The sequence below is a fragment of the Rhinopithecus roxellana genome, chromosome 6 (genome assembly GCF_007565055.1).
Source record: "Rhinopithecus roxellana isolate Shanxi Qingling chromosome 6, ASM756505v1, whole genome shotgun sequence".
Lineage (NCBI taxonomy): Eukaryota > Metazoa > Chordata > Mammalia > Primates > Cercopithecidae > Rhinopithecus > Rhinopithecus roxellana.
In genome coordinates this window covers 20,930,502-21,002,590 of record NC_044554.1, presented here as the reverse complement: position 1 = coordinate 21,002,590, position 72,089 = coordinate 20,930,502, and the positions used below count along the sequence as shown (strand labels likewise).

Here is a 72,089-nt window from a genome sequence, read left to right as displayed (position 1 = left end):
AGGGACACTAATTATCTTGATTAGAAACATAAATGATGAGAAGCCTCAATTTGAGTAAGCATATTTATTTCAAGATGTATGTATAGGAGAATGGTTAAAATAAACTTTTCCCATATACAGTTATACAGTTGGCCCTTGGTGTCTGTGGGGCATGCATTTCAGGACTCCCCTGAATACCAAAAGCTATGGATGCTGAAGAATCTTTTATAATGCTGTATTATTTTCTTTTTCTCTCCCTCTCTCCCTCCCTCCCTTCCTTTCTTCCTTCCTTCCTTCTTTCCTTCCTTTTTTTTCTTTCCTTTCTTTTCTTTCCTTTCTTTCTTTTCTTTTCCTTCCTTCCTTCCTTTCTTTCTTTCCTTCTCTTCTCTTCTCTTCTCTTCTCTTCTCTTCTCTTCTCTTCTCTTCTCTTCTCTTCTCTTCTCTTCTCTTCTCTTCTCTTCTCTTCTCTTCTCTTCTCTTCTCTTCTCTTCTCTTCTGTCTCACTCTGTTGCCCAAGCTGGAGTGCAGTGACACAATCTTGGCTTACTGCAACCTTCACCTCCTGGGTTCACGCGATTGCCTCAGCCTCCTGAGTGGAGTAGCTGGGACTACAGGTGTGCGCCACCACACCCAGCTAATTTTTGTATTTTCAGTAGAGATGGGGTTTCACCATGTTGGCCAGGCTGGTCTTGAACTCCTGACCTCAAATGATCCAATCCACCCCCCTTGGCCTCCCAAAGTGCTGGGATTATAGGTGTGAGCCACCATGCCAGTAGTTTTATTTTCATATAACCTATGCACATCCTCTTGTATACTTTAAATCATCTCTATATTACTTATAATACCTAATATAGTATAAATGCTGTGTAAGTAGTTGTTATACCATATTTAGGGAATATTTTTGTTCCCATGGTTGGTTAAATCTATGAATATAAAACCCATGGATACCAAGGACGACCGTGTTATAAATAATGATAATAAAGATTATGTAACTACACAGAAATTTTTTTGATGTTAAAATATATGACTATGTATCAATGATTAAGGTATACACTGATAATAAGTAAAATATGCATTAGAAAATACTGGAATGCAAATTTAGAAGTTACCAACATTGTAATATGGTAAAAGATCTTGATGTATCTTCTTTTGCTTTCCTGATGATTATTCATAGTTGCTATGTTGCTTTTTAATAATTACATTAATTTTAAATAAAAAGAAAGGTAGACCTTAAGCTTAAAGTATTTAATTTAAAATATTTTACTTTCATACTCTGGAGGCATAGTTGTGGCATTCAAAACTATTTGCAGATAATGAACGCAATGAATGTTAGATGTTTTTCTATACTTCAAAATGTAGTAATGAAATGTATTACTGCAATCTAAGAGGAATCAAATACTTCTTAGATTATGAAAGGGAAAAAGAAAAATAATTTTCAAGTTACTTTCCTTATATCACTAAGTTATATCTCTACAGATGACTAAGGAGAATAATTCATTGTTTGATTCCCCAAATTCATTTTAAGTTATATTATCTGAACAACTTAAGGTAATTTGGAGCTTAGTTTATCCTTTATTTGTATGAATCACTTTCCTAACTGTTTGTAGTAGAGTCACCATCAACTTTTAGGCAAAATTTTCTACTGCCTTCATGTCTTCAATAAGCATGAACTTATTGATTTTACTTTTTAGTAGAATTTAATGCTAGATATTATAAACAATACAAAAATTATCAAAATACTGCCCTCAACTACCTTTTTCCATCTCTCAAGTGATACTGCATGTTAAGTAACAATTAATGAAGAGAAATATTTAATGTGGTCCAGAATATAAATATTATAATTTACATTATATTATGGCACAAATGAGAAAACACTCTGTAGAGAAGAAACCATATTAGATTACTGCGATCAAGAAGGCTGCTCAAGGGATGGCATCACTCACTTTTCCTTTGAATTTACATTCCTTTGAGGACTTCCTTGAACCTCTCTTCTATCCCCAGAATTAGTTTTCTCTCTTTTTAAAATTTGCAGCAAATTGACAGCATCTATTACCTAGTATTATAGCTGTTTATCCTTGTGTTTCCTGTTAGCAGTGAGATCTGAACAAGGGCTAACACTTAGTCATACGTGCATTAACTGGAGTGACACATGGTAGGTTATCAATAAATGTCTGATGCCTGAATGAAAGGCTGAATAAGAACTAAATGTAACTTTCAGAAGTGTTTTGGAAATTGATCAAGGACTTTTACATACAACTTGAAGAGATTAAGCAATATATTTACAAGAACTGTCTGGAAACTTGCCCTAATAAGTGGTGACTTTGGACAGAATTTCATCATATCAGATAACAAGATGCAAATGAATATATTTAGTCCTTTATGTTCACTTGCCAATTATTCCATGCATTGAATATCTGGAATAATGGAGGTGCACTGTTCCATTTTGTTTTTCATTTTCCATCTCTTTTATGCCATGTCTTTGACGTGCATAGTGCTAGAGACTATATGATTAAAAAATAATGCTTTTGCAAAAAGTTAAATAACTTTGTGCCACAAATGGGTTTGTTCAATATTTGAATAGCTTTGAGACTTCTTAAATTCTTGACAAGAGAAAGGTGATACGATAAATCCAAAAGATTATTTCCAGGTTATCGTAACTTGGCAATTATGTGTGTAAGAATTCTCAAATTTGCATCCTCAAAATTTTTTATTGCCATTTTTTCTTAAGGCCATTTCCTTTGGATTCTATTAATGTGACTGAGAAGAAATCTGTTGGAGAAATTATAGCAAGAGTAAAAGCAACAGATCGAGATGAAGATAGCAGTATCATTTATTCCTTTAAGACTCAGCAGAAAATGTTTGGTTTGGACCCCTGTAAGTTTTAAATAAATACTTTTAGCCTACTTTGGCCAAACATTCACTATCTAATCTCTACACTTCCATTAGATCTTCGGCTGGTAAAACTGCCCTTTCAAAATTAAATTAAATATGAAGAATAAAACATTCCCCAAACGTGGTATTTGACAGTTGCTGTTTTCCTGTTTCTGAAAATGACGTTTTTGTGAAATAATAGGTGATGTAATACCTTGCTTTTATAACTGGCTATCATTTTTCAGAGGCACTCAATACAAATGCTCTGTGCATCCTTATAAGTTATAGGATGAAATGTCATGTCTATCTTTTCAATTTGATTTGAGAAAATTGGGACTTTTCCAGAATGACTAGGTTTTGGGTATTTGTTATGAACAGATTTCTGCCTGTGTGCACAGGATTGCTGTTCTGAACTATTTATCTCTTATGGGTTGTCACACTAGCTGGTTTTATCAATCAGGGTACAGCCAGAGAAAATTAACCACTGAGAGTACACTGTAGGCTGGGCGCAGTGGCTCATGCCTGTCATCCCAGCATTTTGGTAGGCCGAGCGGGTGGATCACGAGGTCAAGAAATTGAGACCATCCTGGCCAACATGATGAAACCCCGTCTCTACTAAAAATACAAAAATTAGCTGGGCATGGTTTTGGGCACCTGTAGTCCCAGCTACTCGGGAGGCTGAGACAGGAGAATCACTGAACCTGGAAGGTGGAGGTTGCAGTGAGCCGAGATTGCACCACTGCACTCCAGCCTGGGTGACAGAATGAGACTTCATCTCATAGAAAAAAGAAAAAAAAAAAAATTACACTATAGCAGTGAGTTAAGTAGTCTCTGTAAGACTTTGTGTCTGATGCTGAAGCTTTCACCCCTCAGGCAGGAAGTAAGGAAGAGAAGATGCATACAAAGTTGGGGAGGTTAAGGGCAGTCTGGAACACACAAGCATGTGCTGGGCCCCATAAGAATGAATTGAAACCCATGTTAGTTCTTTGTGCTTCTGACCTTGCTTGTGTGGGTGTTCTGCAGAAGCTGAGCCTTTCATCACAGGGCTGAGTATACAGACCTGTTCTAGGAGTCAGAGAAGCTGAAAGAAGATCCAGCAGTAGGTCAAGCAGTTTCAGATTTAGCTGAGGCTAGTTCACACCAACAATAACACAGCAGATCAACAAAAACATGCGTAACAAACAAAATGGCTGCTGCTACCCTTCTACCCTCCAAGTTGGCCAAGAATTTCCCTGTGTCTCACCAAACTGACAAACACACAAAATAGAATTCTGAGGAATACAGTTTGGCTTAGCAAATGTGGCACACTACAAAGCCATCATACTAATCATTCAATATTTGAAAAATTTATTTGAATCCTGAAAGTTGTTGGCAACTTATGCATTTAACTTCAAGATCCAAAAACCAGTGGGATAAGAAGTCCATTATGAAATATAATGATGTACTAGCTAGAGAAAATTTAGAAGAGATTCCATAAGGCCTTGTGGAAATTATGGAGACATTCAGGATAGGGTCAAGGTAGAAGATTTTTGAACAAGAAAGAAGAAATTCTGGGAGGGAAGATAGGTGATGGTACCAGAAATAAAGAGCCACTTCTGTTGCTGCCGTTTTTTTTTTTGTAAGTTTGACGTTTGAGATCATTTTTCATTTTTCTACACAATAAGATTGAGTTAAGATAGAAGGCAGAAACAATGAATGATTAAGATTTTAATATGGTTTGACTAATTTTTCATGCTCAAAAACAGCATTTATTGTAATTAAAGTATTCTGGTTTGTGTTTGATATTGTTTTAAGTAGGGATGCTATCTATGCTTAGTAAATGAATGATAATTTAGAAACTTGAAGAAAAATACGATGCAACCATTTTTAATATTTAATTATATTTACAATGTAAACATAAACAGAAGCTTTTTTATTTTATTTCATTTTATTTTTTGAGACAGTCTCGCTCTGTCACTCAGGCTGGAGTGCAGTGGTGCAATCTTGGCTCACTGCAACCTCCGCCTCCCGGTTCAAGCAATTCTCTTGCCTCAGTCTCCCAAGCAACTGGGACTACAGGCATGTGCCACCATGCGCCACCATGCCCAGCTAATTTTTGTATTTTTAGTAGAGATGGGGTTTCACCATGCTGGTCAGGCTGGTCTTGAACTCCTGACCTCATGATCCGCCCGCCTTGGCCTCCCAAAGTGCTGGGATTACAGGCGTGAGCCATCTGACTCAACAGAAGCTTTTAAGAAAGTATTTCCAATGGACGTAGAATTGCTAAATATTGCTTTTCTTGTGTATGAAAAAAGTATACGTTAAGTGAATTAAAACATCATTAATATAAATAAGTTAACATAGACTTAATTATCTTAGTTTGGTCATTTTTCTTCATTTGGTTTATTTTTATTAGTCACAGGAACAATCACTCTTCTTCAGCCTTTGAATCTTGACAACCCAAGTAACTCCAAAATCTACTCTTTGGAAATTGAAGCAACAGATAATGGGAATAATACCAGCAGCTATATGTTTACAGTTTTTGTGGAGAATGTAGATGATCCTATTTCCTGTGATCCAAGTTTTTCTACGGGAGCAGGTATAATACAAGTCAATTTTATTGATAACATTCATGAGACAATAATAAAATTTAAAAATATAACTTGGAATTATAGTTTAAGCTTTCTAGTTTTATAAATGGGAAGTAAACAAAAGCAAATAAAGTGAGACATAGCATGTTTCTAAAAAGAAAAAAAAATAAAGTTACTATCATTCAAATTTGAGTTCAAATTATCATTTTTTCTGTGTGTGGTAGATAGCAGATAGGAGTAATGACAAAATTATTCTGAGTGTATCTGTAGCATATGGATTGATATGTAGCCTCACAAGTTATCAAATACATAAAAATATAAACAGTAAAATACAATTTTCACCTACTAAATTGGCCAAAATATGAAAATAATAGGAAACAATTCAGCATTGGCTAGGGTATACAGAAATTATCACTTTCATAAAGTGGGATTTTAGAATAACCACCTAGAATACTATTTCATAAACAGTTATTTTAAAAATGGTTATAATCTGTACCTGAGTATTTCTCCCTGAATTCTTCTTTACAGAAATATTGGAGATATAATCAAGATTTATGTTCAAAGTTTGTAATAGTATAAGGTTTGAAATAACCAAAATGTCTAAGAATAAGAAATTGATTAAAAGACACTATGTCTATTTGGTGAATTGCTATCGAACCATTAAAGATTATCTTCAAAAAATAATAAGCATGAAATGATACATAAGAAACTATAAACACATTTCCTTTAATTTGTTGTATACGATAATATATATACCACATATAAATAGATAATCATAAACATATATACCATTTGTATATAATCATTATTTATTTTTGTATGATTATAATAAATTATTCTTTTCCAAGATTTTAGTAAACATGCTCCACTATTAATTTTTAATGTTTCTTAAATTAAAAATTCTACCTGATTTATAAAATTTCAGCCTCTTAAGTGTCATCATTACTCCCAGCAGTATGTAGTTATTTCATCTGCTATACTTGCCTCCAAAAATACTTGCTTAAAATAAGTTTTCAGTTGAACAAACTATAATAGATTTAAAGTAATATATAGAGGTAGCTTTCAGTATGATTACAATAGACATAGCCCTGAAAAGTTTGATAAATTAAGTTTTGTAAATCAAATTTTATTCTTTTACTTACCTCATAAAAGAAAGCATGCATCATCTATTGGAATCAGTGTGTCTTTGTGTATAAAATGATAAAATATGCTATTATACTTTGTGTCAAACCAATCACAACCTCATATTCTGTTCCCTAACCTCACTCTTATGTGTATTTGTGTTTTTCATGAGGACCTAAAAACGCAATCTTTAAAACATTTGAATATACTTGAGACCTTGCACATGATTGGATCTCAGAAAACATAGATTGGCTTGATTTAATTTTGGCTGGTTCCACTGGATCTCAACAATTATATCTGCTCTATTAGTTAGTCTTTTCATTTTTTTCTCTCCATTTATTTCTAACTTTATTTGCTCATCTACCATAAAGACTTTACTCCTTCTACCTTCTTTGTTTTCCTGCTTTTCCTTCTCTATTTCTATTAAAATAAATTACCCAACTAACTGGGAGGCAATAAGACAAAAAAGAAGTTGAGGGCAAGTGGAACAAGGCAAACCATATTAAAATAGTCTCTTTTTTGTTTTGTTTTTCCTGGATGCCCATTCATTGCTGCTCTATCTATGTCTTACCACCAGAATTATCTCTTCTCAATCTTCAGAAACATCATCTTTTTGGAAACCCAAAAGTTCCAAAATGCACAACACACAGATTTCTTACTTTGAATCAGAACATAATCTTCTGATATACATAATAATAAACTTATCTAAAAATAGAAGTTTATATTAAAGAAATTTGTTCACAGAAACTAAATTTAACCAAGAAAAATCTCCTAGGTGAGCCTTGGCAATGTACCAATGAATGGGTTTGGTGTTTGTGAAGATATGATCTTTTGGACCACTTTGAAACAATTTAGTTGATGTTCTTTGTAATTCCCTTTCAGTCTTCCAAAATTATAGTAAACTTTAAAAAGATACACATGGATCTCAAGAAGGTCATTTTGACCCAATTTCTACCACAAGTTTGGCTAAACCAGCATAAATTGCTAGGGAAGCATCAAGATCGGGATGTCTTTCTCTTCCATCATCTGGGCTGTGGGTCTTGGGACATTAAGAGAAGAGAGGACAAGAAGTCACTTTCTGTTTAAAGTAGGGCAACTCTGTGGGTCTCTGTGACCAACAATTACCAAAGAAAAGACATTGACATGATTTTCAAGCTGCTGATTTGGCACACACATATTCAAATCATTTACTGGGTTTAATTATCCAGTTGCTATAATTAACCAGAACAAATCACTAAATTAGAGAATCTGCCTACACATGTTCAGTTTGAAACAAAGGTTCAAAATAAGCAAGTCCTAGTCACACCAATCCTTTCTAAGGATATTGTTCTATAAGAAATTTCATTGTTCATTGCCTTTTATTCATATTGTTCTATAATATCCTTAGAAAGTCAAATAATATGAGACCTTTACAGGACTACCCAGACTAGATTGTGATACAATATTCACTGGATTTGATATCCAAGATTCAGCTGCACAGTAAACAGTAAGCCTTTTTTCTTTTAAAAGAAGTATTTGTAGAATCACGTAACAGGTAAAGAAACTATCAGTAGTCTAAATGTGCATTTATGTTATTTGATTTTGGGATTACACAGAATCATGGTTGGTAGCATTGGAAGAAGGATGAGGAGCTGTGGTTGGAAAAAGGCAAGTAGCATTTGTTGAGCATTTGCGAGATGTGTTATGTATAGTATTTTAATCTCCAGAACTACTCTAAGATTGGAGATGTACTTTATCCCCATTGTACAGGTGAGAATAGTGATGGAGCAGGAATTCAAGTGCATTTCTTCCTCTCTTCACAGGCTGTGCTCTATTTTTTTGTACGTGATTGTGAAAGGAGACAAAAAGCTTCAATATCCTAATATAAAATAATAAAAGTAGAAATCGTAACTTAGTGACCATTGACTTTGAGCAATTATATCCCATTCCATATAGTAGCCCAAAGTTTAAATGCAGAAATATGAACCTGAATTATGATGGCTCTTTTAAATGTTGATGTTAATGGGAGTAAGTATTTGTATGGGTTTTTTGTTTCTCTGAAACACATATGAAGAAGACCATTTTAAGGAAAATACAGCAAATACAGCATGGTAATTTATGGTACCATCATGAAGCAAGAAGTGAAAGAAAGACATTTAAATTTAAATTATTGTTTGTGATTGTGTAATTGAATAGGTGTTTCAGTGTCTGTTCCTGAAAATATTCCTGCATCTACTTTTATATATATGATTCTTTCAAGAGATCCAGATCTAGGACAGGAAGTTGAAGTAAGTTTTTTTTTAATTTTCATCTATTTATTTTTGCCCAATTTGGATGAAAAAAAAAAAAAACCCAAAAGAGTGCTCAATTTTTAATGCACAAAATATTATCTGGCCAGGCTGTTAATTAAAGTGTTCTTCATATGTATGGTAGTCACTGAAGTGAGAGAGGAGACTTAAACCTTTCGATGTAGTAACATAGAATTAAAATGCTCTGGCTTCAAAATGAAAGCAACAGATTTCAAATGGTCTGAAAGCATTGTGAAAAACTAGAGCTTACATCGATTGGCATTTATCTCATGACATTTACGAGCATGAATAGAATGTTCTTTCATTGTTCACTGCCTTTTATTCATCCCAATCAGGCATATTTTCTTTACTATACGTACAATGTGAGTAAAGGATATTTTAGGTCTTCATATTAATTCTGGTTTTAGCAATAATTTATAAAGAGGAGAGAATAAATTTTAAATGACAAGATGGTTACAGCTTAAGTGGGGGTAAAGAAGAAATTTAAGATTACTCATCACTGTATACTTTCTCAGAAATTTTTCTGGCATACATATGACCTATAATCTAATTATATTTGTAAGAAAAAAATTGTTTATTGATGATGCAATATATCATAAATCTGATTAATACACTGCAATACTCTGCCCTAAATTTAGTGAGTCAAATTCTCCACAGAAGAGACTAAGTTTTTTTCTGTTTGTTCATGCTTGCTATAGTGATCCACTTACAAATATCACTTGGGACTATGGTTAAAACTAAAAAGTTTGGGAGAAAGCTCTGCGGAAAATTTAGTCTATATATAATTTTTCTGGTTACCTGATTATAATGAGATATTGATTAATACACTTGATTACATTTTTTGCTCATGTGAGTTTCAGACTGAGGACAGATGACAACACAGGAACAATGTAATTCCTGGTATACCAGGCTCAGCTCATCTATTTGTGTGAATGTGTTAGTGGGTGTGTTGGGAGGATAGAGTCAGGATATTGGGGTATGTGGATGTGTGCATTTAAACTAAAATATGTCCATATGTGTGGTGGATGGGTGTCTACAATAGTATCAGTTATATTTATGTGTCTACGTGCATAGTTTCCATTACCAAAAATTAATGTAATATCTGGATTTTATTGTAAAAGTCATTAGGAAAGAGAAAACAAAAAATTGGAAAATGATGATTAACCATAATGGGAAAAACAAAGAGATTATTTTCATAAGGATATTTAAGAGGATTTTAGTCTAATATAAGCCAACTTTGGTTGTTCACTTACAGGCAAGTGAAAGATGGTTAATATGACCATCAAAATGGCTATTATGCATTTTTTGGAAATGGCATTGGGTATCAGATCTCTCAGGTTTTATTGGGGGTTTTTTATAAGCCAGAATCGGGATGTAAGTGTTTATAGTATAATTTCTTTGTGAAATCCTTTTCAAAATCTTTAATATTTGTTTTGATAATAATGGAGAGAAACACGCCGATGCCCATAAAAGTAATAGCTTTGTGCAAGGCAATATTTTATTTTTGCCATACAGAAAATCAATTCAGAGATGAAATCAAATGGCTTTTTCCAAATAATTCAGTGCCTCCTTTAGATATACTTCCTCCTTTAGATATCCTCTTTTAGATATATTCAAGAGGGAACAGCTTTTATATATATATATTGGAAAAATCTGTAAATGCAACACTTGAAAGTAAACTAATTATGAAATTATTGAAAGCTATTCACCAAAAATGCTCTAGTATTTTAGTATAAAATGCATTGGAAAAAATACAACTAAAATGTGAAAGAATATGTAGATTATTTTTGAAGTCTGGAACTGAAAGTAAGTTCAGATTTTTAATTTATAGGCACTGTCTTCACAAAATTTATTTTGGTTTACACCTTGCCAAATCATTGCATCAAAGCTGTCAGTTCAGGATTCATGCTTAATAATGTATTAACCATGTTTGTGTTTGTATGTGTGTGTTGTAGTTTTTAATATTAAATTCTTCAGTTAATGCCACTGCCTACTTTGCTTTGGATTCACGTAATGGTGTCATTTCTAAAACCACTGAACCTCTTTTGGACTATGAAACAAATCCTAAGGTGAGACTAAATATAAAACAATGAATACCTTTAAATACCCTTCAATAAAATAATTTTTAAAAGCTTACCTAAGTTGAAATACAAAGTTATCAAATTTATATAATTGCGTTTTCATAGTCACCCAGATCAAGCAGAAATTGATTTTAAAAGAAAATAAATTTAGACGCTTATGTGATTCATTATGTGTACTTTTTCATTAGACCTTAGTTAAATATCATTTCAATCGTTGTGTGTGTTTCTGTGGGTGTATATAAAAGTTGGAGAAGGGATTGTCTCCATATTCAACAGCATGGAACAGAGGCAATGTTCTGGGTAATTAACTAAAAGTACACTTCTTTAGTCTTGAATTATCTGAAAAAGTGCCTCTCTCTTTGGCTTTATGTGATTGTGGAGACCTGGTGTGGCCTTTTTTCCCTGCAATGTCCTGATCAAATTTGAAATTTGCGAATAATTGGAAAGAAGAGTGAGGTATAAGGAGAAGAAAACACGTAACATATCATTTTTTCCTACCAAATCATCCTGGAAAATGAGACCATTTAAATTTCAAATGTTTTCCAGTTTCTTTAAGCAATTCTGGACATTTCCAGTAGTTGTTATCAGGCTGTTGTTGTTGTTGTGTTATTTGTTTGTTTGTTTAACATCATCTTAACTAAAACATGACTTTCTAAACTGCAAATATTTTTACCAGAACTTATCTCACTATGTGAGAGTTAAAGGAAAAAAAGCAACAGCTATTTTTCCAGGACATTTGGCTAGTTGCTTATAAGAATACTTTTCACCCTGGTATTATAGGATCGTTTCTTGTATAGTCAATTTTGCTGTTTTCCATTCACTCCTAAGCAAATTGCCTTTTTTCTTTTTGTTTTTTTCTTTTTGTTTCTTTGTTCTCTCACACAAAGTTCAGGATTAACTTTATTTAGAAAGTGCATATTGACATTTTGATTTTATTTATTTATTTTTATGTATTTATTTTGAGATGGAATTTCACTCTTATTGCCCAGGCTGGAGTGCAATGGGGCAATCTCCGCTTACTGCAACTTCCGCCCCCCAGGTTCAAGTGATTCTCCTGCCTCAGCCTCCCGAGTTAGTGGGATTATAGGCACCTGCCATCAGGCATGGCTAATTTTGTAGAGACAGGGTTTCGCCATGTTGGTCAGGCTGGTCTCGAACTCCTGACCACAGGTGATCCACCCACCTCAGCCTCCCAAAGTGCTGTGATTACAGGTGTGAGCCACCGTGCCCAGCCAACATTTTGATTTTAATTGTACTTAATTCATAAATTATACTAGAGAGAATTGACATTTTTATCATCATAAACCTAGCAAATTCATGTATTTATTTAATAATTTTATTTGAATCTTTCAATAACATTTTGTATTTTCTCTATAAAGTTCTTACACATCATATGTTTAATATTCCTTGAGTTTTATTGCAAATACTTGTTTTCTTTTTTTTTTTTTTTTTTTTTTTTTTTATTATACTTTAAGTTCTAGGGTACATGTGCATAACGTGCAGGTTTGTTACATATGTATACTTATGCCATGTTGGTGTGCTGCACCCATCAACTCGTCAGCACCCATCAATTCATCATTTATATCTTGTATAACTCCCCAATGCAAGCCCTCCCTCCTCCCCCCTCCCCCCTCCCCATGATAGGCCCCAGTGCGTGATGTTCCCCTTCCCGAGTCCAAGTGATCTCATTGTTCAGTTCCCACCTATGAGTGAGAACATGCGGTGTTTGGTTTTCTGTTCTTGTGATAGTTTGCTAAGAATGATGGTTTCCAGCTGCATCCATGTCCCTACAAAGGACGCAAACTCATCCTTTTTTATGGCTGCATAGTATTCCATGGTGTATATGTGCCACATTTTCTTAATCCAGTCTGTCACAGATGGACATTTGGGTTGATTCCAAGTCTTTGCTATTGTGAATAGTGCCGCAATAAACATACGTGTACATGTGTCTTTGTAGTAGAATAATTTATAATCCTTTGGGTATATACCCAGTAGTGGGATGGCTGGGTCATATGGTACATCTAGTTCTAGATCCTTGAGGAATTGCCATACTGTTTTCCATAATGGTTGAACTAGTTTACAATCCCACCAACAGTGTAAAAGTGTTCCTGTTTCTCCACATCCTCTCCAACACCTGTTGTTTCCTGACTTCTTAATGATTGCCATTCTAACTGGTGTGAGATGGTATCTCATTGTGGTTTTGATTTGCATTTCTCTGATGGCGAGTGATGATGAGCATTTTTTCATGTGTCTGTTGGCTGTATGAATATCTTCTTTTGAGAAATGTCTGTTCATATCCTTTCCCCACTTTTTGATGGGGTTGTTTGTTTTTTTCTCGTATATTTGTTTGAGTTCTTTGTAGATTCTGGATATTAGCCCTTTGTCAGATGAGTAGGTTGCAAAAATTTTCTCCCATTCTGTAGGTTGCCTGTTCACTCTGATGGTAGTTTCTTTTGCTGTGCAAAAGCTCTTTAGTTTAATTAGATCCCATTTGTCAATTTTTGCTTTTGCTGCCATTGCTTTTGGTGTTTTAGACATGAAGTCCTTGCCCATGCCTATGTCCTGAATGGTACTACCTAGATTTTCTTCTAGGGTTTTTATGGTATTAGGTCTAACATTTAAGTCTCTAATCCATCTTGAATTAATCTTCGTATAAGGGGTAAGGAAAGGATCCAGTTTCAGCTTTCTACTTATGGCTAGCCAATTTTCCCAGCACCATTTATTAAATAGGGAATCCTTTCCCCATTTCTTGTTTCTCTCAGGTTTGTCAAAGATCAGATGGCTGTAGATGTGTGGTATTATTTCTGAGGACTCTGTTCTGTTCCATTGATCTATATCTCTGTTTTGGTACCAGTACCATGCTGTTTTGGTTACTGTAGCCTTGTAGTATAGTTTGAAGTCAGGTAGCGTGACGCCTCCAGCTTTGTCCTTTTGACTTAGGATTGTCTTGGCAATGCGGGCCCTTTTTTGGTTCCATATGAACTTTAAAGCAGTTTTTTCCAATTCTGTGAAGAAACTCATTGGTAGCTTGATGGGGATGGCATTGAATCTATAAATAACCTTGGGGAGTATGGCCATTTTCACGATATTGATTCTTCCTATCCATGAGCATGGTATGTTCTTCCATTTGTTTGTGTCCTCTTTTATTTCACTGAGCAGTGGTTTGTAGTTCTCCTTGAAGAGGTCCTTTACATCCCTTGTAAGCTGGATTCCTAGGTATTTTATTCTCTTTGAAGCAATTGTGAATGGAAGTTCATTCCTGATTTGGCTCTCTGCTTGTCTGTTACTGGTGTATAAGAATGCTTGTGATTTTTGCACATTAATTTTGTATCCTGAGACTTTGCTGAAGTTGCTTATCAGCTTAAGGAGATTTTGGGCTGAGACGATGGGGTTTTCTAAATATACAATCATGTCATCTGCAAACAGGGACAATTTGACTTCTTCTTTTCCTAACTGGATACCCTTGATTTCTTTCTCTTGCCTGATTGCCCTAGCCAGAACTTCCAAGACTATGTTGAATAGGAGTGGTGAGAGAGGGCATCCCTGTCTTGTGCCAGTTTTCAAAGGGAATTTTTCCAGTTTTTGCCCATTCAGTATGATATTAGCTGTGGGTTTGTCATAAATAGCTCTTATTATTTTGAGGTACGTTCCATCAATACCAAATTTATTGAGCGTTTTTAGCATGAAGGGCTGTTGAATTTTGTCAAAAGCCTTTTCTGCATCTATTGAGACAATCATGTGGTTCTTGTCTTTGGTTCTGTTTATATGCTGGATTACGTTTATTGATTTGCGAATGTTGAACCAGCCTTGCATCCCAGGGATGAAGCCCACTTGATCATGGTGGATAAGCTTTTTGATGTGCTGCTGAATCCGGTTTGCCAGTATTTTATTGAGAATTTTTGCATCAATGTTCATCAGGGATATTGGTCTAAAATTCTCTTTTTTTGATGTGTCTCTGCCAGGCTTTGGTATCAGGATGATGTTGGCCTCATAAAATGAGTTAGGGAGGATTCCCTCTTTTTCTATTGATTGGAATAGTTTCAGAAGGAATGGTACCAGCTCCTCCTTGTACCTCTGGTAGAATTCAGCTGTGAATCCATCTGGTCCTGGACTTTTTTTGGTGGGTAGGCTATTAATTGTTGCCTCAATTTCAGAGCCTACTATTGGTCTATTCAGGGATTCAACTTCTTCCTGGTTTAGCCTTGGGAGAGTGTAAGTGTCCAGGAATTTATCCATTTCTTCTAGATTTTCTAGTTGATTTGCGTAGAGGCGTTTATAGTATTCTCTGATGGTAGTTTGTATTTCTGTGGGGTCAGTGGTGATATCCCCTTTATCATTTTTTATTGCATCTATTTGATTCCTCTCTCTTTTCTTCTTTATTAGCCTTGCTAGCGGTCTGTCAATTTTGTTGATCTTTTCAAAAAACCAACTCCTGGATTCATTGATTTTTTGGAGGGTTTTTTCTGTCTCTATCTCCTTCAGTTCGGCTCTGATCTTAGTTATTTCTTGCCTTCTGCTAGCTTTTGAATGTGTTTGCTCTTGCCTCTCTAGTTCTTTTAATTGTGATGTTAGAGTGTCAATTTTAGATCTTTCCTGCTTTCTCTTGTGGGCATTTAGTGCTATAAATTTCCCTCTACACACTGCTTTAAATGTGTCCCAGAGATTCTGGTATGTTGTATCTTTGTTCTCATTGGTTTCAAAGAACATCTTTATTTCCGCTTTCATTTCGTTATGTACCCAGTAGTCATTCAGGAGCAGGTTGTTCAGTTTCCATGTAGTTGAGCGGTTTTGATTGAGTTTCTTAGTCCTGAGTTCTAGTTTGATTGCACTGTGGTCTGAGAGACAGTTTGTTATAATTTCTGTTATTGTACATTTGCTGAGGAGTGCTTTACTTCCAATTATGTGGTCAATTTTGGAATAAGTGCGATGTGGTGCTGAGAAGAATGTATATTCTGTTGATTTGGGGTGGAGAGTTCTATAGATGTCTATTAGGTCCGCTTGGTGCAGAGATGAGTTCAATTCCTGGATATCCTTGTTAACTTTCTGTCTCGTTGATCTGTCTAATGTTGACAGCGGAGTGTTGAAGTCTCCCATTATTATTGTATGGGAGTCTAAGTCTCTTTGTAAGTCTCTAAGGACTTGCTTTATGAATCTGGGTGCTCCTGTATTGGGTGCATATATATTTAGGAGAGTTAGCTCTTCCTGTTGAATTGATCCCTTTACCATTATGTAATGGCCTTCTTTGTCTCTTTTGATCTTTGATGGTTTAAAGTCTGTTTTATCAGAGACAAGGATTGCAACCCCTGCTTTTTTTTGTTCTCCATTTGCTTGGTAGATCTTCCTCCATCCCTTTATTTTGAGTCTATGTATGTCTCTGCATGTGAGATGGGTCTCCTGAATACAGCAGACTGATGGGTCTTGACTCTTTATCCAGTTTGCCAGTCTGTGTCTTTTAATTGGAGTATTTAGTCCATTAACATTTAAGGTTAATATTGTTATGTGTGAACTTGATCCTGCCATTATGATATTAACTGGTTATTTTGCTCGTTAGTCGATGCAGTTTCTTCCTAGCCTCGATGGTCTTTACATTTTGGCATGTTTTTGTGATGGCTGGTACCGGTTGTTCCTTTCCATGTTTAGGGCTTCCTTCAGGGTCTCTTGTAAGGCAGGCCTGGTGGTGACAAAATCTCTAAGCATTTGCTTATCTGTAAAGGATTTTATTTCTCCTTCACTTATGAAACTTAGTTTGGCTGGATATGAAATTCTGGGTTGAAAATTCTTTTCTTTAAGAACGTTGAATATTGGCCCCCACTCTCTTCTGGCTTGTAGAGTTTCTGCCGAGAGATCTGCTGTTAGTCTGATGGGCTTCCCTTTGTGGGTAACCCGACCTTTCTCTCTGGCTGCCCTTAAGATTTTTTCCTTCATTTCAACTTTGGTGAATCTGGCAATGATGTGTCTTGGAGTTGCTCTTCTGGAGGAGTATCTTTGTGGCGTTCTCTGTATTTCCTGAATTTGAATGTTGGCCTGCCCTACTAGGTTGGGGAAGTTCTCCTGGATGATATCCTGAAGAGTGTTTTCCAACTTGGTTCCATTTTCCCCCTCACTTTCAGGCACCCCAATCAGACGTAGATTTGGTCTTTTTACGTAATCCCATACTTCTTGCAGGCTTTGCTCATTTCTTTTTCTTCTTTTTTCTTTTGGTTTCTCTTCTCGCTTCATTTCATTCATTTGATCTTCAATCGCTGATACTCTTTCTTCCAGTTGATCGAGTCGGTTACTGAAGCTTGTGCATTTGTCACGTATTTCTCGTGTCATGGTTTTCATCTCTGTCATTTCGTTTATGATCTTCTCTGCATTAATTAGTCTAGCTGTCAATTCTTCCACTCTTTTTTCAAGATTTTTAGTTTCTTTGCGCTGGGTACGTAATTCCTCCTTTAGCTCTGATAAGTTTGATGGACTGAAGCCTTCTTCTCTCCTCTCGTCCAAGTCATTCTCTGACCAGCTTTGATCCGTTGCTGGCGATGGGCTGCGCTCCTTCGCAGGGGGAGATGCGCTCTTATTTTTTGAATTTCCAGCTTTTCTGCCCTGCTTCTTCCCCATCTTTGTGGTTTTATCTGTCTCTGGTCTTTGATGGTGGTGACGTACTGATGGGGTTTTGGTATAGGTGTCCTTCCTGTTTGATAGTTTTCCTTCTGACAGTCAGAAGGACTGTCTGTTGGTCTGTTGGAGATTGCTTGAGGTCCACTTCAGACCCTGTTTGCCTGGGTATCAGCAGCAGAGGTTGCCGAAGATAGAATATTGCTGAACAGCGAGTGTACCTGTCTGATTCTTCCTTTGGAAGTTTCCTCTCAGGGGTGTACTCCACCCTGTGAGGTGTGGGGTGTCAGACTGCCCCTAGTGGGGGATTTCTCCCAGCTAGGCTACTCAGGGGTCAGAGACACACCTGAGCAGGCAGTCTGTCCGTTCTCAGATCTCAACCTCCGCGTTGGGAGATCCACGGCTCTCCCCAAAGCTGTCAGACAGAGTCGTTCGCGTCTGCACCGGCTCCCGCTACTTCCCCTGTTGGTCTTCAGCTGTGCGCTGTCCCCAGAGGTGGAGACTACAGAGACAGGCAGGCTTCCTTGAGCTGCTGTGAGCTCCACCCAGTTCGAGCTTCCCAGCGGCTTTGTTTACCTAGTTAAGCCTCAGCAATGGCGGGCGCCCCTCCCCCAGCCTCGCTGCTGCCTTGCGGATAGATCGCAGCAGACTGCTGTGTTAGCAGTGAGGGAGGCTTCGTGGGCGTGGGACCCTCCCGGCCAGGATTGGGATATATTCTCCTGGTGTGCCTGTATGCTTACAGCGCAGTATTGGGGTGGGAGTTACCCGATTTTCCAGGTGTTGTGTGTCTCAGTTCCCCTGGCTAGGAAAACGGATCCCCTTCCCCCTTGCGCTTCCAGGTGAGGCGATGCCTCGCCCTGCTTCAGCTCTCGCTGGTCAGGCTGCAGCAGCTGACCAGCACCGATTGTCCGGCACTCCCTAGTGAGATGACCCCAGTACCTCAGTTGAAAATGCAGAAATCACCGGTCTTCTGTGTCGCTCGCGCTGGGAGTTGGAGACTGGATCTGTTCCTATTCGGCCATCTTGCTCCGCCAGCCAATACTTGTTTTCTAATTGTTATTTGTGGTTTTATAGAAAACTATTGATCTTGTATCTTACTCTTAAAAACAGCAAACTTGCCAAAACTTTACATTGATTCTAATAATTTTGAAGTGATCTTTTATTTTTCTGTGTTAACATTCATAAAATATCTGTGGAAATTTGCAGTTGTTTCTTTCTCTCTAATCTTTATAAAATTTTATTTATATTATCCATCTTATTTTTCTGATGAGGACTTCCAAAACAACGTTTCTTAGAAATGGTAATAGCAGGCATCCTTGTCTTGTCATGATTTTAAAAGACATTGTTTAATTGTTTCAAACAACAATGCTTTTTACAGTAGAATTTTGGTGGATAATCTTCCTTAAGTAAAGAAAATTTTTTTTTTTATTCCTAGTTTGTTTAGAGGTTTTATCAGAAATTCGATGTTGAATTTCATAATTTTTCTTCGTCTACTCAGATGATTATATTGCTTATTTTCCCTTAATTTATCAGTTTTGAGTTACTTTAATACATTTTTTAATTTTTATAGCATCCTTGTGTTCTGACCTGTAACCAATCCCATATGAGATCGTCTTCAATATATAGTGCTGAATTCAATTTACCAATCATTTAATTTTGATATTTGAGTCCTGATTTTTTACCTCTTCTCTGACTAAAGTTTATGGTGCTTTTTTAAAACTTATTTATTTCTTTACTCCCCACCCATGAAGTCACCTTTAGAAGGTATACAAAATCTATTTGGACAGTTGAGAAATTGTCTGCTGGGAATAAATAGGGCATCACTGGCCTCAGCAAGCTTACATGTTAATTTCATGCCTTGACGATTCTCGCACCAAATATGTATGTATTGGTAGTATAATAAGTATAATCTTGATTACGAATTTCTTTCTGCACCCACGTGTGTGTGTGTGTCCCTCATATAATTTTTTTTCAGTAGTATCCTAGAAGGATTGTGGCAAACTGTTTTACATTTCCAACAACCTCTTCTAAAAACAAACAAAAGCAAACGTTCACTGGTAAAATTTCACCGTTTTTTTGGTTTACATGTCAGTCTTCCCCACTAAAATGTGACTTCACCCATGGTAAGATTATTTATAATTCAGATCTTTTCTCTACTATTCTGCACAGTGCATCAAAAGTGGCCAAGAAATATTTCTTGAATAAAAGCATGAACTCTAGCTACCAATTTTAAGTGCTTTATAAAATGTAAAACACCAAGAAACAATAAATTCATTGGTTCAAAAACATTGTATTTAATACCTTCTGTATGCAAAATGCTGTGTTTATACTCTTATCCCAACTTCTACGCCACCACACATTTCATTTTTCTCCCATATTTTTTCAAAACAAGCAATTTATACATTTTTCTCCTACTATTTTACTGAACAAATAGTAATTTTTTTTTTCTGGACAACACTAATTGTAATATGTTGTTGGTTGTGTCAGATTTTAGTTAAATATTCCTTGTGATCTTCAGACATTTTTTCAGCTATTTAAAATATACCCAAAATAGAAGTTCCAATAACGTATAATCTCATAGGATTAAATATAATTTTGAGTTATTTTTCTTTATAAATATAATCTGCTTATTGGCCATAGAATTACATTTAATAAAACAAAATTAAAATCATTGTTTGACTTCATCACACTTATTCGTGATTACCTTGTTAGACCACATTTCTTCATTATTTAAGGCATTGTAATATCATCTCTTCAAATGAAGCGTTAGATTTTTTAAGGGTTCTAAAGGATTTGTGTTCTTTCTAATTTTTCCAAAAGTAAGATAGTTCTTTAGTTGCACAGATTAGTTTTTCCTAAACAATAAAACTTACTCTTTTATTTTGGTACTTCTACAAATTTAAATCTGATATGTATGCCCAAAACGAACATTGGAAAATATCTAAGTTACATGAAAATTAGAAGCATAATTGCAGAAATCTGTACAAAGGTACAAAGATACTCTTTTTGACAAATGGCCTTATAGTGTTTGGGGAGTGGGTCTACATTCTTATGCTTCCAATTTTCTAAAGTGTTTTTCAATTTTATTTTTAAAGTATTTTTTATGTAAAGGGAAATTAATTGCTGCTTTTTTTTTTTTTTTTTTTTTTTTTTTTTTTTTTTTTTGAGATAGTTTCACTCTTTATTGTCCAGGCTGGACTGCAGTGGCATGATCTTGGCTCACTGCAACTTCTGCCTCCCAGATTCAAGTGATTCTCCTGTCTCAGCCTCCTGAGGAGCTGAGACTACAGTCACCTGCCACCACACCTGGCTAATTTTTGTATTTTTAGTAGAGACGGAGTTTCACCGTGTTGGCCAGTCTGGTCTTGAACTCCTGACCCCCGGTGATCTGCCGGCCTCAGCTTCCCAAAGTGCTGGGATTACAGGCATGAGCCACCGCACCCGGCCAAAACTGCACATTTTAAGCACTTTATAAAAACCCACATTCTATCTTCTCTTATTTATTTTAGCATTTCCATTTAATGATTGCTGTGAGAAATAGGGAAAACCGGTCTTTGGAGTTATGCATTGGCACCATCAGTATCAACGTCCAGAATGTCAATGATGAGAGTCCTGTTCTTACGTAAGCAATGAGTAATCTAAATATTTAATTGATAAGATTAAGCCACAGAAATTTTTCTCATAGCAGGATAAAGACCAGTTTTTGGCTATTGTTTCCACTGTTAATTTTTAAAAAATGTTTTAAATGATCTAGAAAGTAAACCTCGATGAGTTGTATTTTATTGTTCTTTTTACATGCACTGGAAGCCAACTCATTGATATTTTGCCCTTGAAACTACAAAAGAATCAATATTTTTTTGGTGGAATAATCCAAAGCTTCATATTTTTCTGGTATTTTTAATAATAAAATATTATAGAAAATGTACATTGATATGTTCATATTGCAAAGTCAATGTAGGTATTTAAGAGAATTTGAGCAATAAGCACTTGCTGATATGGACATATGCCCAAACACAAAGATAATGAAAATCATTGCAAAAACATTTGTAGTATTTTGTAATCTGGAATAAAGTACAATTTACCAATCAGTAGAAGGACTTGAAAAGTGATACAGGTAAAAGAAACTTTTAGGTTCTTTTTATAAAATGTAAACATTTTCTAATAGATTTAATAATGTACAATGAAAAAACATTAAGAAGGCCAGACCTGAAACTGTTACACGATACATATTATATGAAATTTAAAATATTTGCTGTGTAACATAGATGAAGAGACATTTGTTTATAGTGATTGATAAAAAACATCATTTGGTCCCACAGATCTATACCAGATGCACCTATAAATATTTATGAAAATCTCTCTGTTGGAACAAAGCTGGTCACGTTGACAGTGACTCATCGAAACATAGGGGACTCAGTACATTATGAGCTTATAGGGACACAAAAAGAATTTTCTATAAATGAAGGTAAAAATTTTATGGAGCATGATTTTATAAAATATATTAAAGTGTTTTTTAACTAGTGAAAAATAAACCTGATTATATTCTATCAAGATGAAACAATCTTTAAAATATTTAGCAGCATCTTTAGCATATTTTCATGAGGTAGAGATGATTACTTCTTCCTTCTCAGAAGTATGGAAATGGTTGGTATAATCTGGCTGCTACAGGAGGCTCCCAAACAATTCAAACTCACAATAGCATTTCCTGGGATTTTATTGTATGATTATTTTTTTTCTTTGAGGAGTAAGTTTTCCTATGGAAACCAGAGCAGTCGTAAACATAAATTGAATATTTATTATATCACATATATAATAACTTTGCATACATAATAACCCCTTTGGGTTTTTACTATCCTAATTCTCACATAACATGATGCCTGGAAAATATTTTAATTTATCCAAGCTCATGCAGCCGATTTCTGTGGTAGAATCTGCACTTACATACAATCTGCTGGATTTTGATATTTGTAACTCTTAACTACCTTCCACATGGTCAAAAGTTTGGAGTTTCTAGCCCTAACGACATAAATATAAAACAAGAAGAGGAAGAAAAGAAAGATGTCTTCTCTTTTTAAGAGGTGATGTACATTTTCACACATGAAAAGAGCTGAGTTAAACACAAACCATCTATCATATCAGCCAAAAGAGCTCCTGGTAGAGAGCCAGAATCTGAGAGGGACAGGGAAGATGACTTGTGGAGAGAAGGTTCAGTGAGTCACAAGTTAAGGGGGGAGATATATATATATATATATATATATATATCACACACACACATACACACACACACACATACATATATAAAGAAAGGGTGCCAGACCTGGCAGTGAAAAGGGGATGGTAGCAGAGATGGGTGATTAATTACATACCGGGGAATTGATAAAAAACTAAAGATAAATGAGGGATGGTTTCTCCGCTCAGAGATGTGAGTAACAATTGTGGAAAATGAGCAAACTGTAATGAACCATGTGGGGATAAATTAAAATTGAAGGTATCAGAATGAACTTATATTTTTCCATATATATATATTTGTACATGTATATCTATGTGTATATGCATGTGTGTGGTTAACATTGATGTAACTATATGTGTACATATATGCAGAGACACGCAAACATAAATGCATACATTTTTGTGTCCCTACTTAAGGAATGAAAGAACTTAGGAGCATAATATCAGAATGGCCATGAGTACAGCTATTACTCAGATAATGCATTTTAAATACCATTTTTCCCCATAGAAGCTTTTTAGAGGAATGACTCTTTTTGAGGCCACAGTAGTTAAAGTATAAAATGAGCAAGAAAGCAAGAACATGCTCAAAGAATGATGAAGGTATGTCAAAAACAAAAATGCCAGAAATCAGCTTGAATTGTTCCCCCTTCCCAATTCTAGAGCAATCTAAACATCAAAATAAATAATACAGTTTATAAATCATAAAATGAGACTCCATGAGTCCATTGGATATAAATACAAAGATAAATGGACAGTTTGATGAAAAACAAGATGCTTACATAGTTTCAAAATATCTCTTTTCAAATTATGATTATTATTGTTATTATTTGAGACAGAGTCTCACTGTGTCACCCAGGCTGGAGTTCAGTGGCATGATCTCAGCGCTGCAACCTCTGGCTCCCAGGTTCTAGTGATTCTCCTACCGCAGCCTCCCAAGTAGCTGGGACTAAAGGCACCCACCACCATGCCCAGCTAATTTTTTTTTTTTTTTTTTTTTTTTTTTTTTTTTGTATTTTTAGTTGAGACAGGATTTCACCATGCTAGCCAGGCTAGTCTTGAACTCCTGACCTTGTGATACACCCTCACTGGCCTCCCACAGTGCTGGGATTACAGGCCTGAGTCACTGCACACAGCCCACAAAAACTTACCATTTACAAAGGGCAAAATGGCAACTTTGGAGTAGAGAAAACTGGCAGATACTCACTGAGTCAAGTAATTAAAATGGACTTCATCAGTAATGAGACAAACTGATAACATTTAATAAGAATGCAGTGTAATTTCTATGATATTTAATCAAAAGTTACATAACCTGAATCTAATCATGAGCTCACATTAGGCAAACCCAACTTGAGAGACGTTCTCCAAAATTACTAGTCTGTAATCTTCAAAAAGTTCAAAGTCATGAAACTCAAGAGAAGACTGAAGACCTTTTCCATACTGAAGGAGACTAAAGACACATGACAACATGCAATTCTGAATTGGATCTTTTGCTATAAAATATGTTGAGACATATACTGAAATTTAAGTGGAGGTCTTGGTGTTAGATGTATTGACGTTAACTTTCTGATTTTGATGTACCATGGCTGTTTGAAGAATACCCTTGCTTTTAGGAAATGTAAATTGAGGCATCAGGTCAGCTACTTATTCTCAAATTGTTCTGAAAAAACAAACAAAACTCTTACATGAACTTGTAATTATTTTTAAAATTTAATAATTATAGTAAAACAGAAATGAAAGAGAAAAGAATGATAGCTATAGAAGACAGAGAAGAGCCAATACTTTAAATCATGTTCTAAAAATTCCTGAAGAAGCAAACCTCTGACAAATACTCAGAGGTATCATCCAAAAAAAATTCCTAAAATAAAAGATTTGAAAAGGCAAACTAGGTTATTGGAAAAACTAATCCATAATGGCTGAATCTGAGCCAGATTTTAATAAACTATTAGATGTTAATTTTTTAGAAAAGTATTTGGACCTTTAGGCAAAAAGAGTAGGTCAGTTACAAGGGAGTAATATTAATAAATTGTTAGAAGACTTCTATAAGTTAACAGAGTAACATATTTAGGAAACCCAAGGACACAAAATGTGATTTAACAAGTTTACATTCAGCAAAATGACCTCATATATAAAAGACAGCATATAAATATTTGAGAACATGGGAAACAATATCTCCTATTAGTTCTTCCTGATGCATCCACTGGAGAATGCATTCTAGACAACCAAAATACCTAGAAAGGTAAGAATGTAAGAAATGAGAATGAGCATCAATTATATTTTTACCTCTAGATTAAAAATCAAGGTTATAAAGGAGAGAGCACATTTCACATAAGGGTTACATGCTCTGCAAATATAGATGAGATAAAATTATTTAGAAAGCAATTCTCAATGAAAACATTATCAGCTTTTCTTTTTGTTGATTTCTGTTGTTTTTCTCATTGCCTACTGTCCCCCACTCCACCTACACCCTCTTCACCACCCCTACTCCACCTCAGTTGTCTCTGCCTGGATTTGCTGTACTCATTTTTCAACACTCAGCCTAGCCTGCACTCTGCGCTTCCTACCCCACCCACCATGACCCTCCCATGAAATATGTTCGGAAATATGTAGTTAAGAAGGCTACTCTCTTTCCCTGTCACTTATCCAACCACCATTCCTTACAGATCCACAGTTGTGACTAGCGTGTGAGTTTCATCAGATCAATGACCTTTATTTTATCCTTAGAACTAACCATGCCACTATTTTTAATTCATAACTTACTCATTTTATGAGTAATGAAAAAAATTGCATCTGCCTGCCTTTTAGATTCAGGAGAGGTCACACTTGCCTATTCTTTGGATTATGAAGACATAGTCACCCCAAAGTCTTGGGTATTATATTTTAGAGCTTATGATAATGAACGAATACATTCAACAACGGGGACAATCACAGTGTTTCTACAAGATGTAAATGACAATCCACCTCAATGCTCACAGGATATTTACATGTAAGTTATGATAGCAATTTTTGGTCTTCAGATTTTGGCACAGAGAAAGCAGGAGAAAAACAAATGGATAAGCATCGTACCATCCCTGGAATGAAGCCGAAGCCTTTCATTCTTTCCTTTATTTTCAGACACTATGAAGCTTCTCTTTCCATTTCCTCCCTGGTACAAGTGGATCTGCTTTATTAATTATTTAAAAAGTATAAAAATTAAAGCTAGAAAGCCAAAGGATTATTTTATTTAGTTTCATGCTTTCAGGGAGTTAAAAGAGCTATTATATGAGAAATCATGTATTTGTATAAATACAAGGTTATAGTTCATTTTATATTTTACTGACATTAACTTAATGATAGCTCTAAAGCCACATACAAACTTACTTTCTTTGTTCTAGCTTTTAAACTACATAGAAATTTAAAATGCAAGTATGATTATTTCTATTATTAAAATGGAGTTAATTTACTCACAAAGATTACACAGTTAATACATAGTGGGCTGGATCCTGAAACCTCGATTTTCTGATCCTTAGTGTATTGCTCTCTACAGAATACAAGAGGTCTTTAACTTAGAAAGACTTAACTTAGTCTAGGAGTAATCTGGCAACATATTCTTCTTTGATATTCTAGTAACATATCTCATTACAACAGTATGCGGTTACAGAATTAATGATAGATCACATGATAATCTGTTAATAATTAATGATCACCAACGATAATGATCACTTAAGTAATATTGATATTATACTATTATATATCATATAGAAAATTTGAGGAAAACCATAGTAATCTGTGCTTCCAGCAACAAAAGACTATCTAGATGGACCTAAAATAAATTATATGCAGTAGAATTTTGATAGTCCTGCAAGTTCAACAATAAAAGCTCCTGCTTACTTAAAACGTTCACTTTCATAGCAAAAATGATATTTTATAATACATTATAAAAGATTTTTGGTGGTCTGCCCTTGAATTACTTTCTCCCACTGAAAACAGTATTTTATGAATACAAATGCAGGGATATATTTGATCACTTTATAATAAAAATGCCCAAAATACACATACTAAAATGGTGCCATTGCTCCATTATACTCAAAAATCAACTTTTTGTTTGTTTGTAAACTTTTTGTCAGAGATGTTCTGCTGAAAACGAAAAGGCCAAATAACAAGAATTCTGTAGCCTCTCCAATAGTAGTTTGCTTTTACTTTCTATTCCAGCTAGTAGTCTACAGATTCATATTGGAGGGTGTTAGCATTTTTGTTCTAAAACATTTTTCATATTAACAAATTAGACAACTCACCTTTTATTCCTCTATTATTTTAATTGTAATGTATTTTAAATGCTTAATGTTAGATATTTTCTTTTAAAAAAGAAAAATATCATTATAATTTTGTGTACTAGTCAAGATACTAGTGATTGCTGTTTTAAAAAATAACGTACGTATATATCACTGGCTAAACCCAATAAGCATTTCTTTGCCCCTTATGCAAAGAGTGGTGCAGGTTGGTGGGCTCTACTGTGTGGCACTCTATGCTGTGACTCAGGAATCCTAGACTACTCAGTTGTTTGGCTTTGCAGTGTGTTGCCTTGTGCTCCCAACCACATGAAGAGAAGTGAGAAAGACAGCATGTGGAAGGTACCCCCAAATTTTAATCATCATACTGAGAACTGATATAATGCATTTCCACTTGCATTTCATTTGCTAGCACATCCCACATAGCCTACTGCAGTAGCTATAGGGAAATTGGGATATATAGAGGGACATAGGAATATTGATAAGAATAAACAGTCCCTGCTAACTATCAAATTTAATAGTCAATGGTTCTGTTTTCTTATTTTTAAGTGGGAGACAAGTATATATTATCTGAGTAAAGAAAAAGCATGGAACATTTAATTTCAAGAGATCACATAGAGATCTAGGATTTATAAATATAAAATTATTAATCTGAGATACGAATTTCCATTTTGTTCAGTGATAATATGTGTGCATAATACTAAAGTTGCTGCTTATTCATCTAGTATAATAGCAATTCAATTCCCTTAGCCTCAGCAAGGATGCCAAATAATTTCTTATCTTACACACTTTTTCATCAATGTACTTTTCTTATTGGCAGAAGTGATTATTTAAAAGATCACATTTTAAACATCTATTGAATATTATCATCTGCATAAATCTAGATTAACATGTTATACCACATTTTTCTCATATTCTACTCATTTCAGAATTGAATGTCCTGAAAACATCCCAGTTGAAACTCTTTTAGTCTCTCTAACGTGTACAGAGGATGGAAATGCTCCCAATAACAATATAACATATCATTTGATTATGGATGCCTTTTCAAATGTAACATTTACCCTCACAAACAATGAACTGAGAGTAAGTATTTTTAAGTTGCTCTCTGGTTGTGTCCCTGTGATTAACCTTAGATAGAAAAATATTTTCATGATTATAAAATTCTTAATGAACTACAGTAATTCAAATAGCTGATGGCAGAATTTGTTCCTGGATTTTTAATTGAACCTTAAATTACCAACAACATATCTTAGTTTGAGATGAATGCTGGAATGCAGTTTTGATCTTTGGAACTGAACTAGGAAGGTTATACATTTCCTAAAACAAATGGCTGTGTAATAAAATACTGTCTATTTCTTTGGAATGTGTCAAAACTACTGAAACGGGTTCATTCCCTTGACCCCTATGCAGGACTTGTGAAGGGGGTGGCTCATTTACTCAGCCCTCAGCTCTAAACCCCTCACAGGATGGGGAGCACGCAGGTGAGCGGGTGTGGGGGCTGGGACTCATGCCTCTGGGCACTGGCAGGAGTACAGCTCTGTGCTTAACCATGGCGTCTAAGGGGGTACCTGTGACCCTGGAGCCCCAGAGGGCATGTGTTACAGTGTGCTCTTTTAGCTTTGCTGTAACATGTACAGCTTAAGTGTTTAACAGCTCAGTGGAGGGTCAGGGTGACAGCCTTTCACACCCATCCTCTTGGTACCTAAGTTCTTGTCCAGCATCCAGGAAGAATCAGGCCACACAAATGAACTGAAGAGTGGTGAACGTAGAATATTTTATTGAGTGGTGGAAGTGACTCTCAGTGGGATGGGGAGCTGGACAGGGGATGGAGTGGGAAGGTGGTCTTCCTCTGAAATTTGGCCCCAACCAAACTCTTCTCTGAAGTCCCACTGTCAAGCTGCTCTCTCTGATGTCCAGCTACTGCTTTTCTTCTCTCCTTCTCTGCTGCTCAGCCACTCTGCTGCTCTGCTGTCCCTCTGCCAGTGGAGCCTGAGATTATGGGTACAGGATGTGGGGTGGGGATGGTTTTGGAAAAGGCAACATTTGGATGGGAAAACAGGAATACATGTTCTCACTTTGGGCCATAGACCCAGGCTTGGGGGTGTGGCCTTAGCTGGGTACCACCCTCTTCTACCCAGTATTTCCCTGTCTCCTGTCCATATCACTACCATAGTTACTTTTAATAAATATAATCAATAACTATCAAAAATGGTGTATGAAGATAATATGCATACTTTGTTACTGTATTCTGGGATGTGCCATAGCTCAAATATTTTACCAATTAAAGAAATCTAGAACTTTATTTCCAATAAATTTTGAGACCTAAGTTAGGCTATATGTTGTTATACTCACATATTTTTAAAAGAATAGGTGGGGTTTGATTAGACATTGTGTTCAACAAAGATTCCTGGGTAATGGCTGAACATTGCTATGATAAAAGTTGTTCAAACCCATGTTGAGTTTGTTTTCATTAACAGATAAGAAACCAAACACGGTTTGGATGAGTAGACACAGGAAACAAGCACTTCTTTTTTACCTTATTTTGATACTGAATTCATTGCAAATGGACCTTTATCCAAGTTGCATTCCATACAAACCCCTAACATTATCATTCTCTGTCTTATACTTTGTGGCTGACATTCACAGAACCACTTTCACAATCTTAAAACAATGGATGTCCTTCACCTTGCTTTTAGTCCTGCTGTTCATGATATTCATACTGCTAGAAATTCCTCCTCAGTTATGTTGAGTCCCCAGTACTCACACACTTCTGCACAGCCCTCATGGCTTTGTTTAGAGATTGTTTCTTTTAAGAGCCATCCCTGATATTTCTTCTCCCTCTTGTCTGGATTAGGCACAGGCACATCTCATTGGGTTCTTGCAGCATTTTGTATCTCTCCCACCATAGAACTAATCACACATTCCATCTGTTTCTCCCATCAGATGGTAAAAGAAAAAAATCTGTTATTAAACTAGTTTCTGACATATATTCAAAGTTTTTAGATATATATATATATTGATTAATGAACAATGAATGGATATAAATCTACCATTTGGTAGAAGAAATAAGACCTAGTGTTTGATCAGTAGGGTGACTGTAGTTTACAATAATCCATTGTATAATTCAAAATAGAAGAAAATAATATAGATATTTCTAGCATAAAGAAAAGACAAATATTTAAGGTGATGGATGTCCCAATTACACTGATTTGATCTTTACAAATTATACAAATATATTGTTGCATGTACCCCCAAATATGTACATTATGTATCAATAAAAAGCTAAAAATGCTGAATGAGTAAATAAAATGAACAAAATTATACTGTAAAAGTCATTTTTGTAAGACATTGACAGGATTTAGTAACATTATTGCCAGATGCATCAATGCCACGTTTTCATAATTCCTTGCAATTAGAATATATTGTTGATATGACTAGAATATCAGAACAGATACTTGTAAACTACATATGTTACATTTGTATCCTGATAATGATGGAAAATAATACAATATCAAAAATATCCTCAATTAGGAATATGAAGATCATGGCATGCAAAACATTTCCTTGAATCTCCCTTATTCATGCAACTCTAACAAGAATAAAACAAATAAAACAAGCATACAAAATACATGAGTAAACAACAACAAAATTTTTGTAGTGGGCCTGTTCTAATTTGACTAAAACCGTAAAACCAGCCACATAAATTTCCTAGAAGCGAAACCATTGATACAGAGTATTTTATGATGGCTTTCTACCTTTGCCTGAAAATTATGAAAAATTAATCTTTATTAAATTCCCTGGCATATGGTATAACCTCTTTTTCTTTTTTTCCGACTATTATTGGAAGGAGAACAATAGCATTTTTCTCAAAGGGTGATTAAGTTCAGAAAAAGTCATAAAGTAGCAACATCCTTATCTTAAAGAAGCTAGAGAAAAGAAGCTAGTGTGTAAAAAAAGAAACTGACACAATTTTAATGTTTAGGGAATAAAACATTTACTAGAAGAACATAGAAAGAACATGTGTTTGGCTCTCCAATGATGTTTGAGTTTTAAACTCATAAAAGGGCATAATTAAAATACAATTTTTTAAAATTAAAAATAAAACATTTGTTCTTAGATGCCATACATTGGCATATATATTATATTAATGAGATAAAAAGATTAGCAATCACTCAAAACTATGATTTATAATAAGCACCAAAAATTTTTTGTTAAAATAATGATTACAGCTCTAGTAAACTAGTAGCTATTAACTTTAAATTTACCTTTACTCATGGAGGAATGATATTCACCAGGGTGCCAGTGATAGCCATATAATTGTAATGTTTAACAATGAATTACTATTTAATGAATCCAAATGATTTCATATGCAATATATTGAACTTATTAATAAAAAGGAATATTTCTTTAAGTCAGTATTACTAATCATGTATTTTATGAGGTTATTTCTCTTTAATGAGCATTGACCTGAAAAATCACCCCAATATATTTTTACTAGTCAATTCATTTTTAAAATTATTATTTTATGATGTAATATTTGATATTAGATAACATAAGTAACATATTTGCAAGTAATAAAGCATAGCAATAAAATGAACCCCTGAGCCCATCATCTCACTTCAGAAATTGAACATTACTAACAGCTGTGCTGCTACCCTTTGCCATCCCTTTGCTTGTCTTCTAGACACAACCAGTATTCTGAATTTTGTGTTTGTCATTGACTTGGGGATTTTATAGTTTTGTCATCAATGTACATATTACTAGATAGCCTTGTCATGTTTGCTTAGTTCTTGACCTTTAAAAAAGTGGTATACCTATGCAGTCTTCTGTAACTTGATATTTGATTCATTATGTGTTTGAGTCATTATTGTTTAGGGAGTACTTGTTTATCATATCTATCATCCATCTGTCTATCATCTATCTGTCTATCAGTCACTTAGTTGCTGTAATGTTCCATTATATATCTTAATATTCCATTGTATGACTATAACCATTCTCCCATTGGTAGAGATTTGAATTTCCTCCTGGTTTTTGTATGTTATGTATATCATTGTAATGAGCATTCTTGTGTGTTTCTCTTAGTGCCCCCAGATCAGAACTGCCATGTTATAATGTACTTAAACGTTCAGCTGTATGAGTTAGTGCTAAGTTGCCTTCCAAAGAGGTTGTACCAGCTTATACTGTCACCTGAAATGGATATGCATTGCTTTTGAGCAATATTCTTATAATAACTGCTACTGTCACATCGTTTAACATGTTTTTGCCTAATTGATAATCAGATTGCACATCATTCCATATATTCACCAAATATGTGAATAGACATTAAATATTTGTGTTTCCTTTGTGTGAAAAGCATAATCATGTCTTTATCCATTCTGTTTTGTTATTATTGGTGTGATATACTCTGATATTTTGGAAAATATCCTATATTTTCTTGTAAATATTTTTACAAGTGGCATTTCATATTTAAGTTTTTCTAAATGTAAAAGAACTTATTTTGTGGTCTGCAGTAAAGTAGGAAAGCAATTAATTATTTTTCACTATTTGGAGCACCTACTCTCACAGTGATATTTCTACGGAGACTTCTAATGCTATCTCTGACACATATAGAATTTCCATAGATGCTGTGTCTGCCTCTGGCTATTTCCTTATTGTAGTTGTAGTTCTTTTCATTGTTAAATTTATGTCTGTGTTTTCATATTCTCTTAATATTGATAGAAAAGGCATACAATAAATTTACAAAATAATTACTGGTGTAAATTGTTAACTTCCTGACTGATATATGATTCAGTGCCATTGTTCTCTTTGTTACTTTATCTATTTAGAATATAGACTACAGAATTCTAATATTGAAAAGCACCTTAGAGATTACTTAATATGCTACTTCGTTCACAAAAAACTATTTTGCCCCATTCGACTATTTCATTTACGGACTCTGATTTCTATAATTCTGGGAACACTGTAGAATTTTGAGAAAACAGTTTTATTCACCTATCCTTTTTGCACAAACTCAGTATCCGGTTGCTACACATAACTTCCCTCCTTAATAGGTATTGGCTGTTTGTTGAGAAAAAATAGTTAATGCGAATGTGGCTGAGGCACAAAAAGGCCTTCAGAAGAACTGAAGACACAGCACGCGATCACATTCTTTCCACTCCTCCCCTTGGATGGCCCCAGACGTACTCTAGGCTACAACCACCCTGAGGATTGTGAGGAGGAAGACTCTTGCCACTTCCCTTTGTATTTAATGTTATTAAAGATCCTGAAAGCATCATGCCTGCCATGCACATTCTTCCCAGGAGAGTAAAGTGAAAGAGCAAAAATATGAGATGCTTTGACCTCTCCCAGCAGAATGGATCTCAAGTTCTGTTTTTGTGTAATTTTGAAGCTTGCAATTCAAAGCTTGCTGCCTACAGATTATTTCCACTAATACTAACCCAGATCTAACTCATTCTGAAAGAACACAAATTCACGACGACTACTTTTTACACATCATAGTAACTATGAAGATAATGCATAAGAAAATGGCAGTCTATGACAAATGAATCAGTGTGAACAAATGCACATAAATATGATACCCTACTTTTGCTCTTAGCATACTTTTACAATGTATGGTAATAATTACAAAGTGCCAGAATATAAAGTAATATCATCTTAGTTTTGCAATAAATTTATAGTTGTATATTATATAAAACTTTGCAGTACAGAATCCACTAGCTACGTATACCTTGGAGCTCATGAAATGTGTTTTGTCCAAATTAAGATATGCTACAGTTTTCAATTAAGCAAAGAATTGCATAGAATTAGAATGAACAAATATGTAAACATCTCATCAATATTTTTGATATTGATTGTAATTTAAAATGCTAGCATTTGGGATATGTTTGACTAAAATACTTTATTAAAATTAATATTACCTGTTTATTTGTATTATTTTAAAATATGGCTACTAGAAAGGTTTAAATTTCATATGTGGCACACATTTATGACTCATGTTATATTCCTATTGGACAATGCTGTTCTAGAATATCATTTTTACTAATTCGTTACCAATATCAGTTTCGTATGTCTTCATTTTGGATTCATATAAATAACAAAAGAGATGTTTAACCAAAGAAAACAAAGTGAACCATTGATACACTGTTTTTCATCTACAGATTGGACCTAGACATCTGGATTTTGATAATGCTATTTTTGCAGGAATGCATTTCAAACATACATTGTTTGTGAAAGTGTCTGATGAAGGAAGTCCTGTACTATCAAGTAAGAAATTACTAATTTGAAATATTAAAATAGTTTGACATAGAAAACACCCAGTGCATTTAAAAATTGGGTCTCAGAAGTTTGTCGTATTTATAAGTATTCAAATAATCTGTTATAAAAAAGTATGCAATCCATTATTATATTAACTTATTTAGTGCTCATGCACAGCTATTTAAAAACTGAGTCTACATAAAAACAAACTAGAGAATGAAACCCAAATGTTTAATACAGCATATTACAGTTATTAAAATACAATGTCAAAAAATAAACATTTTTAGAATACTTGTGTATTTAAAATATTTCTCAAGGAATTATTTGTTTATTCTACTTTAGAGAAAATACTAATATTCAGATTATCATAGTAAATTGCATTTCTTTCATTATTATACTGAAGCATTTTGATTATATTTCAATTAGTGAATAGTTTGTCAGATTTTGGAAACTATGGTCTTTAATTCAGAATAGTAGCATTTATATATAAACACACTATAAAAGACAATTGCTTTGACAGGTGTTCGAAAAGAATCAATGGAATGTTTTACTCCTAAACTTATTTCCGAATGCTCTATGATTGGAAAGGTAATAATTTAATAAAACTTATCAGTATAAATGTATAACTTACACCCTGAGATTTTAGTATAAAATATAATAAATGTAATATAATAGGAGGTGTTAATTAAAAAGAAAAGATAAAAAGGATTATTGAAAAAGACACATTATTGCCTCAGCTGCATTTTTATGTGCTTTCTTTTCCATAGCAATTATTACAGTCATTGTAAGGGTGAGTCGCATAAATGAACTGAATCCAATTGGAACTGCATCAGCATTTACCTTCAGTGTATTTGAAAATAGTCCAATTGATACGCTAGTTGGAAAAGTTACATTTACTGATGCAGACTGGCCATTTAATAATATGAAATATACCATTGTTGGAGGCAATTTGGGAACACCTCCCAAATTTTACATTGAACCAGATACAGGTATTGTAAAAACGCTGATATCAATTAATCATAAAAGTAAAGATCTCATATACACTCATTGGAAATGTATTTTATTTAGAAACTGTGATCATGAGAACATCTTAAAAACTTTCTCTTGAACTATTTAATGTTCACCTGGATTTGTTAGCTGTATCCATAAATTCTTACTTACCTAAGGCAAAGCACTAAAGCTTTGATCTTTGCTATATTGATCTTCAGAAAGCCTATGCACTTGTGCTTTTCCATGTATCCAAGAATGTGACTTAACAGGTGAGTGAAATAGTGCATAGTTTAATACCTGTTATAATTACACTTTAGGGGTATGAATATATAATGAATTTATTTGTATTAGTTAATTTCTATTCATTATTGTAATAATTTCATTTGTAGAATTAACATTTTAGAATATATCGCAAATATTTACTAATCCTGGGATAACAGGTCTCCCTTTATTTTTGCATCAGGAGTGATAAAGCTATTAGATTCACTAGACAGAGAAACTGAATCACAGTACAAGATAGCTGTGAAAGTAACAGACTTGGACAACGATGCCATCCCTGATCCCCTCAGACAGAGAAGTGGTACTGCTCAGGTGACCATCAATGTTCTGGTAAGAATGAGTCACTGCTTGTGACATTGTTATCCCTTTGAAAGCACATTCTGGAGAAAGAAAAATGAGGGGAAGTTGTAAATGGTTATATTTCAGAGTCCTTGGTATGGATCTAAATTGAGAGAGTAGCATATTGGTCCAAAAATATTCTAATTGTAACATACATTGATACAATTGTCATTATATGCGAATTAACCTGTGTGACTTCTAAACTAATTTGATTGTCTTACAAATCTGAACTTGGATGAAGGGTGCTGATACCTCTGGTTGTATTTCAGAAGTTGTTGGAGGGATTATTTTGTGGTTAACCATATTTCCATAAGCAAGCAAACATATGTCCTAGAGCTTTAAGAAGTTACTTTGATACATTTTAATCCATTTCGGTGGTTTGTCTACCTCTTCTCACCCTCTCTGGTTTTCAACGAAGAAATATCTTAATATTTTTTACTAATAAAGATTCTGAGAGATCAGCCTCAGAGTCTCACAAACATGAAGTATAGAGGAAAAAAATTCTAAGTTTTTTTTTTTTAATTAATGCAAGAATATATTTTACTTGGCTTGTTCAAGGCTTACATCAATAAAATTCTGTACATTACTTTCATTGGCAGAAGCATATAGAAAGAAAAATTTGCTTTATAGGTAGTGCCAATTTTTTTATCTTATGATTTTGTTTACATTCTTTTTGGTACTTGAGAACAGTAAGAATTCTAACACTGGATCCTATGGAAAAGACAATAACTTCTCATAAAAAATATTTAAAACCACAAACATTGTTTAGAGCCTGTGCGTACTCTTGCATGGTGAACACTTTCATATGTGTTCTTAGTGAGCTAAAATAGTTAGCGGTCATGACTCAGTGTTACAATCCCCACTTTAGGCTTATTATGTCTGGAAAACACAATAAACCGGCCAAAAATCTTTGTAGGGAGAAATTTAATAAAGTGACTTGCATGGCTTCAACAATGACTCAGAGGATGTCATAAGCTAATAAACCTACTCTCCTTATGCCAGCTTTCAATAATAATCCCAATACACTCTAAGGTACAGTTTCTCAGTAGATGCCCTTCATAGTTGCACTTCTGCAAACTTACTAGTGTCACTTTCATTTCATGTGTGAATTCCTACATTCCAATAAGTATGAGAATAAACGATCTCTGTTCTTCATCTGTAAAATCATTCAAATTTGTTCTCTTATGGGACTAGAAGGATTGGTTCAGGAAAGAATACTTGATTTCTTGAGGGTAGGCAAAAGGCTATACATTGCCCACCAGCAGATGGGTTAGCTTAACATTGCTGAAGATATTGTTACTAAATTTAAATACCTTTTCTCTAAAAATACTTTCAACCAAACTTTAGGTAGAAGTTATCAAAATGCATCATTTAGAAAAAATAAGTTGAAGCCAAAATTCTCTAGTACGATAAAGTTTATTATACTACACTTTGTTCAAAAAAGACTGAAGCTGACATATGAAGGTACACACAATAGAATATTATTACATAAAGCCAGGGCAGATGGATGAATTTTATCTATAAGAATAAACAAATAACAAAATTTTATGTTATTTATAAATGGAAGTTTAATACTGTTTTGGACTGAATGATTATACCTCTCCTCTCAGTTGACACATTGAAGCCGTAGCTTCCAGTGTGACTGCATTTGGAAACTACTCGTACTTGTATTTGGAGGTAATTAGGATTAGATGAAGAAATGAAGGTGAGAACATGATGTGATGGTATTCGTGTCCTTGTAAGAAAAGACACCAGAGAACTTGGTCTCCCTCTCTGCCATGTGAGGACACAATGAGAAGGTGGCTACCTACAAACCAGGAAGGGAACCCTCACCAGAAACTGAACACTGCTCAACCTCTAGAACTGTGAGAAAATAATTTCTTTTGTTTAAGCCATGCTGTGTATGGTATTTTGTAATGGCTGTTCAAAGTATCCTAAGAGAAATACCAATTTGGGTTTAGCAAAAATGTTAGAAAGTTATAGTATTAAAATATACATTTCTAGTAAATGATAGATACATATATATATCAATGGAAAATAATAGTAAGTCTAGGATCCAAGTGATAAAATAGTATAGGTTAATGATAAATTATTACATAAATGTGATTAGAGTAAGAACCCATTTTGGAAAACAATGAACACCATTTCCTACTTTAAAAATATAAAAAATTAATATGTAATATAATCTTTAATATGAAGAAACATGAAAATAATTATGAAATGTTAATTTAGGAAGAGTCATCACAAGGCAAGCATCAATTGTTATTATATGCAAATTATCCTGTGTGGCATCTAAGCAAGTTGGGACCTCATGTAGGACAAGATTGGTAGGTCTAACTACAGAGACAGTTAACCTGTCTTCAGTCCAAAAATAGCATAAAGGAAACTAAAAAGGAAACAAAACATTAGCACAAATATATTTGAAGCATTTATAATTTCAAATATTAATATTTTAGTCAATAAAGAGCTTTTTATAAATCAGAAAGAAAAAATCTCAACAGGAATTGAAAGTTAATATATGAAAAATATTACCAACTTTACTAGCAAGTAAAGAAAGGAAAATGAAACAATCTAATTTCTATTTTTGTATTGAATTATAAAATAAAGCAGATGATATTTTTTGTTGGAAATGGTATGGGGAATTGACAGCTAATTTCTCTGGGAATTCAAATTGAATTGGCACTAGGTTTTTCTGAAGGTTTTTGGCAACACATGCAAATTAATATTCACATTTTATGTGTGAAGAAGCTCTTGTTTACAGAGTTAAATAATGAACCTAGCATGGTTATTGAAAGTAGAGCCAGTCCTTAGTCCCAGCCTTTTAGTCACAATACTCTTCTGTTTTTTGACAAAAACATAACCACAAAGACTACTCTCATGATTCCTGTGGTGAAAAAGTATCTGAAATCATAGCAATCATTATTTTATAAACATCTGGAAATCTTTCATAGATGATTTTCCATGTGATTAAATATTTTTCTCCACATGATCTCTATGTCTTGAAAATTTTAATTGAAGCAATTCTGGTACAGAGTGTCTACCTTTCGTTTCTAAAATAACAACAAAAGACTCCTAATATAGCACCCAAAAAAACACATATACACGATTCTGCTATGTCCTCCTAGATAAACTAATTTCCAAATATATGTTAGTTAGCACGTCTTAATGAGATAAATTTTACAGATGCCATTAGCTATTGCCAACTTCAAATTTGTTATTGCCAATTGATATATTGATCTGAAGCTCATGTTTCTAAGAAAACTCAAGTCATGATAATAAACTGCATTATGATAAACTGGTTGCTAGAAAATGCATATTTCACAGAAGCAGGAATTGGGTGGCACACGTCTTTGTTTTGACAAAATCAGGCACTAGATTTTCAAGTAACATTTTAAAAGGAAGGGAAGTTCAGCACACATCCCACTTTCATCCTACAAATAATTATCACCAGTTTTATTTGTTGTTGTTTGTTTGTTTTTGAGACGGAGTCTCGCTCTGTCACCTAGGCTCACTGCAGTGATCTCGGCTCACTGCAACCTCCGCCTCCCAGGTTCAAGTGATTCTCCTTCCTCAGCCTCCCAAGTAGCTGGGATTACAGGCATGCACCACCACACCCAGTTAAATTTTGTATTTTTAGTAGAGATGGGGTTTCACCATGTTGGTCAGGATGGTCTCCATCTCTTGACATCATGATACGCCTGCCTCCGCCTCCCAAAGTGCTGGGATAACAGGCATGAGCCACCCCGCCCGGCCATATCACATGTTTTATAATAAAGGCAATTCCTAACTACTGTGACTTTCAAGGATATTTGAAATCTCTCTTGGCTACTGTCATTACCTAATGACGTCTACACATCTGCTTTCTCCTTGGATCATACCACCAGCTTTAAGAACTCTGGATTTTGAATTCAGTTTAATGCATCCTTTACTCCCTCCTGTACCTCTTAGTATTCTTCTTATCCTTTAAAGCCCAATGCATTCGTTTTACATGAAGCCTCACTTTTTAAATACAGTACAAACGTTGGGCCAAACTGTATGGTAGTGCCTCTGGTCATTCTGAGAACTAACTTACCTGCTTTCAAAAAGCTTGCAGCTTGGTGTAGTTATTCTTATCCAGGTTGCATGTCACCCACTAAGATGCTCCATTTGGGATTGTAAGATCTACAAATTTGTTTCAAATGTAATTATAGATAACTCAAATTAAGCTATGAAAGAACAAATTGCTACTGCCTCCTGCTGTTGCTGATCCCAGTGTTAACGGTGGAGGGTGCCTCTTGCAAACAGCATTGGACAAAACACACAAAGCAAGGAAGAAATGATGGCTTTTACTGAAAACGAAAGTACACTCCACCATGTGGGAGTGGGCCTGAGCAGAGGGGCTCAAAGGCACCGTTACAGAATTTTGGGGCATTTAAACATCCACTACTTGAGGTACACCCTATGTAAATGAAGAGGATGAAGTAAAGTTACATTTACTTGGCCTACCGACCTATGGAGAGGATATTTCCTGTCATATCTGAAGTGTAAATTGGCTTATGTTCCCTGCCTCCAGACCCTATTTTCCTGCCTCATCTTCCCCCTGAGAGATGCGATCCCCATAAATCTTTGTGGGAGGCAGAGGGACCGATGATCTTTTTTCTGTAACTGCTCATACTGGCTTGAGGCATAGTCCCTATCTGTTGGGGATCACAGAACTCATCCTGCTCTATCTAGTGGAGGCAGGGTAGCTTCTTGATGGCCAGGGCTGGTGTCTTCACCTGGAACTGGCTGGAACCTTTGTTGCATGATCATCTGAAGGAGGATAGTCTCTAGGTGAGAGGAAATGAATTTGGTTAAAATATTTAATGGGAACTTCAGGGAGTGGATACCTATGCTGTCAGCAACGTTTGTTATAAAGATTTGCAGAAGAAAAAACAAAACTTGGTGTTTTCTCGAATCCATGTATTTCCTTAAAGTCTTAGCACAAAGACTCCATTTTGGTTTGGTTTGGTCTGTTGGGGCCTGGTGCATGAGCTGAGTCCAAAACAATGGCCTCCCAGAATTTTGTTTTAAAAATTCCCCCTTTTTGGTCAGGTTCTCACTTAGGTGAGAGTGTGACTAAAACTTAAGGCCTTAGCACCACTCTTAGTTACCATCATTTTGGGTTTCTGGTCTCAGCACGTCACTTATAGGTTACAGTGTCCTTATTGTTGCACATTTCTTTCAGCTCTTGTCATTCCTGTTGAAGAGAGACCATATGACGTTCTAGAGATGGCTGCAAGCATTTAAAACCTTTAAGAGAATACAACTCACCAGGGAGACTATTATTATGACTATTGGGAGGATAATACCAATAGTTCAGCGTATGCTCCTTACCCAGGGTCCCCATAAACCAAACCACCTAAAATTAAATAGATTAAAGAATGAGCTAAATGAAGAGTCTACTCTCTTGACTACGTGGTCTTTTCATTAATCCTCTACAACTGAATTTTTATAATCTGCATTTGATGTATTTCTCCATAGGCAACAAGTGTCAGCAGCCGCACAGGTACTTTTCTGTTTACTAAATTCTATTATTTAGCATAATTTTCACAAGAGAATTGAAAGTCTGTTGTGTGACGATAACCTTTAAAGTAGAATTAGCTATAGAGCCTATCATGAGGTATACATTTCTAATCATTGCTTCTTTTACTTTAAACCATGGAAAAAGGACCTAACAAATGATGCCCTTCTAGAAGAGTGAAGGCGTCCTGTCAGTGTACTCTTTAACCCATGATGTGGATTAAGAGAAAACTAATGTTTTGTTTTTGACTGATTATGAGGCAATGTATGTACCATTAAAGTTTCTTACCTACATTGGGCCTTCATCTTTATCTATCAAAGATAAGGTTATCCATGTATAAGGCTGGTGACCAACTCCTTCACAAATAAAAGTATAATCCCATAAGTGCACATAACAGAATGCTTTTTTTTCTTTGTAGAGGCATAAGCAAGAAAAAAAAAATTCAAAGAAAAGAGTTTCACGATAGTAAAAGTCTTAACCTGTGAACTTGGGAAAGGCTGTTCACATCAAGGATGCCATGTTCTTCTGGGGAGAAATGTCCCTGGTTAACTTTACCCTTGTTAAGGTTTTACAGATTATTGGTAAAATACAATCCAATGGGTACACAGTTCCAAAAGTGTGGTGGGATCTCAGTTGTGAAACTATGAACCCAAAGCCCAAGTTCCTGAAGTTTTGTTGTAGTGTGGATGGCAAGGACAGTCTTTCTCCGATGTTCTTAGAGGATCCAAACCATAAAAAGTTTTTTTAACCTGGTGAAAATACAGTGTAGCATAATAATCTGTTATAACATCAGCCCTCTTGCATGGGAAAACTTTTATACAACCAGAAAACATGCATTGACAGTGACAATTGAATGAAATCCCTTTACAAACTGTTTAAATGGCCCACCAAGTGACCAAATGTACATGAAGCTTTAATTATCTGCCCAGGAATATGGGATCAAGCACTGGTTATAAACTATTTAAACAATTTCAGTATCAGCTAGTTTAACATGAAAATCTGACAAAGTATTTTCTTGGTGTTTAGTTAATTTTTGTTCCCCTTGGGTCAGTAGCTTTATACAAGGAAATTTGGTTATATCTGTGGTTTACAATAACTTAGCATAATAACCATAATTATAATTGATAGCATATACTATTTTAGAAATCCCATACTATTTCGGAACATATATTAGTATTATTCACAAAAATATAACCTAAAGAAGACTGAACATTATTTTGGCAATTCCATGTACCTAAACATGACAAATAACCCTGCTTACCTCATTTCTAGATTTTTCAGGGGCCCTCTGATCCATCCAGAAAACCAGGCATTAAGAAAGACAAATTTGAAACTGAAGTTTGATTTTGGAATTCCATATTACCATAAAGTACTTATTTTGTCAAAATGATGATGCGGAAATTTTAAAGAAGCAAAAATCTTTTATAACCTTTTACAAAAAAATACTTTCTACTGTTTTTACACATCTTGCATGTAAAACTGTTTCTAGTTGTCTTAACTGCAAGTTACAGTGGCAACTCTTAGCAATTTTAACTTTAGTGTAAAACCTGGTAAGTTGTGTTCTAAGGTTTGACTATTTCCAGCATAGTTTAGGGGTGTGGCCAACTCCACATTTCTCCTGGCCTTATCTCTTGAAAAGCAGGCAAGTGAAACAATTTTCAAAAGCCAAAGAAGCAGTTTATGACCTGAAAACATTTAGAAAACCTAATATTTGAACATAGTTTAGACCACATATTTATATTTTGAATACACTGTATTTTACCAATAATCTGTAAAACCGTCTTTATTTCCCAAAGACTGCTAAAGTCATGTAAACTAAGAGGCACTACGTTTTCTACTTTTCTGGCAAAATATTTGATTTAAGCTCTTATTATTATTAAATCAATTAATTTAAAACTTTACAGAGGAGATTAACCAGTTTGCACAGAAAGAAAGAGACCAGAGATTGGTAAGAAACTTTTATCCTTTTGCTGGCATGCCAGGTTTCTGAGTTCTCTCTCCCTGAACAGCCTTAGTGACCCTGCTTGACTGTATGCAAACAAATATATTGCCATGAATCAAGAATATTCACAAATGGTTTACAAATTTTGGAGAAATTAAGCAGAGAGAGAGAAGTATGACTCCAATTCTATTTATGAAAGTATATTCAACACGCTTAAATTATTAGAAAGCCTAAAATCCAAAAAGTTAGTTTGTAAGGATAAAAAGTTGGTGTGCTCCATTAATTACTGCGGCCTGACCAAGGTACCTTAGGAATTCCAGATAAATGGAATGAATGATGACTCACTAGAAATGCATAGGAAACAAACTAACTATTCACAGAACCAAATACAAGCCTTCCACTAGAAACTAAAAAGCATCATGCTTTTATATATAAGGATACACAAGCAAAGCCAGAGGAGAATAAACAGCAAACAAATGAAAACTAGAAGCAAAAACAAACAGGAAACCAACCCTAAATTTTCCTGCTTAATTTACCCTGGAGGCTATAAGTGTTACCTAGGGCCCCCAAAACCCACATAATGAATATTTCATTCCTGACACACAATTCAGTATCCTTAAGTTCACCAATATCATTATACATTCTGTGCAATCAAGAAATCCACTTTAGACACATGACCAATAAGTACTCTAGCACTATCCATGCAAAACAGTAAACATAGCATGAAGCAAAGCAAGCATGTATGTGATATTTGGCTCTATGCTAAATCCAGCTTCATGCTTAACTATATGAAAAAAAGAATTGCCAAACTGCTGATGCATTTTTTATTATGATACTTCTCATTTGACTTTAATCAAGACCAAGAGCTTTAACTATGAACATGTTAGTTAGCAAAATGTCCCCAATTCTTTATCAGGTTCTTAAGAATATTTTATTATATAAACTTTTTCCACATCTTTCTCCCTTAATGATTCCTTACTACATTGTTTCATAAATAACCTTTTTAAATCTGTAATTTAACTTTTAGATAACTTTTGAATTAGACAAAATTATTCTTTTTCTACTGATAACAAAACTCTTTCTGGCACATTTTGTATACAGAATTACGTGTTAACCAGAATTTTATCCTTAGTAAACTAAAACTTTAGTGAAACCCTAAAAAGCAAGAAATCCTGAACTATTAGATATGGGCATTTATAGATAAGAATGCCACAATTTTAGTAGCATACTTGCCCATATTACAACACTTTCTTAATTGGAAATGACCCAGATATTAAATGAGCATTAAGCATAACTTAAAGATTTTAATTTACGCAAAAAGTTTACCTCAAACATTTATCCCAATCACTGTACTTAATTTTTTACTTTTAATAAGGGAGACATGAGATATCAATCAACATATGTAAAATGAACCTTGGTTTGGTCCTGAAAGGCAGGACAACTCAAAGTGGGAGGGGAGTTGGGGCTTCAGGTCACAGGTGGGTGTGAGAGGAATGGTTGCATTCTTCTGAGTTTCTAATTAGCCTTTCTGGAGGAAACAATCAGATATGTATTTATCTCACTGAGAGTTTGAATAGAATGGGAGGCAGGCTTTCCCCAAGCAGCTCCCAGCTTGAATTAACACTGACATTTTAAAATATCTAGCAGAGACAAACATAAAATTCAGACAAAAATGTATGCTGACAATTCTGACGGCATTTCTATTTTTATTTCACCAATAATTTCAAAGCTAGCTTGTTTAGTAAAGTTACACTTTGCATCACGTGAACTTGAAAATTGCTTACACTTATTATAAGATAATTTTGGTAAAACATATAATAAGTGTACATACAAACAAACACATCTTGACATGTATATGCACACAAATGAAGATCTAGTAGCTTCGAACCTTAACCATGGGATAGCAATACAAGCTTGCTGGTTTTACTTTGCCCCAGTAGATAATCCAATAAAGGCTGTGAACCAAACTTTCTGGTAAAGCATTCTCCATGGCAGTTTGATTTTTCTGTTTCTTTCTTTTTTTTTTTTTTTTTTTTTTTTTTTTGAGATGAAGTCTTGCTCTGGCTGGACTGTAGTAGCCCAGGCTGGAGTGCAGTGGCACAATCTCGGCTCACTGCAACCTCCACATCCCAGTCCCGGTTCAAACAATTCCGAGTGCAGGGCCTGCGGAGCCCGCGCACACCCAGAACTCACGCTGGCCCGCGAGCACCATGCGCAGCCCCAGTTCCCGCCTGCGCCTCTCCCTCCACACCTCCCCGCAAGCAGAGGGAGACGGCTCCGGCCTCGGCCAACCCAGAGAGGGGGTCCCACAGTGCAGCAGCGGACCGAAGGGCTCCTCAATTTGCAGTAGAGATGGGATTTCACCATGTTGACCAGGCTGGTCTTGAACTCCTGACCTCATGATCCACCCGCCTCGGCCTCCCAAAGTGCTGGGATAGCAGGAGTGAGCCACTGCACCTGGCCTGGCAGTTTGATCTTTAAAGGCCAAACCTCCCCAGACTCCAAAGAGCCCTGGTGCCAAACAGAACCAAAGGAGGGTGTCACACAATCAGTCCCCATGCTTAGAACCTCAGAACAAAAGCCTGGATACATGCAATGCCATTCTGCTTCCCCATTCAACAGTAAACTCCAGATTCCAAACAATGTTGGGGCCAAACAGCATTGCAACTGTGAGAGAAAATTCTAAGGAGGGCTTAGTACAAGACCTCAGAAACTCTGCGGAGAACAGAGAGCATCCCCTTGGGGCAGGTTGAGGTCTGTAGGAACCCTGGAGCATCCTCCTGTGGGGTCCAATCTGACCTTAGGTGGGTACCAGTGGCGCATGCCGGTTTTCCCCTCCAGAGCATACTATGAGCTTCCTAAGAATAGCCATGAACTGTAACTGTGTCCAGAATTGGTGGGTTCTTGGTCTCACTGACTTCAAGAATGAAGCCACGGACCCTCACAGTTAGTGTTACAGTTTTTAAAAATGGTGTGTCCCGAGTTTGTTCCTTCTGATATTTGAACGTGTTCAGAGTTTCTTCCTTCTGGTGGGTTTGTGGTCTCACTGGCTTCAGGAGTGAAGCTTCAGACCTTCATGGTGAGTGTTAGAGCTCTTAAGGTGGCGCATCTGGAGTTGTTCGTTCTTCCTGCCCGGAGTTGTTCATCCCTCCTGGTGGGTTCATGGTCTCGCTGGCCTCAGGAGCAAAGCTGCAGACCTTCATGGTGAGTGTTACAACTCATAAACGCAGCGCTGACACAAAGAGTGAGAAGCAGCAAGATTTATTGCAAAGAGCAAAACAACAAACCTTCCACAACCTGGAAAGGGACCCAAGCAGGTTGCCGCTGCTGGCTCTGGCAGCCTGCTTTTATTCCCTTTTCTGACCCCACCCCCATCCTGCTGATTGGTCCATTTTGACAGGGTGTTGATTGGTGCATCTACAAACCTTGAGCTAGACACAGAGTGCTGATTGGTGCATCCACGAATCCCAAGCTAGACACAGAGTGCTGATTGGTGCACTTACAATCCTTTAGCTAGACATAAAAGTTGTCCAAGTCCCCACCAGACTCAGGAGCCCAGCTTGCTTCCCCTAGTGGATCCTGTGTCAGCGCCAGGCACCCGCACTCAGCCCTTGGGCAGTTGATGGGACTGGGCACCGCGGAGCAGGGGACGGTCCCAATCAGGGAGGCTCGGGCCATGTGGGAGCTGGTGGGGGGGGGGGGGGGGTTGCTCGGGCATGGTGGGCTGCAGGTCCTGAGCCCTGCCCCGCTGGGAGGAGGCTGACGCCCGGAGAGAATTCCAGTGCAGTGCGGGCAGGCCGTCAGTGCTGAGGGATCTGGCTGCACCCTTGGCAGCTGCTGGCCTGGGTGCTAAGCCCCTCACTGCCCAGGGCCGGCGGTGTTGGCAGGCCACTCCAAGTGCGGGGCCTGCCCAGCCCGTGCCCACCCGGAACTCACGCTGGCCCGCGAGGGTCGGGTGCAGCCAGGGTTCCCACTGGCGCCTCTCCCTCCACCCCTCCCTGCAAGCAGAGGGAGTTGGCTCCAGCCTCGGCCAGCCCAGAGAGGGGCTCCCACAGTGCAGCCACGGGCTGAAGAGCTCCTCAAGCGTGGGCAGAGTGGATGCCAAGGCCAAGGTGGCACCGAGAGCGAGAGAGGGCTGCTAGCACCTTGTCACCTCTCATAATGAGAACTGAATACCAGGTGGGCCTTTTTGTCCTTAGCCAGTTTAGCATGATAAGGGAAGAATTTAGCATAAGAAAAGAAGGTTTAAGTTCCCTGAAACATGTGTGAGTTTGCACTGAGGTGCACCATGCGCAGGGATCAAGGAACACCTGCAGAAAATATTTTTTTAAAAGTCCTTCCCCTTTTGCAGCAGAGCAATTATAAACAGCCACTGAAAGACTGAAAAAGAATGAAAGGAAACAAAAATCAAAAAGACCCAGACTACAAACCTGGTGTTGGCAGTTAGGCACCTCCGCATGGAAACCCCTTAGTTTCACTGGCCATGGCCAGAAACCTGCGGTTGCTTCCATGTTTACGCGCTGCCCACAAAGAGTCCCAGGTTGGAAAGGAAAAGAGAGAGAGAAAGACACACACGCACACACAGAGAGAGAGAGACAGGCAGAGAGAGAGAGAGAAAGAGAGAGGGAGAAATTCCCCTGTATGGAGCAGAAAGGAAAAGGAGAAAGGAGAAAAATCCCAAACTTTGGGCTAACCTCTTCCTCCTGGCTGGCTCTCCAAAATACCTTAACAGTGGAGGGTGTCCAGATTCCTGGTTTCTTGAGCAAAGAATTGAACAGAATGCACAAACAGAGCAAGGAAGGAATGAAAGGTTTTATTGACAATGAAAGTATACTCCAGGCCGGGCGTGGTGGCTCAAGCCTGTAATCCCAGCACGGGCCGATCATAAGGTCAGGAGATCGAGACCATCCTGGCCAACATAGTGAAATCCCATCTCTACTAAAAATACAAAAATTAGCCAGGCATGGTGGCACATGCCTGTAATCCCAGCTACTCGGGAGGCAGAGGTAGGAGAATCCCTTGAACCAGGTAGTTGGAGGTTGCAGTGAGCCGAGATTGCACCACAGCACTCTAGCCTGGCGACAAAGTGAGACTCCCTCTCAAAAAAAAAAAAAAAAAAAGAAAGTACACTCCACAGTGTGGGAGAGGGCCTGAGCATAGGGGCTCAAAGGCCTTGTTACAGAATTTTGGAGAGTTTAAGTACCCTCTACTTGGGGTATGCCCTATGTAAATGAAGAGGATGAAGTAAAGTTACAAAGTCATTTACTTGGCCTTCGCTATATGGAGAGGATATTTCCTGTCATAGCTGAAGCGTGAATTGGTCTTATGTTCCCTGCCTCCAGACCCTATTTTCCTGCCTCACCAGGAGCACCGTAATCAGCAGTATTAAAATTTACAATTTATTTCCATTTTCATGTAGAAGGTAAATATTCCAAAGAATTTCCTGGCAGAAAACACTTAGAAATGTATGATGGAATATAACTATCCTTTAATGTGGAAATTTGACCTAAAAATAATTAGGGCACATTTCAGAGGCCAAAAACAGAGCCTCCTCAAAGCTGCCATGTGCCCTGAGAGCATCTTCTCTGTAAAGAAGAGGCTTAGGTTTTCACAGCCACTTGGAAACAGAAAGTAAAACTTTGGGAGCAATAAGGGCAGGCAGTTGGAACCTCATAAAGAGGTCCTTTAGGATGAAAACCTGGAAAGGACACCTTCACATGCTAGCCTGGGAAGACAATAAGAAAGTTTGCCCATCTAGGACTAGGCTCTGAATTAAGCAGAAAAAGCGTCCTCCAAAATGTAAGGGAAATATATTGGGTTTGAATTATGCACACTACAAAGTATTGGAAAACCCAGACAAGACATTAGAAGAAACGGGGTCTTGGTGTTTTATTTTGAGGAATTCCTGGCAGAAACAAACGCAAAACTTCCCTAGAGAGGCCTAACATCCACCTAAGCTGCAGAAAATTCCTAAAGAAAAATATTTGGCTGAATATGGGCTCAGAATCTAAAATTACGAACTCTTAGAAAACAGCCATAACCTATAGACCAGTGCACAGCTATTTCACGCCCATTTCACTGGCTGTAACCCGAAACGCCTGAGAATAAGTGGCTTTAAACCTGAGTGCAATGCACAGGCTGGTGTACTTTTGTAAGTTGACTTCATGAAAAGGAATTACTTCCTCCTGTTGTGGGATTTGTTTCTGACTTCAGCATAGATGATGATATGACAGTGTTGTGGCTTTATTTTATATTAGTGAGCTGCTAATTGTTATTGAGATGCTAATTATCAACATATGTTATAGTGTTTACTTCACAAAAATCTGCACAGCAGCTCTAGGTAGTATTGGCATATTTCAGTATACCTTTTGTAAAAGAAATATGGAAAAATAACTATATTTTTAATAGATCATTTTTGCAATGACAATGGTTAGAAATTAATGACTACAATGTTTACATCGTACCTAATTTCAAATCATCAAGGCATTCTGAATATTTCAACAAAGTGCTCATTAGTGAAAATCAGATGTGGTCCTAATGTTTAGAAGGGCACTATTTATTGTAATAAAATAAGCTGTAGGTCATTTAGTATTGTGTCGGTTGAGAAGTTGTACTAGAAGCATCCAGCCAAGTTGCATTGTTTCAAGACAAGGAGCCTCACGTCATTCATAAAAAGCGAAGAAAAACAATTTACTGGAAAATTGAAAAATAGTTCTGAGACCAGATAAGCTGAAGAAGTTTCAACAGATTTTCTTATCCAATCATAATTTATGAGTTGAGTCCTGATATCTGAAACAAGTTTTTACAAAGTTACGAAAACTTGTCCTTTTAAATGGGTGTGACCTTGGTGGCTTCTCTTGGCTATTAGTGTTGCACCTTATGGAAATTAGGGAAACCACATAGAAGGAGGCCTTTCTTGTGAAATAAAGCAGATAACTACAAGGAAATGTACATTTATCTGATCAGAGACAAAAGTTTTGTATCTATAACGCACAAGGTAAGTAAATCAATATTCACCAATAATGCTCCTGCCTAGATCTGAAGAAAAATTAAGAATATCTTTACTGATATATAAAAAATAGCATGATCATATATTGTCTATTACCCCATCATGTACTTGCTGACAAGAATTTGGATAAAAAAATTTGAAGGTTCTTTTGTCTCCTGCAAAGAGCATGACAAATTTCCTTAGAACGTATTTTCTAAATACTCACTGTCTCTTCAGTGATTCTTTTAAAGAAATTGTTACCAAACACATGCTATTTATTTGTGAACTGGAGTATAGTGCTTTAAACTGGACATGTACAAATATAAGCTATTTCCTTTACCTCTAAAAATACTAATAGAGTCAATGACATAAATTATTGTTTGTCTTTCTTTGAATGTGTTTATGAATAGTCAAAGTCTTAAAACTGACTACTGTTTTAAGGAACTAGTCTGAAAGTACATGGCAACATCCACAATAAATTTATCTAGTTTTATAAGAAAATTGCCTCTTTGGAAAAGAAATTTTAAAAATTTTGCTTTCTAACAGAGAGATGTTAGAAAATTCAGAAATGACCATCTGAAGCCTGAAGGCATTACCAAGAGCTGAATGTCTGTCTGTGGCTATTTTTCTCTTGGAAAGCTTTTTGTGGCAAAAAAAAAAAAAAATAAATGGATACTGAATCTATTTATCTTTAACCTGGATGCCTACTAACCACAAGAGCTATTAACTATATGCATATGTATTTAGTGACAATGACATTGCAACATTTCTTTTGTACCATTGCATGATGTTTAGAGCACAGATTCTTCAGCCAGAATGCTTGGTTAAGAATCCCAGGTTCACCATTTACGGTTTTTGTGAAGGTAGGCAAGTTATTGAACCTTTCTTAACTTGATTCCTCATTGTAAAATGGTGATAATAATAGTGCCTACCTCTGAAGGTAGATATGAGGTTTTTAAAAGCAAATATTTATAAAGTACTGAGTGGCTCCTAGTAATAAGCACTATACAAGTGTTCTACAAATGAATAAACTAGAAACATTTCCATAACTGGAGAAGAAAGTGATGAAAATTGTTCTTTTGTGTGTACATAGTTAAGATTGGATTTTTGTCATTGCCTCATCAAAACAAAAACTAGAAACCACTTAAGTGTGACTGATAAACGCTTCAAAATGTTCTATTTTTTTTTGAGATTATGGAATAAAAGCCTCAGCATAAAAAATCACTAAGCTTGGATATTTTTTAAAAGCATAATGTTTCTTAGCTTGTTTATATTAATATAAAACTGAAACTGTAAGTCAATTTCTTGCATGCACTAAATATGGCATAACTTAAAAATTTTAAAAATATAGCGTAAAGAACTAACCTACAGATTTTATTTATAAGATATGAGATCACACTTTGAGAAAAAAATTTTTAAAAATGCAAGCTGAAGGAAACAAAAGAAGAAGGAAAAACCCATCACAGTTCTAGTAGATATTTAAATTGGAAATTAATTGTTCTTTTTCAGTGTCCCCGCAATTTTTTTATATCTATATTTTGTCACAGAAATCTTTCTGGCTTATATAATAATAAACATTATTTTATGATGTAGTTCAGCCCTTGAAGGCAGGATTCTTTCTTATTATCTTTTACCTCTATGAAATAAGCATAGACTTTCTTTCATATATATATGTATATATTCAGTAAATAATTAAGTACATAATTACTGTCTGTAAATCTATCCATCTGTCTATCTATCTATAAATTTCCTAGGGACTCTGAGCAGAAAAAAATGCATTATGGCCTAAGTACTTATTGTCACTGAGTATGAGAATTCTAGAGCTGGAGAAAACCTAAGAGAAACGTATATTTCTCTATCATTTTACACACAAGAAACTTAGACTTGCCTTACTGATTTTCAAAAGCAATGTGACTACTGATGGTTTCTCAAACGTGCAGCTTTGCAGTCATGTAGTTGAATTAATGACAGATAAATTATTTTGTGCTCATCAGATCCTGCTTTATTTTATGGGGACAGAGGGATACTACATTTTCTGACTTCTTTTCAGTGAGATTGGGGCCATGTGACTCAGATATAGCAGATGCTCTTTCCCAAGCCTGCAATAAAAACCCAAGTGTAAAGTCCACTTTGCCTTTGCAAGGTGATTTTAGGTCATCTTTTAAAGACAGAAACATTACGAGATGAAAGGAACTTGGATCTCTAAGTCACTCCTTGAGAAAAATTTTCCAAGGTGAGCTTCTTAACATGTCTTATTGTGATAGGGAAGAATTAACCTTGTTCCAAGTTAAGTGAATCAGATTTCATGTTTTAGTTGTTACTGCAACATGGTATAATCTATTTTGCCTAATGCAGAATTTCCTGGATAGTCAGATTTTCCCAAATAGTTGGAATTTCCACAAGTTTCCCATCTTTATGTTGCATGCTTTTATAGCGAACAACAATCTTTTTTTTTTTTTTTTCTGAGACAAAGTCTTGCTCTGTTGCCCAGGTTAGAGTGCAGTGGTATGATCTGCAACCTCCATCTCCCGGGTTCAACAAATTGTCCTGCCTCAACCTCCCGAGTAGCTGGGATTACAGGCACAAACCACCATGCCTGGCTAATTTTTTTTAGTAGAGACGGGATTTCATATTGGTGAGGCTGGTTTCTAACTCCTGACCTTGTGATCTGCCCACCTTGTCCTCCCAAAGTGCTGGCATCATAGGCATGAGCCACCACACCTGGCAACAGCAATCTTTTTCTAGTATCAAGACACTTGTTTTATGCTCTCATGGTTTTATTTAGGTTATAAGAGTTTGTAAAAAATTATATAAGCAACTGGTTTGGGGAAAAATTATAGGTTTCAATTTTACCAGCTAATATTGTTTGAAACGATGTGCTTTTCTAATTGTTTGATATTTTTTACAGTATTGGTAAATGATAAAATATAAGGAAACCCAGAGGCTTCTTGGTAAAGTTTAATACTTACTTATTTTAACAAATATTTATTTCAGCTTTGACAATAATAAAAGATAATACTGTGTTTTGAAAATCACAGAAAATGGTATTGAAATATCTGTGCAATCTGAAACTTATCTGTATTGGCATTTTTATTCCAGTATTAAGTGATTTATTAAATCAACTACTTGAGATGAACATTGTCTCTGATTTGTCCTCATCTTTTATTTTTACTGGAATACAACTGTCCTGGGGCTAATGACTTAATGTTATATGAGGGTATTATATATCATTACAAGAAACCGGTGTATTTCTTGGAAAACACACACAAATATATACTCACATATAGATATATGTTTGTATCTGCATGTGTGCATATTTATATATATAATATACATATATGTATATACAGAGAGAGAATTTGAAATTAAACAAAACCAAGACACAAAAATGGGCATAAAATGGCATTTCCTGTTTTGACAATTTCAAATTCTTCTGTAAGTTATTCCATTATTAAGTGGGGAAAAAAATAAATCACAGGACTTATTCTCCATAATATATTATTTATCCTAAATACAGAATCTTTTATTTAATTTAAATTTTAGCAAAATTAGTAAAAAGTAAGCATATATAACACATCGTTAAATAAAAACATGTATATTTATTTCCCAAACAATAATTCACATAGTATTATTGTTATTATTTTAGATGCGTGAACTTGAAAATAATTTTAATTACTTACGTGGCATTATAATCTTGGGGATGGGATTTATATTCTATAACAATACTTTCCTAATGATCTATAAACATTTCTGAAAATATGAGAAATATGTGCATCCTATTAGCTTTAAATGCTGAGTGTACTTGATTATTGTTATTTGTTTCCTAGGGCTGCTATAACAAAGTAACACAAACTAGGAGTGGCTTACAACAGCAGAAATGTATTCCCTTCTAGTTCTGCAAGCTAGAAGTCTAAAATTAAGGTGTCAGCAGAGCCATGTTCTCTCTGAACACTCTAGGGAGTAATCTGTTCCATGCCTCCCTCTTAGCATCTGCTGTTGCTAGAAGGACTTGGCATTCCTTAGCTTGCAGACACATTACTACCATCTCTGTCTTTGTTGTCATCTCTGCCTTGGTTGTCATATGATGCCCTCCCTGTGTATCTCTGTCTATGTTGATTCTCCCCTTCTTATAAGGATATTGTATTGGGTTAAGAGTACACACTACTCTAATATGATTCATCTTAACTTGATTACATACACAAATAATATATTTCCAAAAAATATTAAATTCATAGGTATCAAGGGATAAAACTCGAACATATATTTTTGAAGGGCAATTCAAATCATAGCAATCACGTATGTCATCTTAGTCAATTTCTATTTTGGAAAGCAAGTTTAAAATAATGGTTAGAAGCATGGATTCTGGCATTAGGTAAACCTGGCAGACATTCCCATTTTTTTCCTTATGGACTGGATATCTTAAGAAAGTTACTTAACTCTGTGGGCCTCAGTTTACTCACAAGTGACATCTGCTAACAATACTTGCTCAAAGGGTTTGGCAGATGATTAAATAAAAATGTGAATCCCTCACAGTGCCAGAGACATAGTGAATACATTTTAGTATTTATTATTGTTTTAGCTGTTACAATCACTAGTTGAGTTTTACTCGACGTTGAATGGTTTCATAGAGAGACTGAAATTCTAGGTACAAATAGGACCTAGGTGAAATTATGATTCAGGCTTCAAGTACTGAAAGGGAACCCATTTGAAGACAGATAAAAGGAAATAGAAATAGGTTGGATCTTTATGAATTAGGTACCAAAATCAGGATGAATGTCTTGTTAATACAGGACTAACATTAAGATCTTTTAAAGTAAGGAACGTGGTCTTACTTTTAACACCCCAAATTTTAATTATCCCCCCACCAAAAAAGAAGAGGAAAAAATAAAGACAACAAATGATTGCTTTGCATTTCTTTGTTTTCTACCCAAAACAATATTATGAAACATTCAGAATCTACTGATAAAATAAATGACAAAGTTTTTTTCTTTTATGATAAGAACTAATTTTTGTCAAACTTTGAAGATATAGTCCCAAAGTATTGTACTCACAACCATATGCCTCCTTGTAAACAGAAGTTTTCTGACCCTTGCTGAAACCTCACTGTGGCAAAAATAATTGGCAGTAATTCTATAGAACCATAAACGTATTGCTTATTTTTAGTCATGTTAATATGCAGTCACCTCTCTTGTTTTTAACTACAAACAGTACAAGCTGGTTCCATTTCTAGACAAAGTTATCAGAAGTACTTTGTAAGAATTTTGTGTTCTATTTGTGAAAAAGCACAATTATCTATTTATTTTAAAAAGGTGTTATGTGGCCAGAATTAGTCTAATATCAAAACTAGACTAAGACACTATTCAGAAAACTACAGACCAATATTTCTTATGAATGTAGATGCAGATATCCTCAAAAAAATTCACAAATCAAATCCAAAAATCTATAGAAATAATTATACATCATGACCTGGTGTTTATCCAAAGTATACAACACTAGTTCAAAATATATAAATCAATGAATGTAATCCATCATATCCCAGGCTGAAGTAGAAAAATACCAGGAGCGTATCAATAGATGCAGTAAAAGCATTTGATAAAATCCACCCTAATTCATGATAAAATCTCTAAGCAAACCAGGAATAGAGGAGTGCTTCTTTGAACTGATTTTTAAAATCTACAAAAAACTACAAATAATATCATATTTAATGGTGGAAAACTAGGATTTCCTGCTAAGATCAGGAACAAAGCAAGGATTTGTTCTTATACTACTGCTTTCAACATCATTGATAATGCAATAGGACAAGAAAGAGAATTAAAAAGTATACTGATTGGGAAATAAGAAATAAAACTCTCTTTGTTTGCAGATAGCATGATTTTCTATGTAAAAAAAACCCAAAGAATAGACAAAAAACTTTTGGAACTAATAAACCAGTTATAGCAAGATTGCAGGATACTAGTTTAATATATTACAGTCAATTGCTTTATTTTATGTATCAGCAGCAAACAGGTAGAAATTGACATTAAAACTACAATACCATTTACATTGGCACCCTTAAAAATGAAATACTTAGGTATAAATCTATCAAAATATGTATAAGATATATTTGAGGAAAACTACAAAACTGACTCTAAAAAATCAAAGAAAAACTAAATAAATGGAGAGTTATTCCATGTTCATTGATAGAAAGCTCAATTTTTTAAGATGCCAATTCTTCTCAACTTGATCTATAGATTCAATGTTATCTCAGTTAAAAGCCCAGCAATTTATCTTGTGGATATTGACAAACTGTTTCTACAGTTTATTTGGAGAGGAAAAAGGCCCAGAATTGTCAACACACTATTGGAGGAGAAAAAAAACTGATACTACTATGGGACTTCAAAATTTACTATAAATCTACAGTAATCAGGACAGTGTGGTACTGGTGAAAGAATATAAAACAGAATAACAGAACAGAGTCCAGAAATAGACCCACATAATATAGTCAACTGATGTTTGACAAAAGTCATGCAAAGATAGCCTTTTTAACAAATGATGCTGGAACAACCAGAAATTCACATGCAAAGGAATGAACCTAGACGATGACCTCATGCCTTTCCTCAAAGAATTAACTAAGAATGGATCATAGCTCTAAATATATAATGCAAAACTGTAAAACTCCTAGAAGATAACATAGAAGTAGAGGACTTTGGGATGGGAATGACATTTTAGATATTATACAACATGAAAGGCATGATACATGAAAATAAAGAATTGATCATCTGGACTTCATTAAAATCAAATCTCCCTTTATTAGGAATTACAACATCAAGAGTATGTGAAGAAAACTCACACTGAGAGAGAATATTTCTAAAAGACATGCCTGACAAAAGACTGTTATTCAAAATAAATAAAGAACTTTTAAAAATCAACAATAAGAAAACAAGCAACCAGATTAAAAAATGAGGAAAGGACTGAACAGATAATTCACCAAAGAAGATAGACAGATGGCAAGTAACCATATGCAAAGATGTTCAATATCATGTATCTTTAGGGAATTACAAGTTGAAGCAATAATAAAATATGACAAACCTATTAGAATGATGGAAAGTATTCTAATACACTGACAACATCAAATGCTAGTGAGTATGTGGAGCAGCAGGAACCCTTATTCATTGCTCTGGAAATGCAAACCAATGCAGCCACTTTGGAAGAGTGCAGTAGTTTCTTACATGCTCTTACTGTATGATCTGGCAATCGTGTTCCTTGGTATTTAAAATGTATGTCAATACAACATCTGTATACAAATGTTTGCTCCACTTTATTCATAACTGCCAACAGGAGGAAACAGCCAAAATGGCCTTAAGTAGGTGAACATATAAATATACTGTGGTACATCTAGACACTGGAATTTTATTCAGTGCTGAAAGAAAATGAGTTGTCAAGTCATGAAAAGACAAGGATAAAACCTAAAAGCATATTATTAAGTGAAAAGAGCCTGTCTGAAAAGGCCACATACTATATGATTCCAATTATACCATGTTCTGAAAAATTCAAAACTATAAATGTAGTAAAAATATCAGTGGTTTCTGGAGTTTGAGAGAAGAAGGAATGATTTAGCTTGGGAGAACACAGGGGATTTTTTAGGCAGCGGATTTTGTATGATACTACAGTGGTGGATACATGTCATATTTTTGCCCAAAACCATACAATATACAACACCAAGAGTAAACCCTAATGTAAAGTATAGACTTTAGTTGGTAATGATGTGTCAAGGTAGTTCATTGATTACAACAAATGTACTATTGTGGTGCAGTATATCTGTAATGGGGAGGTTGTGCATGTATGGAAGAGGAAGTATATGGTAACTCTCTACTTTCTGCTCAATGAACCCAAAACTTTTCTAAAGAATGAAGTTTAATAATTTTTTTAAAGGTGCACACAGATCAAAGAATGGCTTCTTTTCAGTAATATCTGCCGTAACACTTTTAGTGCGTTTTTTTCTGCAAAGGGAAAAAACAAATGTATGATGAATATTGTGAGGATTTGGGGGTCTGTAATGGAAAATTAACGTAGGTTCTTTGCAAATACTTGTGAAAAGTCCAAGTTAGCCTTAGCATTTATGAAGTTTATAAATATATGTTTATTTGAATTTTCCGTTGAATATTCGCAAGTTCACTGACATGTTGGATTGAGCTCATATTGGATTGTGTTTGTTACTAGTGTCTCCTCCCAACGTTTCATTTAGTAACACATTGGTAGCTTAAATATTTTTCAAATACTTACATCATGAAATTTGGCAAACTCTATGAATTAGAGACTTCTTTTTCTTTGGAGAGGGGGTTGAGTCAGTTGTTAAGTACGAACACACCAGTGAATCAATCCCACTAGCCTTTAAAGTTTCTATTGTGGCATAGGGCCTGTCACATAGTTGGAGTCCAGAAATGTATGTTAAATTGATTAATCAGTTTTATAAAGTGATTTACAGTGATGTTATGATTGAAGCCAAATGAGAGAACTTAGTCACCAAAGGTGGAAGTGCATCTGAGAAAAGAGGGTGAAATGAGAGTTTGGTAGAGCATTTCTAGTAGGTAAGATAAGAATAAAAAATTTGGCATATTTTAACAGAAGAAATGAAATGGAAGAGTTCCCTAACCACCTCGCGGGACTTGTGACAGGCGTGTGGCTCATTTGCTCAGCTGCTTCTAATTCAAACCCCTTATGGGAGGGAGAGCACGCAGGTCAGCAGGTGCAGGAGCCAGGGCAAGCACTTTTGGGCTCCAGCCCCATGTCAGTGTCTAGGGGTGATACAGTGCTCTTTTAGCATTTGCCGTCCGTGGACAGCTAAGTGTTAACCAGCTCAGTGGAAAGTCAAGGTGACAGCCTTTTTCACCCTACCCTCTTGGTACCTGGGTCCTTGTCCACAATCCAGGATGAATCAGGTCACTCGGACTTGAAGGAAAGTGAATGCTGAGGTTTTATTGAGTGATGGAGGTGGTTCTCAGTGGGATGGGGAGCAGGAAAGGGGATGGAGTGGGAAGATAATCTTCTCCTGAAGCCTGGTTGCCTCTGGCTGGGCTTCTGTCCAAAATCATGCTGTCTGAAGTTAAGCCACATCTATCCGTAGTCTCTGACGCTCATTTGCCTCTTCTCTCCACTTTCAGTTGTTTGCCTTTCCTCTCCTTCTCTGCTGTGCCGCTCTGCTGCTCTGCCAGTGGAACTTGGGGTTTATATGGGTACAGGATAGGGGTGTGGCGGGCCAGAGTGGTGTTGGAAAAGGCAACATTTGGACATGAAAACAGGAATGCCTATTCTTATTTAGGGCCATGGGTTTCCAGGCTTGAGGGTGGAGCCCTCACCAGGGACCCCACCCTCTTGCCTCCTGTGCATACCAGAACTAAAAGGTAAATTCAACTTTGTGTGTTCTATTGCAAACTGGAGGTGTAAAAGGGAGTCAAGGGTTTTGTATTCTGAAGAGAGTGAGCCAAAAGTTACTTTTTTTTTTTTTTTTTTTTTTTGTAGAAGAGTAGTGAAGCTAAAAGTCAAAAGGCACAAACTGATGGATAATTGGTGTATACGTGGAAGCAGAACGAGTGTGGGAGTGTGAAAGAGTGCACTGTTCCCTCCCATCAGGGGACCTGCCTGGGTTTCAAGGCTTCATTCTACTTCTTAGGTGGTGCCTTTTTTCTTGCACAAAGAAAAAAGGTAACTTCTCTGTGATCTATGTGCCTAATCAGTGAAACAAAGGTGATGAATTGGAAGGTCATTTCCAGCTGGAAAGTTACATGATTCATGCATGGTTCTTTGAGAGAAAAAAATTGAGTAAGTAGAGGATTAAAAAAAAAAAAAAATCATACTTAGAGTAATAATGTTCATTTTTGCATGTATAAGAAAGAATCCTGAAAATGTTGGTAGGTGGAAAAGATCTGAGGTAGAGAGTAAGTTAGAATATTTAAAGGAGGAAGGATATTTATAGACTATAATGAGAAAAAGAATATAAGTAGGGGTACTAAGGTTACAAAGGGATGAAAAACATTATTTCTTAGGAAAAAATAAAAACAATTATTAACAACACACCATCTAGTTGCTGTTCTAAATACTTTGTATAGAACATGTCCTTTAATTCTTACAAAAATATAAAAGATAAAAAGGTTTCATTTCTATTTTACAAGAAAGTAACTGGAATTTCCTTGTCTAGGAACTGCCATGGAGACAAAGTTTGAACCCCAAATTCTGACTCAAGAATGTGTAGGCTGGTAGGCAGAAGCCTGTGGCTGGCAGCTGTTTGCTCATTCACCAGGCTGGTGACTTAGCCAAGCCATTTACTATTCAGAGTCTCTGTTCTCTTACTCATCAAATAGGAGCAATGTTTTCTTTCCCATCTAACTTCTCGAGCTATTATGAGGCTTACTGGAGAAACTGTGCCTGTAAAAGGTAAAGTATGATAGACATGTGGTGTATTTTTGTTAAAAATGGACAAATTGTCATTGAAATTTTATTTTAGGGGATAAAAATTAAGGGATTTAATCTGGAATGCCCTGTATTAATTCATTAAAGTATACAAGGCCATGTGCTGAATATAAATAAATTGTATTGGAAACTTAAGGGGCATGGAAAAGATTTGGACAGATTAATACTGGATAATCCCCAGTAGTATTATATTTTTACTCCAGTTTAATAATGGGAAATTTGCCAGACTATAACAAAGGAAATTCCAGATTATGATTTAGCAGAGACTTTTGTGTTAGCTTCAGTGCCATTTTGCTTTCTGTCAACATTCATACCATCTTAATATATTAGTGGTGTGTGTCAGACATCAAATTGCACTTGCAAGGGAAACAGATTTCTCATGAGATTCTGAACATTAGGATGACAACAACATTGGATACACATACACATGAAAGTTTTCTTTCTCAGTTTTCTCTTTTCTTCTTTGGCCCAAACAAGAAAATGTAGAAATAAAGCCAGAGGGATGTTAGATTTATTTTTGTGATTTGTTTGAACCTGAATATGAATTTGCTTCCATTTTTAATGATGTTGCTTAATCCTTACTACTTTACTTGTGTTTTTCTAATGCAGCAAATCTTAGAAGCCAGGATGAAAGCAAGGGTGGGAAGCATTATTATTACTTTGTTGTTATTTTATTTTATTTTATTTTATTTTAAAAGAGTCTGTATGAGGGGCAAAAAGAGACAAAAGGGAAATTATGTCGATGCCCACCCACAGTTCCTCAACTGGAAAGCCCTCCTAAGTTAACGTAATTAGAGTCGAGCTGGAGGCTGTGTATGTATAAACCCCAGAGATAGCATAAAAACAGCCTTTGGGCATCCTCTGAGACAGACGGATGCTCAATCAGATTCCAAGAATTCAAGAACATGTGTTTTACAAGGGAGAAAGCCAAAATACAAACTTTCCTGTAAGTACTACAAATACCATATGGAAAATTGATCCCATAAACTAAGAAGAAAACATAATAAAGGAATGATTTTTAAATCCCATTATGCCAGTTAAGGGATATATTCCAGTCTTTCAACCTAATTTCCAAAAAGTACAACCAAATTAAAAGGGAGGATTTGAGTAATAATTCAAGTACCATTTCTGGTTTTCTTAGCAAACCTTTGTACAAATGGCTACCCTGACTTGTTACTTGCAAACTAAATCCGTTTTCAAAACAGAGAGAAAGATCATTACTTTCATTGGTTTCCTGTATTATATGGTAGTTCAGATTAGTGTTTGTTTTCCTTCAAATAGAGCTACTGAATGGTGCAAATTTATCTTGCCTAAGTTGTAGAGAGCTTCCTACTATGTAGGGATACTTGAGAGGCCATGTTGTCTGTATTTGGGAAATTACTTATTGCATTTGTTTATAATTATTAAGGCAGAATAGAGTTCAATGGTGAGATCATAAACTATAATTAGCATAAAGTCTGTCCTTACATAAAATATTTGTTACATGGTGTTTACTGTAATTTCCAAATTATAAGGCAGGAATAATGACATTTGATCAAATCTTATATTTTTCATATGGCCTTACGCTTTGCTTATGGTTTATAATATTTAAATTTTACTTAATATAAAATAAGTGTAATTCAAATATACTTATATTTATTGTCTATTTTAGGTAGTCCTATTATTTCCTGGAAAATTATTTGCATTTTACCATTTTGTGCACTTACCTTTTGCAGGGATTTTTACAAATAAAAAGCCCATTGTTTTTAGCTCATAAAATTATCCCTCTAGAACACATTTGCCTTTATTTCTGTCTTGTACTCTGTGAATACCACGTACTCTGAATCAGATTTTGTATTAATCTTTTCATCAGGATTCCCACAGTATGAAAATAAGGTAAATTTGAACTCTGTACCAAAATAAACACAGGTTTGTGACTTTAATTTATCTAAATGAACTTTTGATTTTCCTTAGTAGATCTCTGGGCTGAGAAATCTTTCTTGCTGTGGAATGTATGTAGTTCTAGTCCCAGTGAGAGTACCAGCTTTCATGAGTTTTGACTCTGCACAGACTTTCCAGTTTTAACTTCTTGTCTCACATAGTCTCAGTGCCTAGTGTCCCATGATCCCTGAGCAAACCATAAACTGCCAAGCCTTTTTACCATTTGGACCATGTGCAAAGCTGCCCAAATTGAGCCTCCAGTGTCCATGCAAAGTGAGTTTGCTCTGGCTTTTAGTTTCTTCTCCATGGGTGACATCTATAAGCTTCCCCTTCTAACCTATAAATTCAATTCCATATGCTCAGATTTATCATTTCAGGTATTTTGTAATAGAAGATTGTGATAATTAATTTTATCTGTCAACTTAACTGGTCTAAGAGATGCCCAGATAGCTGGTAAAATATTATTTCTGGGTGTGTTTGTGAAGGTGTTTCTGGGATAGATTAGCATTTGAATCTGTAGATTGAGTAAAGGTCTGCCTTTGTTGATGTGGGTGAATGTCATCTAATTCACTGAGGGCCTGAGCAGAAAAAAAGGTAGAGAAAGGGTAAATCTTGTTCTTTTCTTGAGCTGGGACATCCATCTTCTCTTGACCTTGGACATCACATCTCCTGATTCTTAGACGTTCAGACTCTGAGACTTGTACCAGCAGATTTCCACCCCACCCCCTCAACCCTGGTTCTCATGCCTTTGGTTGGGGGCTGACTTGTATCACTGGTTTTCCTAGTTCTCTAGCTTACAGGCAACAGATGGTAGGACTTTTCACCCTCTCAAAATTATGTGAGCCAATTCCCTATCTATCTATCTATCTATCTATCTATCTATCTATCTATCCATCCATCCATTCATCCACCCACCCATCTCCTATTGGTTCTGTTTCTCTGTAAAATTCTGAATAATGTAAAGAGGCTTCTGTCGGATTTTTGGAAACGAAAGCCCGAAAGGACATTTTCATTTAATTCATAAAATTGACTTCAAGTACACAAAATTGGACATTCATGACTCACTGTCATCATTGTTATGCTATGGCCTTCTTTCATTAGATAAGTCATTTTTATTAAAAATTAGTACTTGCCATACAAAATAATACCCAAGACCTTGATGTTGTGTAAAAACAATGGTAAACAGCAATGCAGTTGTCAAAATGAAGAAATTATGGTGAAATGATCAGTAGTAACACCCAGCAATATGCATGGAACCTAGCAATATGCTATTCGTTTTTTTTTAATGACTTAATTAAAGGGGAAGATTAGGTTAATAATTCAAGCACCAAAAGATTGCAAACATCATTATACACACTTTGTAAAGTTATAAAGTTAAAACAAAGCAAGACAATATTGAATACTAGTTTCAGGATGAAGGTTGTATTTGATGATGGTATTTTAAATTTGTACAAATTTATGCAGTGTATGTAAGTCAAGGATTTTAGGGTATGATAATGATATCTTGAAGGCAGGTAGAAGAATGAAACAATGGGGGCAGGACAAACCTCATAATTAGGCATACACTATTTTCAAACTTCTTTCTTTTCTCTTTTGTTTTTTTAACCTTTTATTTTAGGTTAAGGGTATATGAGCAAATTTGTTATAATAGGTAAACTGTGTGTCATGGGGGTTTGGCACACATACAATTTTGTCACCCAAGTAATAAGCATAGTACCTGATGGCTTATTTTTTTCCTGATCATCTCCCTCTTCCTACACTCCATCCTCAAGTAAGCCCCAGTGTCTGTTCTTCTTCTCCCAGTATTATTGTGTTCTCATTGTTCAGCTTTCACTCCTAAGTGATGACATGTGTTACTTAGTTTTCTTAGGCTATTTGGGCTCTATTTTGGTCCCATATAAATTTTTAAATAGTTTTTTTCTAGTCGTGTGAAGAATGTCATTGGTAGTTTAATAGGAATAGCACTGAATCTTTAAATTGCTTTTGCATTTTAATAGTATTATTCTTCCTATCCATGAGCATGGAATTTTTTTTTCATTTGTTTGTGTTCTCTCCGATTTCTTTGAGCAGTGTTTCGTAACCTCCTTAGTTTCAACTCAAGCAACATTATATAAAATTTAAATATTACCACACTGCTTTCGGCCCTCTGTGGAAGTTCTTTTTACTTTGCAGCCCCAAGCAGTTCAGGAGTATATACCATTTGTGGGATTGCACACGAAAGTGTCTGCTTCAAGCTCGGGAGGCATTAATGTCCCTTTTATAGGTTCCCTATGACAGAAATAACCAATAATGATGAGATTAATTCATAGCTCCATTATTTCATTTGAGACAGATACACTGGTTAGAGCAGATATTTTATGGTATCATACAAAAATAAACTGACAATATTGAGATAAAGATGTCTCACAAAAATTTCGTAACCACAGCATACGCCATTTGTCACAATAATGGGTAATTAAACTTTTTGAAGGAAAATCTTATTGTGACTTTAAAGAAAAATATAATTAACAAGGATTTTTTAATTCCCTTTTCTCCAGAGAAAGGAAAGATTATTTAATATTTGGTGAATGTCTGTAAAAGGTAAGATAGTTAAATGGATAAAAAGAACCCTGGAACCAATTGTAAATTAATATTCTCTCCCTAAGGTCCAGAATGTTCTGTGACCTCTGCCTTCTCCCTGGTCTTGGAGTTTTTAGGAATAGACTAATTATTAAATACCTTTTCAATAAAAGCAGGTTAACTTCCAGTCAAGATCACATAGTCCATTTTCTCCCTGCTTCCCTGCCAGACGAAACTGTGAACCCTAGAAATAACACAGGAAGCAACTAGGAAGAACTTTGAAAGACAGGAAGAATATATTCTTTTTTGGAACCCCAGGATTTGAGGAACAATAATTGTTCCTAAATAATTGGCATAGCATCTCACGTCTTCCCACCCAACAGGAGAAGGTAAACCAGACTTTATTTCCTGAGCTCAAACCTAGGAGTAGAAGACAGCCTACTTAAACTCATTTCTCCTCAGGAGGGAATGGGAATCTTTCTGACAATGCCAGGGATGTCCAAAAAAAATCGAGGATTAATCAGGATTTTCACCAACAATAAGCAGCTGTTAGAAGTGCTCTCTTGAGACTAGATCTCTTACAAACAGACACCAACGTAGGTAAACTGAACCAGCAAAAGACACCCAACCACTATAAGTGGCAAGCCCTGGGACACCTTTCAACCTCATAGGCCTGAGACTCTCTTCCCCCACCTAGGGACACTGGGACAGCAGAAGACACTGTAAGGGGGAATTCTTAGTACAACAAGAACCTGGCCCAGAAAATGGTCTATGTCTCCTAAAGGCAAAAGCAATGCTTTTCAACATAAAAAGTGCCAAAGAAGCATCTTCATGTATGCCTGTGACTCCTCTCTTCCACCAGCAAACACTGGGGCAAGTGGGAGTAACTAGAAAGATGCAGGCAGAGGCATCAGACTTGGAAGACACTTTGTCCCTGTGGGCTTCAGATCCACCTCTTGATGGAGCGACACCCAGTGGACTGGATTGGGAAAATCCTTTTTACTACCTCAGAAAGAACCAAAAGTGAGCAGCAAAAGTCCCAGTGGCACCAGATATACAAAGTAGACTGAAATAACATTGCAAAGCATCTGATAATTAAACTAGTCATTGGGAACACAGCTCACGAAAGTGAGCAATGCCCTGTGTGTTAAACCTAAACATGACAGCTGTTGCTACAAAACAATTTAACTAGGACCCAGAATCTTTTTATATAAGAGACAAAATATTCAAGACACAATAGAAAATCACCTGTAATACAAACAAGTTAGAAAATCACAAATGGAATGAGAAAAAGCAATCAATTGACTTCAGCACTGAATTGAATCAGATTTTGAAATTGTCTGAGGAGGATTTTAAAACATTTGTCATCAATATACTTCAATGTATAAATACACATTAAGTATCAGAGTATGGAATACAACTAAAACAGTACATAAAATTAAATTTATATCAGTAAATGCTAAAAATGAGTAAAGTTTCAAATTAATGATCTAAATTACTATGTCAAAAAACTAGAAAACCAAAAACAAACTAAAAATAAGAAGACTGTCAAGCTTGGTCCATCTGCTAGACCATTTTACGTACCCATCAACAAAGTGTGACCATTTTACGTACCCATCAACAAAGTGTGAGTGATTCAGTTCCATAACATCCTCACCTGCATTTGGTGTTGTCACTATTTTTATTTTAGTCATTCTGATAAATGTGTAGTGTTATCTCATTATGGTTTTAATTTGCATTTCCTTAGTGACTAATAAAATGTTGAGCATCTCTTCCTATGCTTATTTGCTTAAACTATGCTTATTTGCTTAAATGACCACATTTCTTTTATTCTTTAATATATGAATGCTGTTTATACCTAATACTGACCTGCCATTTGTATTTATCAACCTATCTGTCCTTCTTCATTTAACTTTCAACCTCTCTATGTCCTCATATTTTTGCTATGTAAAAAGCTCTTTGTGTAACTCTGTAGTATAATTTTTTTTTTTTTTTTTTTTTTTTTTTTTTTTTTTTTTTTTTTTTTGAGACGGAGTCTTGTTCTGTCGCCCAGGCCGGAGTGCAGTGGCCTGATCTCAGCTCACTGCAAGCTCCGCCTCCCAGGTTTACGCCATTCTCCTGCCTCAGCCTCCCGAGTAGCTGGGACTACAGGCACCCGCCACCTTGCCCGGCTAGTTTTTTTGTATTTTTTAGTAGAGACGGGGTTTCACTGTGTTAGCCAGGATGGTCTTGATCTCCTGACCTCGTGATCCGCCCGTCTCGGCCTCCCAAAGTGCTGGGATTACAGGCTTGAGCCACCGCGCCCGGCCCCTGTAGTATAATTTTTAAACTCAATATTGTGGTCTGTATTTTTTTCATTGGCAACTGAGTGCATTTACATTTATTGTAGTTGTTGATATATCCGAATTTGACTTTTACAATCTTAGTTGTACTTTCTAAAATCTTTGTCTTTTGTTCCTTTTCTTATTTTTTCCCCCTTTTGGTACACTGAATTCTTTTCTGTTTTTTTTTTCCCTCTACTGGTTTAAAAATAATACATTATATTTTTTTCAGTTAGTGGCCACCCTGAAAATTTTTCTTGAACCAGTCAGAATGAATCCATTAAATAGATAAAAACCTTACTCATTTGAACAGGCAAAATTTAATATAAAGAATTTTACATAAAAAGTACAAGTAAGATTATACAAGTCAATTCAAATATATCGAGAACCACAATGAATGTAAATAAATGCAACTTGCCAATTTAAAAATGCAGACCATAAAATAATATACAGTTTAAAATTCAATATAAAAATGTTTTAACTAATAAATGGTAGTTAATTACAAAGGTGCTATAAGAAAACACTAAGTGTTTCAAAAATAGCAAGTATAAAAGAATAGCTACTAACTCTAGGCTCAGGAAGAAAGGACAGTGAAAGCACTAAAAGATTAGGAGAAGGCTTCCCTCTCTAAGGCTGAGAATATTACCTCTGGAGGAGGGTGTAGCTACTACAAGAACATGCAGCCTCTTCATGGTAAAGAAAACTGCCAGAAGGTTCTGGCCCGAACTGATCTTTAGAAACAGACAGAGTACCTTGAAGACACAGCTGGCATCGCCAGGAAAGTAGTCCACCAATGCTGCTCTGAGACCATGCCTGAGGTTGTAGGTCAAACTACCAGTGGAAGTCATTTCCTGGAGTTGTTTGGAAGCTGCTAGGTGGGGAATGTGAGCTGATAGTGGGTAGGACACAGTCTGAGGATTACTGGAATCCCATGACAAAAACAAATAAATAAATATATATATATATATCTATATATATATATATATAATGGTTATAATAAATGGAGGATTTTAACTTGGAAGAGAGGCATACTTCTGAGGGTTTTTCTTGGTACTGTAAGTCCAGAACTCTCTTTTCACAAAGCCTAGAACTATATCAGTTAGTAAAGAGAAATGTTCAAAAGTTAGAGTGCTCCAGCTTCACAATCAGGGCAAAAAGAGTGATTTGAAGCTGAAAGACAATAATTGGAAAACTGGTATAAAAGCTTAACAAATATTCGTATTAAATATTGAAAGCTTCTCCCGGTCAACTTCAAAATCTTACAATAGTTAAATTAGCTTTGTCTCTTTGATATACATATGATTAATATGTATTTCAATGTTTGTAGTTTTAGTAACACTATTTACTTATTTTTATTATCATTGATTGTAAGCAGAAATGGAAAGTTGTATGTTTAGAGGTACCAACACGTTGCCCCATTTCTTTGCTTTTCATTCTTTCCTCAAGTTCAGACATTCCTTCTGTGATTTTTTTCTTTTCTTCAAATCAATATTTATAAATGCCTTTAGAATGTAGGAATAGTAATGATAAACTCTTTTTTCATTTCATTTAATATTTTATTTTAAATATTCTTGAAAGATAATGTAATTAACACAAATTAATGGTAGCAATCATTGAGAAGTCTGCAAATACTACTTCTGTTAATATCTTTTCTTCTTTAGTGTTAGTTTTATGATGTGTCCTGATATCGATTCTTTTTTAGATATACTGCTTCAACTACCTTCTGCTTTCTATATCTGTGAATTTATCTGTTCTTAAAAATATATGGTCACCATGCTTTCAAACAGTACATATTTTCCTTCCTTTTTGTTCTGTAGAACTTGGATACCAGTTAGATATGAGACACTCTCATTTGATTCTCCATTTCTCTTAATCATTCCTCTGTATTTGTATTTCCTTTGTACTGCATTCTGTGCAATTTCTTTGCATTTACATTTCAATTTAATGATTATTTCATTGACTATGTTTTGTCTACTGTTAACCTATTCATTGCGTTAAACCATTTTTTTAAATTTCCAAAAGTTACATTTAATTCTTTTTAAATATGCTTGGATCATTTTTTATAGTCTCTGCTTCATTTTCCTGAAAGTCTATGTTTTACTTTTTAATCATTTTATATTTATCTCTTAATAATTTAAATATATGAAGCACTTAGAGGCCTAAAATCCTATTGGTTGTGTTAGTAAATGCTCATTTAATGGGGCATTTTCCTCTATGAGATCTTTGGTTTTGATTCATATATGAGTGATCTAATGGGAATCCTGGAGTGAAAGTTAAGAATGCTTTCTTCCAAAAAGAGTTTACTTTTTGCTTCTGTTTTGAAACAGGTCTCACTACCCATTAAAGACTACTGTAATCTTCTTCAAGGAGGCTTCTGTACCTGGTTTTCAGCTCTCTCATTTCCTACTGCTTCAAATCTGAACCTCAGGATTGAAGTGCTGATAAAGTCACTGGCCAGCTTTATCATTTACTTACAAATTTGAGTTGCAATTTCTCTCTCTCTTTTTTAAAAAAAATTTCTCCTGACCATAAAATATCAATACTATATATCCCATGGTATGCATTAATCATAATATTTTATCTAGAACCTCTTTATTTGTAGCAGTATAGCCATTCAGAGCTGCTGATCTGATTACCATCAAAAGCAAAATTCTCAAATAGACTTTTTGAATACTTTAATCCAATTAATATATGCTGGTGATAGTACTACAACCTGCTGTTTGGAAATCATTGGTGCACACAGTCAACGTACTTAAGAATATTTTAGATTGAAAATTATATATTTTGATTACAAATTTTAAAGAATTATCCCCCACTCTTCTTAACTTTTCATCTGATGAGCATCATCATTTTTTTCTGAGTTTCCATTTGAGATTTTTAAAGGTTTTTTTTTTTAAATTGATATATAAAATTTAAAGAGATACTTGAGTGCATATTCCAGATGATTTGTTTTAATTGCTACCTAAATATTTTCTCCATGCAGATAAAAAATTTTGTTCTCACTGACTTAGTAAAAATGGGAACCCAAATCCAAGAGCTACATTGATGTGGACAATAAATTGTTGACTTTAGACCTCTACTGAAATTTCATGTAAACTAAACGAAACTTATCATATGAATAGTAGTGCTAATATAGCTCTTATTGATTTAGATTATTAGTCTGCAAAGTTTAATCATGACTTGTATAATATTATGTATCATACATTATCCATCATACTAGTGTTAGAAAAAATAAAGCCATAAAGCACTCACAAAATATTAGAGTGGAAAATCTGTCACTTTACAAAAGGCAAATACAAAATTCATATAACAAATAGAAATACTTGAACAAAAATCTAATTGGGGAATTGGAGCAACTTAGGAATCCATAACTATCATTTTACATCTTGAACTCTACTACAAAGACTTAGAATTTTCCATCAAATCCTCAACCATATTTTCTAGTATTTATTGGACAATTCATTGAAACAGTGACCTTACACATCCTGCACATCACACTCAGATGAGTAGCTTGCTCAAAACAGAAATTGTTGGAACCCATCATAGGCCTATAAAATTAGAATCCTTGAAAAGCTGGTATTTTTAATTTTTAAGAATTTAAGAAAATTCCAGAACAGACAATTCAAAAACAGTAGACTAGATAATCTCTAACTTAATTCTTATACTCAAATTATGTGAAATAAATTGGATCTTACATTAACCAACAATTGGACATATATTTATTTAGTAAAATTAAAATAGAAACATAATTATTGAAAGGATTTGAGGATTTCTCATTTGGTCATTTATAATGGCAAAGCAAAGAATAATAAATTGTAATTTTTTTCTAGCTGAAGATGAATTTCTGTACTGTATTTCTCCCCTACTTCCTGTAAGAATTCTTTTCTAACTGCTATCTCTTTCTGTGCTCTAAAAACACTCAGGTGATTGATTTAGCATACAGAATTTTTTAAAGATTTAATATATAAATGTTTTATCTCACAACTAGAATGTTCATTTTTTGGAGTCAGGCATATTGCCGTATGGTATTGTTTTTCCACAATTTCTAGAACAATATTTAAAAAGTGTACAAACACATTATTAATGTACAGTAGTTTTATATTATGGATTATATGTACAATTACTTACATATGTAATACTGCAATTATATTTAAATATGATTTTTTTTATTTAGCAGAGAGCATGTTACATTTACAAACAAAAACAATCAAGCTACTATTGTCCAGTTTAGGAACTTGGGAATTCTTTGGTTTGACTGATTGTGCACCACTGTACCAGAAGTGCCTTCTGGGATCTCCTTCCTTTCCAAGTCATAGCTTATGCTCTTCACCAGAGATCATAGCTATTCTCATTTATAGGAATAATCAATGTACTATATTGTTCTCCATTTGTTTTGAAACAAGAAAAAGCACTTATCTTGCCTTTACACAAAGACATCTCCCTCACTCTTCTGTCCATGTCTTAAAAATACATAATTAGGTTTTTATAATTAGCATTTTATTCTCTG

General features: G+C 35.3%; 1 protein-coding gene across 1 annotated transcript; it reads left to right on the top strand.

The window, feature by feature from the left end:
* The first annotated feature begins 34,165 nt into the window (after positions 1-34,165).
* On the top strand, positions 34,166-65,650 carry LOC104680735 (desmocollin-2-like). Its single transcript, XM_030932346.1, has 4 exons — positions 34,166-34,265; positions 35,024-35,245; positions 35,710-35,855; positions 65,491-65,650. Exons 1-4 carry the CDS (start codon positions 34,205-34,207, stop codon positions 65,500-65,502), a joined length of 441 nt encoding a protein of 146 aa, XP_030788206.1. The 5' UTR covers positions 34,166-34,204; the 3' UTR covers positions 65,503-65,650.
* Positions 65,651-72,089: the final 6,439 nt, after the last annotated feature.

Coding starts and splice junctions, on each gene's coding strand:
- LOC104680735 (XM_030932346.1), top strand. CDS start 34,205: ATGCATTTCAAACATACATTGTTTGTGAAAGTGTCTGATGAAGGAAGT. Junction 34,266..35,023: donor AGGAAGTCCTGTACTATCAA/GTAAGAAATTAC, acceptor TCTTTTCCATAG/CAATTATTACAGTCATTGTA. Junction 35,246..35,709: donor TTACATTGAACCAGATACAG/GTATTGTAAAAA, acceptor TTTTTGCATCAG/GAGTGATAAAGCTATTAGAT.